Consider the following 72,089-nt stretch of genomic DNA (forward strand, 5'->3'; position numbering starts at 1 on the left):
GAAAAACTGGCAAAGTGGGGCATAGATAAAAGGCTGTTGTGGCTTATGATTAAATTACATGAAGGGACGGCCGCTAGGGTGAGGTTAACACCTGAGGGCGATCTCACAAACCCTGTACCAATAAATAAGGGGGTACGACAAGGGTGCATCCTTGCCCCCTATCTTTTTAACCTCTATATTAGTGACATGAGAACGCCCCTAGCTGAGGCCCAAACTTCCATTCATGCACCCAGGCTTGCAGACTATCGCTGCCCCTTATTATTGTACGCTGACGATGCGGTGATCCTCTCTTATTCTCGAATCGGTTTGAGGAGGGCCCTTAAGATTTTTGCGTTATACTGCCAAACAAATTTACTTACTATTAACCATTCCAAATCTAAAGTCCTAATTTTTTCCAGGAGTCGTAAACTGTATAGATGGGAACTCGAGGGGAAGCCAATTGAACAAGTTTACAAATTTCAATATCTAGGAATTTACTTCCAGTATAATATGGGATGGAAAGCGCATATCACATATTTACAAAATAAGGTTAAAGCCCTTATCTATGCTCTATTACGCTTCTTCTTTACGGAGGGGGCTATGCATGTTCCATCCGCCTTAAAAGTTTATAGCGCGAAAGTGGTTGCAACTATGGCCTATGCGGTCCCTTTATGGGGTGCCTTTGTAAACCTCTTGCCTCTGGTGACATTGCAAAATCTTTTTCTAAGACGCCTTTTGAAACTACCCTCCTGTGTAAGCAACTCTGCCATTCGCCTAGAACTTAAGATCCCCTCCCTAGAGATTCTGATGTGGAGACATGACTTTAATTATTGGCTGTCCCTTTGGCATAAATTGCCAAACTACCATCTTATTCAGTGCCTTTGGAGAGATGAATTCACCAGCCCTTGGGCAACAAAAATCCATTCCAAACTGTTGTCTTATGGAATCTCTCCTTCCGATATACTTAATTTAGATCTAATTACTGCTAAAAAGGTCATCAAACAAAGATTGGAGGAGGTAGATTTGCAACAAAATCTTACTACAGGTGGAGGTACATGTTCCCCGATAAATCAGGGCATTACATCTATGTCCCAGATACCTCGATATCTGTCTACTTTATCGGCTGCGTCGCATAGACTCGCATTTGTTAGAGCCAGATTTAATGTGTTCCCCTCAAATGTGCTGAGCAATAGATTTTCTAACGGTAAAACCTCTGTTTTATGCGCATGTGACAACAAATCAATAGAATCCCTCTATCATATCTTGTTTAATTGCCCCTTATACATTGTTCCCCGATCAAGGATCCTGAGTTCAATCATTCTGGAAATTGCTGCTAAACCACCTGAATTACATCTAGCCTATCTACTCCAGGACATTGACTCTTATAGAACATTACAGGTTGCTAGATTCCTGATTTCAGTTCTTTCATATAAAAGACTTCATGGAATGCTGCATGACTATTAAAAATCCAGTAAACTCTATGCACCATCTTTATCTTCAAGGCCATAACACGGTACATCTAGAGATTGTAAGTAATGTGAAGGAGATTATGCGTTGAAATATTTTAGTTGATATTTTAGATTGTAAAATGCTATTTTATCTATTGATTTGTTTTACCTTGTGGGCTTATAGCCGAATAAAGTATTATCTATCTGAACATATCTTGTATAACCATCCCATTTTCCTGCAAATTTTTGCTTTGAGATTCCTCTGAGTTTGCTAGTCAATTGAGCCGTCTCCACCAATTCCTGTACGGTAATCTTTTCTTGATCATCTGGAAGGAGTGAGGTACCACCTATGAGCCATTTTCATCATGTTCTCTCTTATATTATAGCTGGCTGTAAATTTCAAATTTCCATTCCATCAGTTTTCCCCATCTTTTAGCATAATTGGACGGCTCACATCTTGGGCCCACTTTATCATTGAAGCCTTAACCTCCGCATCCATTACTTCGTAGTCTAAAAGAAGTCTATAGATTTTTGCGATTATTTTGGTTTTACTATTCAGTAGTTCTCTTTCAAATCTTGAAGGCTCCTTTTCAAAACCTATCTGCTTATCCTGTCTGAACACTTCATTCACCTGTAAGTAATCTAGCCAACTAGAAAAGTGATCTTTTATTTTCTCATAACTTATCAATATTAGTTGACCCTCCTCCTCCCCCCCCCCCCTTAATATTGTGTTATACGTTATCCAGTTCTCTTTGATGTTGTTCCTTTTTTTAACAGCGATTGCTTCTAGTGGAGAGTTCCATCTTGGGGTTTTCTGTTCCAAATATCTTTTGTATTTTCCCCATACCTTATATATAGCATTTCTTATTATATGATTTGAAAAACTCCTATGCGTCTTTATTTTCCCATAATTAAGATAGCCATGCCACCCAAAACGGGTGTCATGACCTTCTAGATCTAAAATATCCCAACTTTTTAATAAATACCAATCTTTCAACCGGAGAAGACATGAGGCTTCGTAATATAGCTTCAAATCTGGTAACCCGTAGCCACCTCTTTCTACAGTATCTATTAATATCTTATGCTTTACTCTTGGTCTTTTACCCTTCCACAAAAATTTAGAAATTTCTTTTTGCCACTTGTTGATACTGCTGGTCTTTCCTGTAATTGGAATCGTTTGGAATAGAAAGAGTAGCTTCGGTAAAACTATCATTTTAATTACCGAAATACGGCCCAGGAATGATAAATTTAACCTTGTCCATGTCTCCAACTGTCTTTTGATATCTTTCCAACAATTGGTATAATTATCTTCATATAAGTTAATATTCTTTGGTGTTATCCATAATCCTAAATACTTGATTTGGGGGTAGATTTTAATGCGTATTATTTGTTCTAATTCTGCTTTTTCATCTGGCGACATATTTTTAACTAATAGTTTTGTCTTGTTTAAATTCATTTTGAACCCCGCAACTTTACCGTAGCCATTTATTATTTCCAATGCCTTCCTTAAACTCTGGGGGTTTTTTTCATAATTCTTTTTATTGAGTCATTCCATGAAAAAAATAGAAACTAATACACAGTTAAACAAAAAAGAATACCACACCAACAAACAACAATAGAAAAAGAGGAAAGATAGAAAGAAAATACACAAAATTATAATTTTCACGTCAACAATATTACATAATCTTCCCTTTCGAAACTTCCTTTAGCTTGCCCGTAAATCATTCGAAGTGATGATTAAGGTTACACATTTCTTAGCTTATATTGTCGTTATACCTTTCTCTATCTCCTATTTTCTTTACACAATAACTCATAGTCTTTCACAGTGCGTCTCTGAATCCCTTTAGCGTTGTTTTTTCCCTCACTAATAGATTCCAGATAATCTACGTACTTTCCCCAATCCTTGATGAACTTTTGGTCTCTTATATACCTGACTTTTCCTGTGAGTTTATCCAATTCCGCGTAGTCTAGCAGCTTTGATCTCCACTCCTCCACCGTTGATATTTCCTGCTGCTTCCACATCTGAGCTAACACTACCCTTGCTGCTGTAACTGCATAGTATACTAATCTACAATCTTCCTTTTTTATCTCGTGACCTAATATCCCTAATAGGAAAATTTCTGATTTCTTTGTGAACGTATATTTTAGGATCTTCTTTAATTCAATGTAAATTTTTCCCCAAAACTGTTTCACTTTTCCACACTCCCACCACATGTGGTAAAAGGAGCCCTCTTTATCTTTGCATTTCCAGCACTTGTTGTCCACCTTATACATTTTCGATAGTTTCATAGGTGTTAAATACCACCTGTAGAACATCTTCATGACATTTTCCTTTATCGTTATGCACGCCGTGAAATTTAACCCATCCTTCCAAAGTTTTTCCCAATCCTCAAATAGTATACTATGACCTACATCCTTTGCCCTGCGGATCATCACGGATTTGACTTCCTCATCCCCTAAGTTCCAATCTAGCAACATCCTATACATTTTAGATATAATTTTCTCTTCGTTATTTATAATCTCCGTCTGAAATTTGGACTCTTTATCTGCATAACCTCTTTCTTTAATATCTTTTCTAAACATCTGATTTACCTGAAGGTGATGTAGCCAATCATAAACATGCTCCTTAACTTGCTCGTATGGTCTTACCTTCCATTTCCCATCTTCTTTAATTACTAACTGACTGTATGTTGCCCAATTACTTCTCATATTAATAGTCTTCACACTCATTACTTCCAGAGGTGATAGCCAGTGTGGTGTTTTCAATTCCAACAGATTTTTGTATTTTTCCCATATTTCAATTAGTGGCCCTCTAAAAATATGATTTCCAAATCCCTTGTGTACTTTTCTTTTATTCTGCCATAAGTAGGCGTGCCAGCCGAATCTGTTATCGAAGCCCTCCAAATCGAGTAGCTCCCCATTCACCAACTTTACCCAATCTTTTATCCAACAGAGGCAAACTGCCTCGTAATATAATTTTAAATCTGGCAGGGCAAACCCCCCCCCCTTTCCTTTATATCTGTTAGTAGTTTAAACTGAATTCTAGGTTTTTTTCCCCTGCCAGATATATCTTGAGAGTACTTTTTGCCACTCTTTAAAGATTTGGCTCCCCTTGATTATAGGGATAGTCTGGAATAGAAACATCAGCCTTGGTAGAACGTTCATCTTAATTGTATTGATCCTTCCCCAGAATGACAGTTTCAACCCTCCCCATATTTCCAAATCCTTTCTTATTTCCCTCCACGTCGGCTCGTAGTTATTTTTGAATAAGTTTATATTTTTCGGTGTTAGCCAAATACCGAGATATTTCACTTTTTTAACCACCTCTATCTGCGATTGATGTTGAATTGTTTCTATTGTCTTTGGGTCCACATTTTTGCCTATCATTTTCGTTTTCATCTTATTTAATTTAAACCCTGCAACCTCTCCAAATTGGTCTATTTCTTTTAATATTTCTTCTGTTGCAGTTGTTGGTTCTTCTGTCATTATTACTACGTCATCCGCAAAGGCTCTAATCTTATATACATTCTGTCCGATTAACACTCCTTTTATTTTTCCATTTTGTCTTATAGAATTCAAAAGGACTTCTAATACTGTTATAAACAATAGCGGAGAGAGTGGACAACCCTGTCTTGTTCCTTTCTGTATCTTTATCTCTTCTGTCACCGTGTTATTAATAATCAATTTGGCTTTCTGGTCTGTGTATATAGCTTTCACCCCATTAAAAAAGTCGTTACCCACATCCATATGTTCTAAATTTTTCAGCATGAAGTCCCATATCACATTGTCGAATGCCTTCTCGGCATCCACAAACATCATTATAACTTGTTTATCAATCCTAACAGATAGGTATTCTAACATGTTGATTATGTTTCTTGTGTTATCTCTCATCTGCCGACCTGGCAGAAATCCCGCCTGGTCCCTATGAATAATTTCTGATAACAACCTCTTCAACCTTCTTGCAAGGCTCCCTGCAAATATTTTATAATCTGTATTTAGCAGTGAGATTGGTCTATAATTTTTAACTTGGGTTAGGTCTGCATCCTGTTTGGGGATGAACGTGATGTATGCCTCCTTCCAAGTCTCTGGGATTTCTCCTTTCCTTAAAATATTGTTCATAGTCTCTTTCAGAGGTCCCACCAAAATGGATTTCATTTGGATGCGGTAAATCCATCAGGGCTTGGAGCTTTCCCCCTCTTTAAGTCTTTAATTACTTCCTCTATCTCCTCATTTCTTATTGGAGTATTCAGTCGTTGTTTTTCCTCTGTTGAGATTTTCTGCACCCTTTTATCCTTCAGAAATCTCTCTATCCTCCTTAAACTAATTCTCTCTTTATTATTATACAAACTTCTATAGTAGTTGAGGAACTCCCTCCTAATTCATTTTGGGTCAGTTCTTTCTTCCCTCCCCACTATTATTTTATTTATTGTACTCTGTTCCTTCCTTTTTTTAATTTGCCATGCAAGCCATTTGCCTGATTTATTCGAGAATTCAAAATTTTTTTGTCTTAGTTTTTTGATGTTCCACTCCACCTCTCTATTTATTATTGTGGCAAATTGGGCTTGCAGAATTTTTATTCTTTCTTTTGCTTTCTGACAGTTAGGTTTCTGGGAAAGTTTTTGTTCGTTGACCATTATCTGCTTTAGAATTTCTTCTTTACCTTTCTCTCTATTCTTATTTTTAATTGCATTCTGTTGAATAAAGTATCCTCTTATTACTGCCTTACTTGCGTCCCATACTACATTAGCCTTTGTTCCTTTATCACAGTTGTCCGCAAAGTAATGCATCAATTTTTCCTGCGCCTTTTCAACAATTTTCTGATCGTCCAGGAGATAATCTTTCACTCTCCATCTGAAAGTTCTTGTCTCCAAGCTTTCCAGTTCCAACTCTATCGGACTATGGTCCGAGATTACTTTCGGTCTTATTTCTATTAATTTAGCTCTTGGACATAATTCACTTGAAATCCATATCTGATCTATACGTGACATCGACTTGTTTGGTTCGGAATGAAAGGTGAATTGTTTATCTAGTGGATGTCTGAGGCGCCAAATATCTATCAGATTGCAGTTTTCCACCATTGAGAAGAAGGATTTTGGTAGTTTTCCTTCTTTACTTGCTCCTTCCCTACGTCTGTCCACTTCTAGCGAAACCACCCCATTCATATCACCCACTAAAATAATTTTCTGGTCCACATATTCAAATATTTTCTCTTCTAATTTTTTTAAGAATTCAGTCTTATTGCCATTTGGGGCGTACACCCCGACTACCACCAGATTTTCTCCTTGCCAATTAATGCGAACCCCTATCATCCTCCCCTCCACATCTTTGAATATTGTTTTGGCTTCCATCTTATTTTTAATATACAATACCACCCCTCTTTTCTTTTCCCTGTCTGAGGATTCGAATTCGTTTCCCAATCTCTTATTAATTAATACTTTTCTATGCCTTCTAGCTACATGAATGAATGAATGAATGAATGAATGAATAAATTGAATGAATGAATGAATAAATTTATTACGGTCATAGACCAGAAAAGCATAAAAAACAACAACAATAGTTTACAAAGGGAATAATGGTGTCAATTAAAAATTATAAAATTATGCATAAAAGCAATACACATATGCACACACACCCACACACACACACATATATACACATATATGCACTACAGTATATGTATAGACTTAAAAAATGAAGGGGCTTGTCCAGGGGTCAAGTCTTTTACTTTTTTACAGCTAATGCCCTCCGCTTGATCGCAGCCGCAGAAAATTTGGCCACTTTCAGTGTTACTTCTGGGTTTTTATCTCCTAGTAGGATTTTCAGCCGCTGAGATTCAGATCGACCTGGAAATTTCTGAACGATAGGGGAGATAAACAGTGACCTAATATCCCCGTAAAGGTCGCAGTGTAACAACACATGTGAAGCCGTTTCCACCTCTTTCAGGCCACATGGGCAAACTCGTTCAGCATAGGGTGTGCCCTCGTATCTGCCCTTTAGTAAGGCAGATGGCAGTACATCAAATCTGGTAAGGGTAAACGCCCGCCTGTATTTTGCGATTTGTAGATCCAGCAAATATGGTGTTAGATTAAACCCTTTTCCATAATCTTGGATAGCTGGATATTTATCTATCTTGCTCATATGGTCCTGAAGCTCTACATCTCCTATTCGCTGGCTCACTATCCTTTTAGCCTTTTCAAAACCTGAGGCTATAAGTTCTTGTGGGGAAAGCCCCAGGCCCTTCAATTTTTCATAAAGTGACAATCTCCATTTAGACTGGAACGGGTCTAGTAGAGTCAATGGAGCCACTCTCACTGGGAAAAATATGAGTTTTAGCCAGAAGTGAATCTTCAGGATCCATATCCTGGCATTAATAGGGAGTTGACCTACCTCCAGCCTGATGGCTGTGTTGGAGACACAGGTAGGTAACCCTAGTAGGGAGCGGTAAAATTTAGTTTGTACAGATTCCAGGGACTTGAGTTTTGGACAATTAAATATCTGGGTGCCATACATCAATTGTGGAAGTATTTTTGCAACAAAGACCTGGGAGGCAGCAGGAACATATTGACCTCCTTTTCTGTAAAAGAATCTTATGATAGCTCTGGAAGATCTTTGCGCATTTACAATAGAATTCTTAATCTGATGGCACCAAGATCCCTTCTCATCAAAAATTATTCCAAGATATCTAAAAGATGTTACTTGCTCAATAGGTTGGTTATTAATTTTCCATTTATGTCGTCGTTTTCTCTTGGAGAACACCATAATTTTTGATTTAGTGTAATTTATTATTAGGTGTTCAGCTTCGCAATACTCTGTAAGAGCTCGTAAAAGTTTTCTTAGACCCACACAAGAGAAGGAAATAAGTGCCGCATCATCTGCGTACAAAAGGACTGGGATTGGTATATTATTTAGGTTTGGGGGATGAGTACTTGCTTCCTCCATCTTTCCGACTAAGGAGTTTATATAGAAGTTAAATAGAATAGGAGCAAGAACACAGCCTTGCTTGACACCATGGAAACTTTGGATTTCCTTTGATAGGTTCCCATAACGGTCGCATCTAACACGGATCCGAGTATTTTCATGTAGTCTACGGATAAGAAGCAAAAGACGTCTATCGATGTTTGTGGCATTTAATTTTTCCCAAAGTCTGTGCCGGGGTATCAAATCGAAAGCTGATTTGAAATCTATAAAGGCTACATAGAGGGAGCCTCCTTTCTTTGAGGTGTATTTCTCCACTAGATGTTGCAATACCAGTCCTTGGTCTAGAGTTGATCTATGTGCCCTGAAACCAGCCTGGGCTTCCTTTAGGATGTGCTCCTGTTCCAGCCAGTCCGCAAACTTTTCACGTAAGTGAGTTGCATAAAGTTTGCTAATGATGCTTAAGAGACTGATTGGTCTGTAATTGGCTGGATCAAGTTTACAGCCTTTCTTGAATATGGGAACGATGATTGCCAATCCCCAGTCCTCTGGTATTATTGCTGTTTGATCTATGCTGGTGAATAGGGTGGCAAGGACTGGGGCCCACCAGTCAATATTGGCTTTGAGAAGCTCAGGAGAGATATTATCTGCTCCCGGGGCTTTTCTGTGTTTGAGTGCCTGAATAAGCCTCCTGATCTCCGCAACCGACACCGGAGGCCACTCATCACCTGCCGCACACTGTATTAGTGGCTGTGTCAAAGGCAGAGCTGAATATGAAGATTGGAAAAATGCCTCCCAAGTCCCTGCAGGTATAGTATACTCCACTTCTGAGGAGGTAGATCGCACTCCATTTGCTACCAGTCTCCAGAAGGTGGCCGAATCTCTCTCTCTGGATGCATCTATTAGGCATTTCCATTCTCTTTTCTGTGCCAGGAGTTTTTTGTTTTTGATCAAGATTTTATAATTTCGTTTATCTTCAAACCAGACCGTGGGGAGTTGGGGTAAATTGGCAGATCTATAGTTCTTGTATTTTTTCAGTAAGTTTAGCTTCATGTCCTGACATTCTTGATCAAACCAGGGTTTGGAGTTTTTATATACTGAGGATTGCCTACTTGACCTGTTCCTTTTTTCCTTCAGGGAATCTTGAAGGAGTGAAATTAACTCCTGAAATAAATTTATCTTTAATTCATGGCTTGAGGAAGTTATAAGGTTTTCTCTCTTAGTGAGGAATTCCTTTGAGCATAGCCTACTTGAAATTTCCTTATGCAGTTCATCTGTCCATCTGATACGAGAATATCTGAGCTCCAAAGCTGTAGGGCTCGAATGTTCGATTTTCTCAGCGCAGGATAAATCCTTTCCCGCAGCTACGAGTGCACTTAATGGCAGATGGTCACTGTCTAAGCGCTCCTCCACTTTGCATTCCAGAACTTTGTTTTGAAGATCATACGACACGATTATATAATCAATTGTGGAGGCGCCATTGTTAGATATAAATGTGAATTCTCCGACCTTCTCCCCCTCTGTACGGCCATTTAGTATAACCAAGTCCAACTTGTTGACCAAGTGTAATAGGCATAAGCCAGCATAATTGCAGCCTTTATCCTTTGAGATTCTAGCTGGTATTGAGTGGGCTTCCTCTATAATGGGGGCTGTTTCATGGAAATGGGCATACAAAGCCTCATCAGATTGTCCAGTTCTGGCATTTAGGTCGCCTGCCACCACTACAGAGGCATCAGGAAATTGATTTGATAGTTTGTCAAGATACTGTTCTAACTGAGCCCAAGTATTTCTTATCAGTCTTTTCTCTCTTTGTGGGGGTAGGTATACGTTAATCAGCAGCAAGCTGTGGGTTCTCCACTGTACTTGCACAGCTGTGGCCAGATGGTCTAGTGGGTCTAGTTTTTTAAATATGGCCCTTAGCCTTGTTGAGATTAAAGTAACTAACCCACCTTTAACTCGCCCCCCTCTAGTACTTAAAAGACCTGGGAGGGAGAACGCAGAAAAGCCATTTAACTCCACTTCACTTGTGCTCCAGGTCTCCTGGAGAAACACGATGTCATGTCTCTGGATATATTTAGCAAAGGATTGGTCAGAAACCCTCTTTTGCCAACCTGCAATATTCCAAGTTAGCAAGGCAAGGTTGCACGTTGTCTTGCCAAAAGTTGATCTTAGTCAATTTGCCTTTGAAAGATTTTTAGGGCCTATCTTTTTATCTATTGGTTGAATTTCGTTCATTTTGGCAATGTCCATAGATGTATTATCGCCCAGGTACTCAATGGAATCAATTGAAGGGTGCAGCGTGCTAACATTAGTGATCAGTACTCCTTTTTTTGGCGAATCTACCTTAAGGTGTTCTATTTGTCTGATACCAAGTTCATCCTCATCCAGGTATCTCATGCTGGTCCAAGAGCGCGTTGTGGTTGTCATAGGGATGGTTTCCTTCTTAGATGGTAGATTGTTGCTGTCCCTTACGCACTGTGTTAGATCTGTTGCTGTCAGGTTTATCTCTGCAGCTGCAGAGGTATTATAAAGGTAGTCTTTCATGGTTGCCATAGGGATGGTTTCCTTCTTAGATGGTAGTTTATCCCTTGCGCACTGTGTTAGATCTGTTGTTAACAGGTTTATCTCTGCAGTTGCAGAGGTATTATAAGAGTAATCTTTCATGGGGTCTGTCTTGGCTTTTTCAGAGAGGTTCTCTTTCTTTAATTGGTCCGTTGCCGGTTCTTTCTCTCTTACTTTTTCCTGAGCATTCATCTCTGTTAGCTTATTTCTAAGGGTCTCCAATCTTCTCAAGATCTCAGATTGGGCAAGGAAAGGCAACAATCCAAACTGATTTATTAATGCCTTTTCTTCTGGATAGAAGTTATCCGTCCCCTCATTAGGCAGTCTCATCTCCTGTCTTAGTTTCAAGGACCCTTGCTCAGTATGTTCCAGTTTGTCTTTTGAGTGTCCTCTCTTCTCCTTTGATTTACAAGTAAATCTTATCTCAGCTGTCGTAAAATCATCAGGAAACAAATTCAAACATGTGCTGTTTTCAAAATATCTTGTTACCGTTATCCTTTTCTTTAACAGCAAATGTCTTGATCTATATATATATTTAGCCAAGTTTTGATCTTTGAAGGAGGCAATCACTCGCAGAGAGTATCCATTGTAGAATATGAAATCTACTGAGGTAATGTCATTTAATTTTATTTTTCCTGGCAGCATATCATCTAAAGTATTCACAAAATGCACCGAGCGTTCTTCCTGTGTAAGGAAGCCCTTTGGCTTCGGGTAGTTTAGAAAAGCTAACTTCCTATCTGCCAGTATCAGTTTCCATCCTTTATCCTGGGACAGATCTTGCCCTGCTACTGGCTCATCTTGAGATCTGCCATAATCAATGGTATGGGATGAGTCTTCTTTAATATTTATGGATCCTTGAGGTTTCAGCATAGAGCACCCGGGTAGTGATTCCGTTTCCTCACTTGTTTTGTTAGGCAGCAATGGTGTTTCTTTCAAAGACTTCAGCTGGATCTTTTTTTCTGGATCCACACTGTTGTTCTCTCTGCTGCCATGTATAGCAGGTTTGTTAGAGTTTGTTTTTGATTTTGTTGGGATCAGCTTATATAGTCTTTTCCAACATACTTTACATGCACGTCGGTTTATAACAGATTTCCTTGCAGTTTTTATGTTCTTACTTTTCTTTTTAGTTTCAGCTTTCTTCTTATGGGATCTCTTACTGATGCCTCGCTTCTTTTGATTTGCTTCGATAGGAAATTCGGTTTTGGGGACAGAGACATACAACCCTATGTCCTTTCCTTGGTGTAAATGATTTTCCGCTGATGATCCTTGTGTGCACTTGCTGGTTGCTGGTTGCTTTGTATATTCTGGCTCTTGAGGGGTGGTTGGTGGATCAACACCATGAAATTCTGAGCCTTTAGCTTGGAGGGGATAATTTTCCACTAGTGTCAGGAGCAGCCCATTTGTTATTGTTAAATATTTTTTCATAGCTGCCAGATCCAGATTTATAGAGAGCAGCCAGTCCTGAGGATAGCAGTCATTGTTTTCCGTCTGGGAGCCCATAGATGAAGTCTGGGATTTCTGGGAGTTTCGGGTTTCTTCCTGTAACTCTGAAGATAATATCTCAGCCAAGACTATTTCATGGGCCAGGCTCATTGTATTTCTATTTTGGTTGTTATTCTCCGAGTCCTGTATTCCTCTAGAGAAGGTTGAGTGATCTTGAGCAGCAGAGGGAAAAAGAAGGGCCTCATCCTGCTTCAACTCAACCATCTCAGCCATCTTTTGCTCATTTCCATTTCCATTCTCGTTGTCCCTTGTATGTGAAAAGTATTGCGTGATTTTACTCTGTTTCTCATAACACTCCTGGAACAATGGGCTTGTCACTATCCCCAGGTCCCTACGTTTCTTTCTAGTAAGTACCATTTGTAAATCTTTGTTACCAATCAGGGGTTATTCTTCCTATTTCGAAAGCTGTGTCTCTTAGGAAGTCGGAAACTCCACCCAGCTGTAGACTAAGGTCCAAATTGAGGCAAGATTTGGGATAGCTGTTTGTAATTTGATAGCTTATAGTTCAGAGCATAACACGGAGTTGGCAATAAATCAGCTGTCACCCGTTTTCCTTATTGTCGGTCAGACTTGAGGAGAGTGGCAGCGTGGGGAGTAAACCCTCCGGACATTAAGATAACAAGGTAACAAGAAGGGCTTTTTTTTTTTTTAGAAGCAACAAGCTAAAAAAAAAAAAAACTATTAAAACTATTTAAAAACTCTGGAGGAGTTAAAATATATTATAAAAGGGGTTTCAAAGGTTGGCTCGGTGTCGAGCCTATTTAAAAAACAGATTTAAGAACTTGCCTCAGATAACCTCCAGAACTCTGCAGCTAGTTCGGCGGCCATCTTTTCCCCTCCAGTCTTCTAGCTACATGCGTTTCTTGAAGACAGATAATGTCCAAATTTTTCCTTTTCAGATATTGCTCGATTTTATTCCTCTTTTTTTCCTCGTTCATCCCATTAATGTTCCAACTCCAAATTTTTAGCCCCATGATGTCTAGCTCTCACTTAAGTTTTCCTTTTCTTTATAATTTCGCTGGGTCTTCTTCTTCCTCTGCCTCTTCGTCCGGTCTGCTTCCTCCCCCCTCCTCCTCCTCCTCTGCTTCTGGTTCTCCTGGTGGTCCTCCCTCTGCTCCCCCCATTCCGTTCGCCTCCACTCTCAATTCCTTATATTTCCTCAGAAATTTCCCGGTTTCTTCCTGGTTTGATAACCTATGTCTCTTACCTCTATATGTAAATGATAACCCTTCCGGGAATTCCCATCTAAATTCGATTTTATTTTTCTTCAGTGCCTGCACCAATAATTTGTAAGAATCTCTTCGTTTAAGTAATCTGATTGGGATATCTTTCCTGTAATTGGAATCGTTTGGAATAGAAAGAGTAGCTTCGGTAAAACTATCATTTTAATTACCGAAATACGGCCCAGGAATGATAAATTTAACCTTGTCCATGTCTCCAACTGTCTTTTGATATCTTTCCAACAATTGGTATAATTATCTTCATATAAGTTAATATTCTTTGGTGTCATCCATAATCCTAAATACTTGATTTGGGGGTAGATTTTAATGCGTATTATTTGTTCTAATTCTGCTTTTTCATCTGGCGACATATTTTTAACTAATAGTTTTGTCTTGTTTAAATTCATTTTGAACCCCGCAACTTTACTGTAGCCATATATTATTTCCAACGCCTTTCTTAAACTCTGTTTTGGTTGCTCCGTAGTTATAATTAAATCGTCAGCAAATGCCCTCATTTTGTAACTTCTATTTCCCAGCATAATCCCTTTTATTTCTTTTTCTTCCCTAATTTGTTTACATAAAACTTCCAATGTTAATATGAAAATTAAGGGGGATAGTGGGCAACCTTGTCTGACCCCTTTACTGATTTCACACTCCTGTGATAAATTTCCATTATGATTTTAGCTTTTTGTTTTGATTATATTGCTTCAGTCCCTTTTATATACTGTACACCAAAATCCATATGGTGTAATAGACCTTTCATAAATTTCCAGGATACCCTGTCGAAAGCTTTTTCTGCATCTATAGCCATTAAGACTGCCTTCTTTTCTATTCTTAAGTCTAAATACGCTAATAGGTTTATAATGTTTCTAGTGTTGCTATTGTGCTGGTCCCGGGGGGAAGGTTTTCTTATTCTTTAACCCTGTAAAGCATCATTCATTACATACCAATATACTAACTCCAGAACAATGTTTTTTCATATACTCTTTAGCACAACCCCATTCTTTTAATAATTTCTGGTCCGATTGTCCCCTTATGTAAGCTGTGAGTCTTGCCAGATTTATGTATTCACAAAATTTAATTTGCCAATCTTTCACTGATGGAATTTTTCTGCCTTTCTAGTTTTTAGCTATAAGCATCCTGGCAGCTGTTGTTGCATAAAGGAATACTTTCCTTTGATTTTCGGGGATATCATTTGTAATTAAACCTGTCCCATTAAACTTTAATTAGTTTAATGCTAAGCAAATGCCCAGTGCGCTTCCAACGCCACAAGTCCCATTACAGCAGAGCATTTCGCGCAGCGGTTTAAGAAGAGCAGGAGAGGCAGTATCTTTTCAAAGAGGAATCTTGGAGCAAGCAGTTTGGAACTCAAACAAAAGGTTTGTTTACAAAAGAAAAAACCCTGGCGACGAACCACACATATCAGCAAACACGCCCCAAAAAAGGAACAAACACACGGGAGACTAACTATTTATACAAACTCACATTCCTGGAAGCTTAATGACCTCCAGCTGCTCAGTGATTAGAGCGTCTTGCTACTTCTTAACCCTTTGATAGCAACACCCCCTCTCGCTCGTAACACTGAGCTGTACCAACCTTAATTCAAATTTAAACCTGAACAGAAACATTTATGAGATTGCGGACTCAAAGCTTTCGTAAAACCGTCTGCGAGATTTTCTTGGCTTGGACAATACTTTAGTTCAATTAAACCTTGTTTTACACTTTGGCATACATTTTGATAACGGATATCCAAGTGTTTTGTGTGTGCCTTGAATTGACCTGATTTAGCTAGTTTAATACAAGGTTGATTGTCTTCCCACACTCTGATAGGTAGGGAACATTCTCCAAACAATTCTTGTACCAGTTGCTTATAAAATTCCAGTTCTCTACATACATCTGATAATGCATTGAACTCAGATTCAGTTGAACTTAAAGCTATAAGTGATTGCTTTCTTGATCTCCAACCAATTAGTGCATTTCCAAATTTTATCGCCATTCCTGACACTGATTTTCTATCTGGTCCAGCATCTGCCCAACTGCTGTCGGCCCAACATTCAAGTTGTGTGCTGCCCTCTGCTGATAGGTTTAAGCGAAACCTTTTGGTAGTTTGGAGATACCTTAAAACTCTTTTTACTCCTTGCCAAGCATGCATTGATGGTTTTTCAGATTGTCTACACAGCATGTTGACAGCATATGTTATATCGGGCCGAGTCCACTGTGCAATGTGGAGTAGACTGCCTATCGCTGACTGGTAAACCCCAGGATTACTGAACTCTGCCTGTTGCTCAGCTTGAGCATCCTTTGTGCAACTTAACTCCATTGGGGTTTTAACACCAGCACAGTTGTCCATTTTAAACCTTTCCAGCAACTGCTGGATCTTAGCTTCTTGGCTGAGCCAATAGTTCCCATTTTCATCTTGCTGAATTTTAACTCCTAGATAAACAGATACATTGCCTAGTGATTTTATCTGAAACCTTTCTCCAAGCTTTATGGCAAATTGTTGTGCAAGTTTATCATCCTTTCCACTGTATAATAAATCGTCAACAAATATCAAGACTGCTTCTTGTTCACATCCCGAGCCTTTTAGATAAAGACACGCATCTGCTGCGCTCTTTCTGAACCCCATGCTCTCTAGAGCATCGTTTAAGCAGGAATTCCAATTACGGGCGGACTATTTCAACCCATAAATGGATTTGTGTAGGCGCCAGACCTGGTTTGGCTTGTCTCCTTCAAAACCTGGTGGTGGTGTCATATAGACTTCCTCCTGTAAGTCTGCATTTAAATAAGCCACATTGACATCAAAATGAAACAGCTTATTTCCCTTCTTAGCTGAAGAGGCTAAAAGCATTCTTAATTACTCCGATCTTGAAGTAGGGGCATAGATTTGAGAATAGTGAACACCTTTGCGCTGCGAAAACCCTTTTGCAACTAGTCGGGCTTTATATTGCAACTCCTCAGTAGTTGTGGGCTTTAAACGATATACCCATCGACAACCTACAGCTTGTTGCCCTTTCGGAAGCTCTGTACTTGTAAACACACCGAGAGACTTCATTGAAGCCATCTCCTTTTCCATTGCTTCCTGCCACTTTACGGCTTCTGAGCTTGGAAGCTGTTGTACTTCCATGTAGCTATCTGGCTCACACTGTGCCATATTTACGTATACACTTGTCACCTTAAACCGCTCTGGCGGCTTGCCCTTCGTGGCACGTTTTGACCTGTGCAATTGCTCCTCTTGTGCCCCCTCTGACCGTTGGCTGTCAGAATCTGTCTCAGACTTTATATCTGGACGCGCCCCTAGGGATAAAGACCTCCGTTCAGATACCTCCCTTGGGCTTGGTGTTGCAGGCGACCTGCTTCGCTTTTGCTGTCTGCTAGGCCTACTGACTGGCGATGTTGGAACACTCCTAGATTCTGGCTTTTCTACCTTAGGAGAAGAACCTTGTGTCTGGTCAGAATCTGCATCTGAACCATGTGCACCATCCCCTTCTGGCTCACCACCCTCTGGAATTTCATTCTCAGCATAAATGCCTAAATCATCTCTCAAAATGTCAGGGTTAGCATGTAAGTGAGTCCATCCGGACTGCTCACAAAATTCAGCGCTCCTACTGAGGACCACTCTTGTAGTATCCCCATTTGGGTTCACGAATCTCCAAGATTTGGCGTGTGGTTCGTACCCACAAAAGATGAGTTTCCTAGCCCTTGGACTTCCCTTTTTCCTTAACGCTTTTGGGATAAGTACATAGGCTTGACATCCAAACACCCGAAAATAATTAACTTTGGGCTTCTTCCCATATAAAGCAAAATATGGGGTAGTATCAATTACCGAATTATATACTCGGTTCAGAATATGAGTAGCCGCCTGCCAGGCTTCCGCCCAGTAACTTTGAGGGAGTTTAGCATCAAACAACATAGAGTTTGCCAACTCTTTCAGAACCCTGTTTTTACGTTCGGCCACGCCTCCTTCTTGGGGGGAATAAGGTGTAGACAGACGATGCTTAATTCCCTTTTTCTTAAAGAAATTCTGCAACACAGACCCGGTAAATTCTGACCCTCTGTCTGTCTGAAAAGCAAGTACTCTAGTACCGAATTCAAGTTCTACTGCATGAACCCAATTTTTAACTGTTTCTGCAGTATCTGCTTTTGTTTTGAGAGGAAAAAACCATGTAACCTTTGTTTTGTCATCCGAGAGAGACAGTGCATACCTCGAACCTCCCATGCTAGCAACAGGCATTGGGCCACATAGGTCCATATGCACAAGTTGGAATACTTTGTCAGATTTCCTATCTGAACTGGGATAGCTGCATCTATGAACCTTCACCCTTTTGCATGCAGTACAATCCAAATACTTAGTACATTTGTTCATTTTGCACCCTTCTGATAATTCAGGTTGCCTTTTAACATACTGAAAATTAATACGTCCCAGACGGCGGTGCCATAAATGAACACAAGAATTATGGGTAGGAGAGTTCACACAACCAGCATGAACCTGTTCAACTTCATCTGGACTTGTCTCAAAATAATATAACCCATCTCTACATTCCACCTGCAAAAGAGATACGTTATTCTTTGAAATAGTGCAAACCCCATTTTCAAACACAGTTTTAAACCCATTTCTATCAAGTTCTGACACAGACAAAATACATCCCTTCATTCCCTTTAGCACGTAGGCATCAATTTCTGTTTGCAAACAATTCAAGAACACTGTGCCTACGGTCTCTAAGGAACGTTTAGTTGAATCTGCCATTGTCACAACTTTAAGGGTTTGCAAATGCCCCCAATTCTGCAAACGGACACTAGATGGCGCCACCAGGTGGTGAGATGCACCACTGTCGATCAACCAGCGTAGATTGCTGCCTTGGCCACGCCCTTGCATCAACGCCATTGCTGAAGCCATGTGCTGTGTGCTGTGGGAGTAGCCACGACCTCCTCCTCTTCTTTGACGTCCCCTGGAACTCCTTGTCTGGTAACTAGGGGTAACGGCCTTGGTGCTGTCTTGACCAGGTTCACGTGTGCAATTCCTAATTAAATGGGAAGGGGAACCACAGCGAAAACAGTGTCTAGCTGCAAAAGCATTTACTGTGTTCTCAAACTCAGCATCCCCACTCTTAGGCACAGCATAACTCCCCTTTGAAGACAAACCTCTTTCTCTTTGCCTTTTATCCTGTTCATCTGCAAGCCGAGAAGAAATGTATTCAAGGGTTAATTCAGTTGAAGGCATAGCTTCCAAAGTTAGAGCTAGAGTCTCATAGCTTTTATCAAGAGAAGACAACAATATGTATGACTGCTGCTCCATTGAGAAAGGAATGCCCAGCTGTCTTAGTTGATTAAAGGCAGACACCATTTTGGCAATATGTTCTTTCACACACGCTCCCGGTTGGAGACGTAAATCAAACAAACATCTTGTAGCATGGATCTTGGCCCCCGCAGTGTTTCTGGAATTTAGCCGCTGCAGAACCGTCCAGACCTCATGCGTGTTCTTTAACTCAGAAACATAAGGCATTTGCTCTGGTCCCACTGCCAAAACTAATAGACCTTGGGCTTTCCTGTCGCGTTTCTGTGAAGCTGCTGCTGCTGCTTTGTCTTCTGCAAACGCGTCTGCAGCTGCCTGTAAAGGCGGTGCTTCAGTACAACTCCACAACTCTTTTGCTTGCAACCAAACCCTTACTCTAGCCTTCCAATCTTGCCAATTTTTGCCATTGAGTCGCGTAAACGGGACAGTAAAACTTTCCTGGGACTCTGCCATCCTCCCTGGGGCTTAGGAACGATACTCACACACCTGTAGACCATCTCCCAGCTGCTGAGGTGGCTCCTTGAGGAATAAGACGTCTTCCAGCGAGTACAAACTGCGCAGTGCCTGTTTAAAACTTTTTCTAGGCACGTTGCAGGACTCAAGCTGCTTTGAAGGCTTTCATTGTCGGCAACCGCTTCTGTCTTCGCTCCAGTCCTTGCTTAAATCACTCTGAACTGCACTTCTTATCTCCTTCTTGACGTACAAACAGCCATAACCTGTCCCATTAAACTTTAATTAGTTTAATGCTAAGCAAATGTCCAGTGCGCTTCCAACGCCACAAGTCCCATTACAGCAGAGCATTTCACGCAGCGGTTTAAGAAGAGCAGGAGAGGCAGTATCTTTTCAAAGAGGAATCTTGGAGCAAGCAGTTTGGAACTCAAACAAAAGGTTTATTTACAAAAGAAAAAACCCTGGCGACGAACCACACATATCAGCAAACACGCCCCAAAAAAGGAACAAACACACGGGAGACTGACTATTTATACAAACTCACATTCCTGGAAGCTTAATGACCTCCAGCTGCTCAGTGATTAGAGCGTCTTGCTACTTCTTAACCCTTTGATAGCAACAAAACCTAAAAGGAATGCTTCCGGTTTTTTACTAAAAGATATTTTAAACATCTTTTTGAGTTCTTCATAGATTTCATTCCAGAATTGTTTAATAGGTCGGCATTCCCACCACATGTGAAACATTGTTCCTATTTCTTTTTTACATCTCCAACAGGTATTCGATTTTAATTTGTGAATTTTAGCCAATTTTACTGGAGTTAAGTACCATTGGTACACCATTTTCATAAAATTTTCTCTTATTGTATAACATGCCGTGAATTTAATGTCATATTTCCATAATTTCTCCCATTGGTCCAGCCGAATTACATATCCTATATCACATGCCCATTTGATCATAACGTCTTTTACTTCTTCATCCTTTAATTCCCATTCTAATAATAAATTATACATTTTGGATATATATTTTTTTGAGTTTTGTAATAATACTTTTTGTAATTTTGATTCTTCTTTTTCGAATCCTATTACTTTATCCTGGTTGAATATTTGTGCAATTTGGTGATATTGTAACCATGTGGTACAGTATTGGGTCACCTCATCATATGGTCTTAGTTTTAATTGGCCCTGTTCTTCCTTTAGGAGCTGCTGGTAAGTTGCCATTCTTCCTATAGTATTTTTCTTTTTAACCGATATTACTAACAACCTTCTATGTCTCACCCAGACCTTGTATAATGCATTTCTAATTACGTGGCTTAGAAATTCTTTATGGACTGCCACTTTGTTATAAATTAGATAGGCATGCCAACCATATCTGTTGTTCCTGTTACCAAAAAGGAGCAATGCAGCAGCGAGCAGCAGCTTCAGCAGCTGGCTGGAAAGCCAAACAGGATGTTGATGTTTGTGACTGTTACCATGGGAAGAAAGGGGCAGTCCATTCACTGTACTGAGCACCGGATGTTAGCTCAGTGTGTCATCTGACCTGTACTGGAAGTACATGGGTGGAGTCTAATCTCTCTCTGCTGTTGATGTTAAGAGAGTGCAGACATGTTTCTCTGTACTGCTGCAAAAGACAGAAATAAAGGCATGTAAATACATTTCTGTCTGTCTCTTTCCCCTCCCTGGGGATAGCAGGGAGGAGAGTGAAGGAGTGGTGTGTTCTTCTCACGTTTGAGAAGGATCGCCGATTAGAGACCTCGCCTGTTTCCTCCCGGGAGTCGCAGACGGGGAGGTCAACAAGGAAATCAGCCGGGTGCCTGAAGAGTGGCACATTCCTCTGACAAGGCTTGATTCCAACAAATGGTAGCAGGGCCGATGGTTTCGCTCCATGGAATCTGCAAAAGGAGGTTGATGGATCGTTTATCATCCTCTGCACCTAAGGCAAGAAGATAACGTCTGCGTGCAGCCAGAAGCTGAACAGACAGGTGACGGAACCCCAAGGTATGAGAATTTCGGGCTAAAAGTGTGAACGCAGATTGATTTATTCTCTGGTTCACGGGAGCTACGTTTGGGAAAAAACAGCTCCGAGAGAGAAGGCTTGCATTCCAGGAATTCTTGTGGTTGATAAGGTTTACTGTTCAAAGAAAGGAATGCACTGTTGCTAAGCCACGGCCGTTAGTAGTGGAAAACTACTGAAAAGGGGCTGGACTGTGAGGACTGTGAGGCTGGGCCTGAGAGAGGCGGAAAAACAATGGAATGTTTTGGCTAGAATCTCACGAGCTCTTGGAAGGGACTTTCCAAAGCAGCCAGCGTTAGAGCTGCCAGGTGCCAAGAGTGTAAACAGCCAGCTATTGGATATTAGCAGGCTTAAGAGCTGCTTGAGAGTGAGAGATGAGGCTTGGATTCAAAATGGATGCCAAGAAGGGGGGAGGCTTGCCTTATCAATCTCCCCTGCCTAGTTATTCATCATGGTCTGGATGGATGACTACCCCAGAAGGGGTGAGCCAAGATGATGCTGGTCAAGTTCCTAAGAGCTCATCGAAAGCTGAGGAGAGCTTTGACCCCAGATGGGGGAGTGAAGGAACTGTTGCTGTTGCTGTTCCTGTACAAGCTGCAATGGATGTTGCTGACAGGGGGAGGGAAGACCGGAGTTCTAATTCCCCCACTGATGTAGCTACTGGAGAGCATGCTGTAGCTTTGAACGTTGTCCGATGTTACAATTGTGGACAGACTGGGCATCTTCAGCGGAACTGTAAGAAGCCACGTCAGCACAGAGGAGCCAAGGGGGGCTCTGCGAAGTCTGAGGCAACAGGCAAAAGTCATACCAAGTCTCAGGCGAAGCCTGCAAAGGCTTTGATGTCGCTAAAAGCCATACCAGAAGTGGGGAACTCTTTTGTTCTGGACACTGGAGCCACCGTCCATATGTGTCCACACAGAGAACTGTTTTCAACGTTTAAGAAGCAAAGCTTCGCTGTGCAACAGGCCAATGGTCAGGAGCTGGAAGCGACCGGGATTGGGACTGTGTATCTTGAGAGTCTGAACTTGACTATAAACAATGTGTACTTGGTTCCAGAGTTGAAGTTCAATCTGCTGAGTGTTTCGCAGATCGCTAAGAACGGACTAAAACTGTCCTATGATGCTGAGAGCTGCAAGATCTACAAAGATGGAGAGTTGTATCTTTCTGCCAGAGAGAAAGATGGACTGTATTTGTTGACTTTTGATCAAAGTGATTACATGAAATGTAATTCTTCTGATTCTAACATGATCTCTCTTGCAGGTGTGACCAAGAAGGACGCCAAGCAGGTGACCACAAGGGTCGATAAGGCATTTCAGCGGGTGTATGCTGATGTGATTGGTCCTCTAGCACCTTCTAGAGGCAATGCAAGATTTTACCTTGTGTGTGTGGATTGTTTCTCAAATTTTGTCTGGATTTATGTGTTAGAGAAACCACAAGAAGCCTTAGAAAGGTTTAGAGAGTTTTGTGACAAGGTTAAAAATATGCATGATGCTAACATTGATTGTCTTTTCACAGATGAGAAGCCAATTTTTCTTTTACAGGATTTTCAGGAGTTCCTGCAGAAGAAAGGGATAAGACACAAGATTGCTGCTTCAGCGGAAGCGTGGAACAGGGGTGTGTCTGTGTACGGGTGAACAAAGAATTGCAAAAGGGGATGCGAGCGCAATTACTTAGTTCACATCTGCCAAATGAGTTATGGACGGAGTCGCTAATGTCATATACTTATACGTGGTTGAGAAAGGTTTCAAAAGAGTTGGGAAGTTCTCCTTTTGAGAAACTGTTCCATAGAAAACCTTCTGTTGCCCATTTCAAGGTTTTGGGGTCTCATGTGAGAACAGAAGCTCCAGGTGGGGTAAAGAATGCCAGAGGCATTTTTGTGGGATATGAAAGGGTCTCTACAGAGTAATTTTGTCTGAATCTGGTCAGGTGATTCTCACAAAATTTCTAGGGAGTGCTCCTGAACAGGAAAGAGTAATTGTTCACACATTTCCCACAGGGGATGATTCGGATGATGATGATGATGATTTTATTGATTACAGTGGTACTGATGATGACAGTAGTAGCTCAAAGAGCTCAGTTGACACAGTCATTGAGAGGAAATCTCACATAATGGCTAGACCCTCACAGGTGGAGGACGAACCACTGTTTACAATTGGTACTGGTTCTCCAAAGAGTCCGGAGACTGAACCAGTGAGCAGAGAAGATCAGCACCTCATACGTAGGTCTGAGAGAGTCACGAAGGGTGTACCACCCAAGAGGTATTCAAAAGAGTTTGCCAACTTAGCTGTTGCATGTGTTGCTGTTGTAAACAACCGAGGACAGGTTGAAGCTGTGTCTAAGTCAGAGACAAAGACACAACAGAGAGTTGCTAGCCAAGGTAATGCAGATGCACTCATTCCTTGGAAGTCACACAACCAGAGAAGTACACTGGGGAAACCAGTGGCGGGTAGTTCCAAGGGTGGAACTGAAACAACAGAGGAATGTTATATGTATAACAACTGTTTGTTTTCTTCTCTGGGTCACGCTTTGCTCGCAGCACGCATTGATTCTTTTGGGGGAGTATGTTACCAAAAAGGAGCAATGCAGCAGCGAGCAGCAGCTTCAGCAGCTGGCTGGAAAGCCAAACAGGATGTTGATGTTTGTGACTGTTACCATGGGAAGAAAGGGGCAGTCCATTCACTGTACTGAGCACCGGATGTTAGCTCGGTGTGTCATCTGACCTGTACTGGAAGTACATGGGTGGAGTCTAATCTCTCTCTGCTGTTGATGTTAAGAGAGTGCAGACATGTTTCTCTGTACTGCTGCAAAAGACAGAAATAAAGGCATGTAAATACATTTCTGTCTGTCTCTTTCCCCTCCCTGGGGATAGCAGGGAGGAGAGTGAAGGAGTGGTGTGTTCTTCTCACGTTTGAGAAGGATCGCCGATTAGAGACCTCGCCTGTTTCCTGCCGGGAGTCGCAGACGGGGAGGTCAACAAGGAAATCAGCCGGGTGCCTGAAGAGTGGCACATTCCTCTGAGAAGGCTTGATTCCAACAGTTCCATCCCTCCAAATCCAAAATGTCACTGTTATCCAATTTGATCCAATCCTTGATCCAAGTAAAGCATGCTGCATCGTAATATAGTCTCAGGTCTGGGAGTCCAAAACCTCCCCGCTCTTTTATGTCAGTTAATAATTTATGTTTGATCCGTGGCTTTTTGCCTTGCCATATAAACTCTGTTAGGTCCATTTTCCATTTTTTAAAACAATCATCTTTACCTATTATGGGAATCATTTGAAAAAGGAACAGAAGTTTTGGTAAGATATTCATTTTAATAGCCGAAATTCTACCCCAGAGTGTTAATTTCAATATTGTCCAAGTTTCCATTTCTCTTTTTGTTACTTCCCAATTTTTTTTATAATTATCTTCAAACAAATTTATATTTTTCATTGTTATTTGTATACCTAAATATTTCACTTTTTTTACAATTTGTAATCCAAATTTTTCTACCACTTCCTTTTTCTCTTGATCTCCCATGTTTTTTACCATTAGTTTCGTTTTTTCTTTATTCAAGGCAAAACCTGATACCCATCCAAAGTTTTCCATTTTTTCTAGAGCCTTTGCTATGCTTTCCTTTGGATTTTCCACCATTAAAACTAAATCATCTGCAAATGCCCTTATTTTGTATATTTTCTCTCCTAGGGATATTCCATTTATTTCTTGATCCAATCTGATTTCTTGATTTAATATTTCCAAAACCAAAATGAATAACAAAGGTGAAAGTGGGCACCCTTGCCTGGTGCCCTTCTGTATTTTAAAATAATCAGTCGTGTCATTATTTATTATTATATTTGCTTCTTGTTGTTCATAAATTGCTTTTAACCCTCTTGTGATTTGGTCTCCCATGTTGTCATTATTTATTATTATATTTGCTTCTTGTTGTTCATAAATTGCTTTTAACCCTCTTGTGATTTGGTCTCCCATGTTGTCATTATTTATTATTATATTTGCTTCTTGTTGTTCATAAATTGCTTTTAACCCTCTTGTGATTTGGTCTCCCATGTCCATCTGGTCTAATAATATTTTTAGAAATTTCCATGATACTTTGTCAAACGCCTTTTCCGCGTCCACAAAAACAAAGGCTACCTTCTTACTTGGTTTCATGTCTAAATACTTGATCATATCAATCACTGTTCTTATATTGTCACTCATTTTCCTGCCCGGCAAGAACCCTGCCTGCTCTTTATTTATACAATCCTGCAAAACTGTCTTTAATCTTGTTGCCAATATTTGTGCATAGATCTTGTAATCATTATTTAGTAATGATATTGGTCTATAATTGGTTATAAACTCTTTATTTCGTCCTTGTTTTGGGATTACTACTATGTGCGCCTGTTTCCAGGTGTTGGGAATCTTCCCGTCTTCTAATATTTTATTTAAGAGTGTCTTCATAGGTGATAATAATGGTTCCTCTAATTTTTTGTAATGTATTGCGGTAAGACCATCTGGGCCTGGGGATTTTCCCAGTTTCATCTTAATTATCGCTTGATGAAGCTCTGTCGTGGTTATTGGGGAGTTTAGCTCTTGAATCTTTTCTTTCTTAATTTTAGGTATATCCTTTCCACATAAATACTCTTTTATTTCAACCTCTGTCTCATTTCCTGCTTTATATAGCTTATTATAATATTTTGTAAAACACTTTTTAATTTCCTCAGGGTTATCTAAAGTTCTCCCCTCTTCCACTATTTTATCAATCAGTTTTTCCTTTTGTCTCTTTTTCAGTTGCCAGGCTAGCATCTTTCCGGGTTTATTTGCAAATTCGAACGACCTTTGTTTCATCCATTTAATATTGTCCTCAATTTCACTATTTAATATTGCTGAAGCCTGAGTTTGTAATATTTTTAGTTTTTGGTTTATTAATTCATTTTTTGGTTGTTTTGCTAATAATTTTTCATTTATTCCTATTTCCTTCCTTATTTGTTCCAGTTTTTGCTCTCTGTTTCTTTTCCTTATTGCACTTTGTTGTATGTAAAAGCCTCTTATGAAAGCTTTACGTGCATCCCATATTGTCCTGAAGTCTGTATCCTGTTCTTTATTTAATTCAAAAAATTCTTTCAATAGTTCTTGCGCTTTTTTCACAATCTTTTCGTCATTTAATAATCTTTCATCAAGTCTCCATCTTTTATTAGTTTTCTTGTGTTCCTTTAATTCTAATGTGACTGGGTTGTGATCTGTAATAATTTTGGTCTGTATTTCTGCTTTTTTAATTTTAGTTGTTAAGTTATTTGATACCCATATGCTGTCAATTCTGCCAGCTGATTTTTTAACTTCCGAGAAATGTGTATACTGTCTTTCTCCTGGGTTTTTATATCTCCATGTATCAATCAAATTTAAGTTTTCTACCATCTGAAAGAAGGTGTCTGGGAGTCTGCCTTTTTTGGATTTTCTTTCTCTCTCTGTCCTATCTAATTCTATTGATGTGACACCATTTAGGTCTCCCATCAAAATAATTTCCTCTTCTATAAATTCCAGTAAATTAGCTTCTACTTTTCTGAAAAATTCTGTTTTGTTACCATTCGGTGCATAAACTCCTACTATAATTAAATGTTCTTTACCTTTTGTTATTTTTACCCCTAGTATTCTACCCTCATCATCCTTGAAGTTTTTTTTGCGTCTAGTTTAGGGTTCACATAGATCACAATTCCCCTTTTCTTTTTTACATCTGATGATATAAATTCTTGACCCAATCTCTTAAATTTCTAAAACCCTTCTACGGTTTCTAGTCACTTGGGTCTCCTGCAAGCATATAATATCCCATTGTTCTTTCCTCAATACATGTTCTATTTTATTTCTCTTCCTCTTATCATTTAGACCGTTAACATTCCAAGATATAATTTTTAGATTCATTAATTTTTATTTATTATCTACAGTAGTTTCGTTGGGTAAGTAAAAAAAAAGAAAAGAAAAAAAGAGAAAAAACTCAGAAATTTTAGGATTTTGATAATCTGCTTCTTCCAATCTCCCCCCCCCCTTTAATACGTGCTTGTCTCTCTATGCTTCTTGTGGTGTCTGCGTTGTTTCCTCTCGCTCCAATGTTGGCTCTCCAGTTAATTCTTTTTTGTACTTCCTCCAGAATTTTCCCAGCTCATCTACTGATCTAAAAGTTTTTCTTCTGTCCTTATATGTGAAGGTGATACCCTCGGGAAATTTCCACCGGAATCTAATCGAATTCTTCTTGAGTGCTTCTGTTACTGTCTTATAATTCTGCCTTTTCTTCAGAATTCTTTTTGGAATTTCCTTAAATATTTTGATAGGCCTATCATCTATTACTAACTTCACTTGTCCTTTTTGAAGTAATATTTTGTCCTTTAAAAGTCTTGAGTTGAAAAAAATTAAGCAATCTCCTGGCCCTTTATAAGTGTCCGATCTTTCTGATTTGATCCTGAAAATTTTATCAATATCCAATAGCATCTCTTCTACCTCTACTCCCAACCAGTTTGCAATCTCCTGTGATAGTTTCTCTTGAATTTGTTCATCATGAGTTTGTGGGACGCCTCGGAAGCGAAGGACCATCTCCTTCTGATGCATCTCCATCAATGATATATCATCTAGCAGCTCTTCATGGGCTCTCTTTAGGTCGTTTATTTCTTCCTTCGTTGAGTCTTGTGATTTTTTAATGTCCTTATTTTCCATTTGCAATTTCTTCGTCATTTCCTCTTGTTTGGTAGATTTACTCTTAAGTTCTTGTACAGATTTATCCAGTTCTTTGTTTTTAAGTGAGAGGTCACTTATTTGTGTTGTTAGGTCTATTATTAGCTTTGAGTTTTGTTGGATGTTGCCAGTTAGTATGTCCAACTTATCATTTAGGCTCTTTTCCATCCCCATTATAGGGTCTTTTATGTCAGCATTGGGGTCTGTTTCAGCTGTTGATTGTCTTCTCACTTGTAGACCTGACCCAGATGTCAGTGTAGTTTGGTATTTTTTAGAACCCATATTTGTCATTCTTCCTTTTGGTTCTGATCTAGATGTCTTTATTTCAAACCAAGAATATATATATTCCTAAACTTTGAAAATGCTCTGTTTATAGTCTATAATTTGGTCCTTTTACCTGATGGGATTGAAAGTCAGTTAAGATTCCGGTGGTTTTACCCTATGTTGTTATCAGTTCATCTCAAATATTTAATTATTTTTTTAAAAAAAAAGTCCAAGTTTTTTTAAAAAAATAGTTAAGTCTTTTTAATTACTTTGGCAATTTTTAATTACTTTGGCAATGATCAGAGAAAAAATGCTTCGCAGTACTTATCATCCGTCTTAAGAACTTATTTTCCAGAAGCTGAACTTGGTATTTCAAATGTCCTTTCGTGTATAGCTTGTTTTCTTTATGGTTGTACTTCAAGCCTGTGTCTTAGCAGCGTTTTTTAAATTATGGGAGTAATTTTATTTTCCGCCACTAGGTGGCGCAATTTTCCAATTTACTTGTGAGGTGGTCCTTCTTGTTTTGTTTCTCTAGCCTCTCTTTGTTGCAGTGACTGTTTCCGCCACTATTCTTCTTCCGGCTTTTTCCCTTCTGAGGGCGATGACTCACTCTTCCCCTCCCAGCGCCATTTTCGCCAGCTGCTTTCTTCCCTATTCCAGTCTTTTCCTCCTTCTTTCTCTCCCTTTGTATATCTCTTCCTCTTCCCTTTCACTTCTTTATCTTAATCTTTATCTTCCCACCGCTGCCTGGTCTTCAAATCTTTTCTATTCCTTCTCTTTTCCCACTGTATCCTCCACGTTTCTCCCCCTCCTTTTTCTTTTCCACTCACCCCTTTGTTTTACGCTGATCTCCTTCTTAATGGCCGCTGCTTTGTTGTCACCGCTGCTGCTGCTTGCTATTTCAGCTCCTTGTCTCTCTCAACAGAGCGTCCCCCTGTAGAAGCAGGTACTCAGTATGTCTCAGTTTTTATTTTCTGCCTCTTTACAAGGCTTATTTTCCACAACTTGATAAGTCTCAGAACGCTGAAGCTCCTCTCTCCATTAGCTTTACTGTCCTTTATAATATTAAGTTAGTCCGTACTTCTTTTATTTTAATTTAAGCCAGCATTATTACCTTGTTCCTTCAGGAGTACTCTTGATTTTGCAGTTTTAGTTTGGAGCAGCCTGGTGCTTTCTCATTCGGGTCTCAGGGGCGTCTCACGGTCGGGTGTGCAATCTTTTCTGCGCTGAAGTTCTTCCACCTCCCTCCACTTTTTGTGCTGGGATGGCAGAAAACCCCTTTATGTGCTGCTTGGATCTGTTTTCTTCAGTCTGGGACCTCCTCTCAGACCTCTTCAGGGTTTGCGTCGCCCTCGCTTCCCCGCCTTTTTATCCTGTAGCCGTGATTGAGAGCGTTCTTACTGCAGCAGAGCGCTTTCCCTGACCCGACGCTGAGCGCACCACGCCAGGAAGTCCTTTTAAGATACTTCGTAATGGGTCAGACAGTAAGTCCTCAATTTTTTATAATATATTGCCGGTAGGCCGTCTGGCCCTGGTGGCTTTCCTATCTTTGCTTCCTTAATTGCTCTTTGAATTTCGTACGATGTGATAGGGGCATTCAACAGTTCTTTTTGTTCTTTAGTAAGTTTCGGAAGACAGTTCTGTTCTAAATGTTCTTTAACTTCTTCTGTTGTTTCATTTCCTTCCTTCTTCTCTAAAGAATTCGAGAAATCGTTTCTCTATTTCTTTAGGGTTGTTTATTATTTTGCCTTCGCACTTAACTCTATTTATAAGCCTTTCTGCCTCTCTCTTCTTTAATTGCCATGCTAATAACCAGGCTCAGGTTCTGTTTCAGGCTGTGTCACTGTTTCAGGCTCCGGCGCTGTATCAACCACTGTTGCAGACTCAGGCTGTGGCGCTATGGCTGTAGGTGTGGCTCTGGTTCTGTTTCAGGCTCTGGCACTGTATCAAGCACTGTTTCAGGCTCAGGCTCAGGCTCAAGCTTCTGCTCTTTATTAGGCTTTGTCTCAGTCTTTGGCTCTAGCACTTATTCTAGCTCTATTTCAGGCTCGGCCTGTGTCTCAGCCTTTGTCTCTGTTTCACGCTGTTTCTCTGTTTCAGGCTCTGACGCTGTATCAAGCCCTGTATCTGCCTCTGCCTCTGTTTCAGGCTCTGGCACTCTATCAAGCACTGTTTCTGGCTCTGGCTCTCTTTCAGGCTCTGGTTCTGAATTAGGGTTTTGTTCTGGATCTGGCTGTGTCTCTGCTTCAGGCTCCTACGCTGTATCAAGCACTGTATCAGGCTCTGCCTCTCCCTCTGCCGCTGGCTATGTTTAAGCGTCAGGCTCAGTTTCAGACAGTGTCTCTGTTTCAGGATCCAGCACTCTATCAAGCACTATTTCAGACTCAGGCTGTGGATCTCGGCTGTGGCTCTAGGCTCCGTCTGTGGCTCTGACTGTAGCTCTGGCTCTCTTTCAGGGTCTGGTTCTGAATGAAGATCTGGTTCTGGCTCTGATTCAGGGTCTCATGATGGCTCTTCCTCTGCCTCTGACCCAGCTATATTTCAGGGTCTGGCTCTCTTTCAGGCTCTGGTTCTGAATTAGGGCTTTGTTCTGGCTCTGGCTGTGTCTCTGGCTCCGGCTCCAGCTCCGGAACTGTATCAAGTACTGTTGCAGACTCAGGCTGTGGCTCTAGGCTGTGGCTGCAGCTATGTTTTGTGCTCCGGCCCTGTATCAAGCCCTATTTCTGGCTCTGGCTCTGGCTCTGGCTCTGGCTCATGGTCTCACTCTGACTCTGATTCAGGGTCTCTCTCTGGCTCTGGCTCTGGCACTCTATCAAGGACTGTTTCAGACTCAGGCTTTGGCTGTGGCTCTGCCTCTGTTTCAGGCTCAGGCTCTGTTTGAGGCTGTGTCTCTGTTTCAGGCTCCGGCACTGTATCAAGTGCTGTTGTAGACTCAGGCTGTGGCTCTAGGCTGTGGCTGTGGCTGTTGCTCTGGTTCGGGCTGTGGCTCTTTTTCAGGCTCTGGTTCTGAATGAGGGCTTGGTTATGGCACTGATTCAGGGTCTCGCTCTGTCTCTGGCTGTGTCTCTGTTGCACCACAAACGGTGGTTTGTTGTTGTTGTTGTTGTTGTTGTTGTTATTTTCTTTCTGGGGTGGGACAAATGTTTAGTTGGGGCGGGGATTATTTTAAGTTTAGCATAATTGTTTCTTGCTTTGTTTTTCTTTTACTTTTTTTTAGGTTATTGTATAGTTTGTATTTTGCTTTTTAAGGGGAAAGGGTCAGGGCTGCCTGGGAGGGGGCCTCAGCCAACAGAATGGCTGGGGCAGGTTCCCTACGGGGGGATGTATTGGAACACCCAATCTCTGTTATCGCGGGTGGGAGGAGCAGTTGCGCTAAGACCAGACCACGTCTTTACCGAAGATCTGGTTCTGACTCTGATTCTGATTCTGGCTCTCTATCTGGAAGGAGCCATTTTCATCATGTTCTCTCTTATATTATAGCTGGCTGTAAAATTCAAATTTACATTCCATCAGTTTTCCCCATCTTTTAGCATAATTGGACGGCCCACATCTTGGGCCCACTTTATCACGGAAGCCTTAACCTCCTCATCCATTACTTCGTAGTCTAAAAGAAGTCTATAGATTTTTGCGATTATTTTGGTTTTACTATTCAGTAGTTCTCTTTCAAATCTTGAAGGCTCCTTTTCAAAACCTATCTGCTTATCCTGTCTGAACACTTCATTCACCTGGAAGTAATCTAGCCAACTAGAAATGTGATCTTTTATTTTCTCATAACTTATCAATATTAGTTGACCCTCCTCCTCCCCCCCCCTTAATATTGTGTTATACGTTATCCAGTTCTCTTTGATGTTGTTCCTTTTTTTAACAGCGATTGCTTCTAGTGGAGAGTTCCATCTTGGGGTTTTCTGTTCCAAATATCTTTTGTATTTTCCCCATACCTTATTGTAATGGGAATTGGGGTTGCTTGTGCGTAAGCCACAAACTGCTCCAAGCTGGTTGTATGGCTAAACCTTTCCCTGGCTTGACAGCCCTTACAACGCGGCTGTCTCAGTCACTGGCAGAATCCGTCAGTGGGCGTTTCTTGAATTTCTTCCAACATAAAAATTCCTTGACTCCAAGTCTCCGCCTAGCTTCTCTGCGCGGAAGCTTTCTGCGCAGCGTAGGCGTGCCATGCGGAGGTCCTGTGCTCTCCCCGCTGCTCTCACTGGAAGAGTCTCGGAGCCTTCCCTCCAAAATACTCTCAGCCTCCCCTTTCTTCCTGGTGTCACCTTGATTTCCTTCCCCAGCGGAAGCTCTCCCTCCCTCCTTGCTAGTTCCCTCTCCGGCATCATTGGGGAGCCTGACCTCTCCTCTTGGCTCCGATGGCAGTTCCCTGACATCCACCTCCACTCCAGGGTCCTCCCCTCCCCCCGCCCGTTCCTTGGACGGGGATGCGGGGAATCCCTGGAAGGAGCTATCCCCTTCCTCAGATGATTCAAACACCGCTCTCCACCTGCTGCTGTCTCTTTCTGCTGCCCAATCTCCCCAGTCGGATTCCTCTCCCTCGGATACCCCCCCTTCCTCCTCTTCGGAGGCTGGAAATCCCATAAACTCTTCTTCATCATCCGTGGTGCCAAATTGCTCCTCCCAGAACCTCCCTAGTGGTTTCGGCTTCCTTGGGAACCTGCGATGAAACTCCTCCTGCAGATACTCATCCTTGATCTCTTCTGCAGGAACCCAAGTGTTTTCCGACTCAGGCTCCCCCTCCCAAGACACCAAATATTCCACCTGTCTCCCTCTCCACCTTGAATCGAGAATTTCCGCGGCTTGACCACTGAGTTCCCTTTCCTCCACCTGTGGGTGCATGGGGATTTCTCTTTCTTGCCCCAGAAATTCCCTCCCTTCCCGGTACGGTGAGAGTAATGACCTGTGGAACACCGGTGCAGTTTCATGTTGGTGGGCAAGTTGAGTCTAAAGGCCACAGGATTCACCTGTTGTGTTACCTCGAAAGGTTCCAGTCGCCTTGGCCGTAATTTCTTACAACCCCCTTTGAACGGTAGCCCTTGGGTTGACAACCACACCCGGTCCCCAACCCTTATTGTCTCCCCTTCTCTGTGGTGCTTGTCTGCCTGCCTCTTGTACGCTTCCTTCGCCCTCTCCAGGTTAACCTTAAGTTGTTGGTGTAAAGCCTCCATTTCTTCCACAAACTGCTCGGCCGCCGGCACACTCCCCCTCCCCTCCCCCTCCCCTGGGAAGGCCCTGGGGTGACACGCGTAATTGGCCATGAACGGACTCATCCCCGTGGACACATGTTCAGCGTTATTGTATGCAAATTCGGCCAGCGCTAGTTTTTCCACCCAATCGTTCTCCCTTTCGTTGACGTAGCAGCGTAGGTACTGTTGGAGTATGCTATTAGCTCTTTCTGCTTGTCTGTTGGTCTCCGGGTGTCTGGCCGTCGAGCAGCTCACCTCGACGTCCAGCAGGCTCATGAGCTTCCTCCAGAATCTGGAAGTAAATTGCCTTCCTCTGTCGGACAAAACCCTCAAGGGGGCGCCATGCAACCTGAAGACGTGATCTACAAACAGCCTAGCTGTTTCCTCTGCCGTCACTGCATGCGAGCAAGCAATGAAATGGCACATTTTGATCAACAAGTCAACTACCACCATGACTGCTGTTTTCCCCCTGGACTTGGGTAAATCGGTCATAAAATCTATGGATACCACCTCCCATGGTCTTTCCGGGGTGGGTAAGGGTTCCAGTAACCCTGCGGATGCTTCCTTCTCCCCTTTAGCCCGCTGGCAGCGTCCGCACCGCCATACGTATTCCCGCACATCTTCCCTCACCCTTGGCCACCAGAACTGCCTGGTGACAAGCAACATGGTTTTGTGTTGACCAAAATGCCCTGCCGTGGGGTTGTCATGTAGTTGTTTGAGTACTCTTCTCCTCAAGTCCCCTTCTGGTATGTACAATGCTCCCCTATAGTACAGTGCCCCTTCCTTTTCCTCAAAACCCCCCTGATTTTCTTCTGCGTCTCTGATCTCCCTGATTTTTGTTTGGGCGTACTCGTCATTCCTCGTCAACCCGGCTAGTTCTCGTCTCTCTACCACTACAAGGCTGGGAGCTCCACCCAACATGGCGACGAAGGTAGTTACTAAGTAATTTCGCTTACTCTTATCAAAGTTTTAAGTGGTTTTAAGCGGTTTTTATCTTCCCCTGTTTTTATCCGAGAGTTTTAATGATCTGCTGGCTGTGCTGGCTTTTATCCGAGAGTTTTAAATGAACTGCTGGCTGTGCTGGCTGTCTTTTATTATCTCTTTTATTACCGCACGACTGCCGCCGCCTCCCTAACCTGGGAGAGACAAGTGAAAGGCAGTATTCTTGTGAGGAAGACTAAAGGATTTAAGGACCTCCCCAGCACAGTGCCCACGACGGTTCCCCTGCAAAATTGATTTATGGGCCATGGAAAACGCCCAAGAGACTCGGACGAGGCATTATCTTCTCCGAGGCCTAAGCAATCAAGGAAGGGTTCACTTAAAGGAGGGAGAGGCCCCGAGGAATGTACCTACTCAATAGCAACTCAAAACCGTTTCGATCCCCTAATTGCCCTGGAAATAACATCCAAAGATGAGGCCCCTGAGACGCTACAAATTGGAAACGCTAATGTTAACACAAATGGGGAGGGTCCCTATCCGAAGGAGGTGTTGGTAGCCGAATCTGCGGTCTGCTCAGGATGTGAGCAACTTCATCTAGTAATTAGAACTCTAAACTGTATATTTAAGAGAATTGACGGCCTATCCTCTCAGCTGCATAGCCTTCAGCAAAAACTGGATGACCAGCCGGTTCAGACAGCCCAAGATGGGGCAGTAGATGTTCCATTGTGCCGGCAGAAAGCTCCACCAAACACTGATTGTATGAAGAACTGCAAATACAATCTCAACCCCTCACTGAATCGCCAATCCCTGACTCTACATCCAAGGAAGATTTCCCTAACCTTCCGGGAAAGGGACCCAAGTTGGGCAACGCTACATGGGACTAAAGAGCACCTCAGATGGCTTCTAAAACTCGAGACATCACAAATAGATCTTTGTGTTGTGCTTCCCTTAGTCCGCCAGAACAGATATCAGAGAATAATGCTGGCTTTCCACTCTGCAAAAATCCCCTCTCTTATTATTCAGCAAAAAGTGTTTTTGAATAGTCTTGGCATTTTTCCAACGAGAGTTTTCATGGACTCCATAATTAGACCCCTCCTATCGGAGAGATTAATCAAGGAGACGGTACAACCTTCCCATCCTGAACCACAAAAGAGGGCTGAGCTGTACACCTCATGTAGGGGCCAGTCCCATAGTACCCCCACTCCTACAACTAAACACTATGATTGTACCAGTAACTCTTTGACACCCCAGGAGGAAAGAGAGCTTATCGCCTCCTTTGGAGAGTTACCAGCGAAGGAACAACAAGAAATTATAAATAGGCTGGACTCACTTAAACTTCAGCTCCTAAGTATCGCCTGCAACGGAGTTACTATGAATAATACCCACTCTAACTTAGCGGTGCCATGCCCCATGGAGGTGGAAACAACAATCCCCCAATATCCAGCATATAAGGTGCCATCGGCATTGGATGGGAAGGTCTCACTGCTGGAGGCAGACTCTTCTCCTCCCCTTCACACTGGTAACTCACCCCTGCTTTTAATAGACTTATCTGGTCCCTCTGAGATTAACCGATCAAAGAATGAATCTCAGGATAACACTCCCCTGGATAAATCATCGCCCCTGCACCCCTCCATGCCAGACTTGGAATCAACATACATCGAAGACCATCCACGACCTGAGACGGTAGTGGCCACTCCAAGTCAGGCTTCTCCACCAAAAATCCAAAAATTACGTGAGGAAGACACTATAGTGTCGAGAGTCAACACAGAGTGGACTGAAGACCCAGCAGGACATATAAATCAAATGATCACAAGTGTTTCGGTTAGATCCCCAAAGAGGACGGCTCCAGCGGACTTGGCAGGAGCCTCTTCAGAGCCTAGTTGGGCCCGACAGCTAAAAACGCCAAATATTATCTCTACTCACCAGGATGCTAACTCTTTTCTGCCCCCCCCAAATTCTGGCCCTTGCGACTTGATCGTGCCACAACCGGCTCACACCAGAGCAAAAGACTCACCACAACCGGCGCGCACCAGAGCAAAAGACTCACCACACCAGGACGTCAACCTTCAGCAAAGGAAAATAACGGACTTCTTTAAGGGAGCGTCCTTGCTGCATAAGAGCTCCCCACAAGAATTTAAATGACGGTTAGCCGGACAACCCAAAAAACCACCAATATCGATCCTCTGTTGGAACATCGCTGGCTGGCGTAGGCAAAAATGTGACCCAGAATTCCAGTCGTATATCAATTCGTTTCATATCATTCTATTGCAAGAAACTTGGGAGGAGGGTGAAATTGTCATAAACGGATTCGACCTTCTATCTCTTCCAGCTTGCCCCTCCCAGAAAGGAGGACGGCCGAAAGGTGGTCTAGTAATTGGTATCTCACTGAAGCTGCATTTCAAATTTTCATTAGTTTTGACTGCTCCCCCCTATGCTTTATCCGGGTTGATGTCGGGGGGGGGGGAAGTATCACTGCTAATCTCCAATGTCTACCTCCCGCCAGGGGGTTCGTCCCTTGAACTGCATGATAGATGGGAAATATTAGAAGATCATTTAGTATCATGCCGAGTTAAATATTCCAATAGCCAATCCTTAATTTGGGGTGATTTTAACGCACGCATAGCAGCAAATTGGGTCGATTTAACTAAAGCTAAATGGTGGTCTGCTCCATGCCTCGACAATTATGATTTGAGACATGCCGTGAGGAGAACCTCAAAAGACTCTAAAGTAAACGAGGCGGGAGTACTTCTTTACCAAATGGCTATTCGCTTAAACCTAGCACCCCTGAATGGTTGCTGCCCTCCTGATATACCGGGGGAGTATACCCACTTAGGCATAAAATCAAACAGTGTACTAGATTACCTTTTAGCCTCGAGTGATCTGATGCCAAAAGCTCTCTCTTTTAAGATTGACAATATTCAGTTCAGTGACCACCTTCCACTTGCTGCTATGTTTGACCTAGACTGGCATGGGGATGAGTACAGTCATCCAACTCAATTAGACACTAACACAGAAAACCCGGTAGAGGGTATTAATACGGCATTACGAGTGAAGGGTATAAAGTGGTCTGTAACGCAGGCTCAAAAATATTCTCAATTTTTCCAGCAGGAGATCATACAAACCTATTCAGCCCTTGACATAACCTCATATGAACACGATCAAACTATTAATCTATTTGCCAATCTGTTGAATGACCTCACGTCATTCTTTACTGTCCCAACCCACCAGGCAAATAGGGCCCACTCCAAGACAGGTGCACTGTGGTTTAACCGTAATTGCAAACAAGCCAAACAACATCTTTGTGCTATTTATAATGATTACAAATCCTCAGGGGCGACTATGCTTCCCAAGGAGTACTATCAGGCAAAATCAGCTTACAAATATGTGCAAAAAAAAAGCCAAACAGGAATGGCAACTGAACCGCTGGCATGCACTTATAGCTGCCTCTTATCTTATATTTATTTACGGCTATTAGCCCATAAAATATGTACAATCATAAAAGCACAGAAGCATAAAAACCAATACATCGAACGACAGAAGAGGAACACCACGATGCAAGAGTGGGACATTGAGCAGTGACAAATAACAGCTTGGGGCCCGGAAAGATCCGAGGGACGGTTCACAGAGAAAGGAGAACTGGAGACGAGATCCGTCATGCACTCTCATCATAACTGTCCGATTAGTTTTTGTTGTTGTTGTTTTTTGGTGGTTTTTGTGTGTGAGATAACCGCATTCAGGAATCTCGCCACCTGCAGAGTTACAGAAGGATCTGTATCCTGCAAGAGCAGTGCGGCATGTGACTCAACAGGCCTGCCAACCAAGCGCAGTAAAGCAGGACCCAGGAATTTAGTCCTGGCTATGCTATGTAAGGGACAGTTGAACATTATGTGTGGAAGAGATTCAACTGTTTTCCCGTCACACTCGCATAGCGGAGACACCAAACCCTTGGAAAATCTGTGGTTCAGCAGGTTCGATGGAAAAACATTGAACCTTGCACGAATAAATGCAAGTCGGTGTGGTACTGATGAAAGAGATGACATGTATGATGGAAGGCCAAGTGGTGGGGTTATTCCGTGATACCTGGGAGAGCAGACACCCCCACCCCTGGAGAGGTTGTGTTGATTGTCAATGTCTGCTAATCTTTGCTCGATGAGGCTTTTGGCTGAGCATAGGTTCATCTTTAAGGAGTCCGCTGGGGAAATTCCGATGCTCAGAAGTTTGGCATGGATTTTTCCTACCCACGGATTAACAAAGTCATCCCGCCAGAGGCACTGAAAGAGGTAATGGTCGGGAAGCCTATGCCAGCTGGACAGCCAATAGCCAAAGACTCGCTTCCAGATGACAGTCTCCAATGATGCAATCTTTAACTCCAGATGTATGGCTGCATTGCTCACACACATGGGGAGTTTCAGGAGGCGACGGAGAAACTGATTCTGCAATGTCCCCAGCGATGTTAAATTGGACCCTGGGGCCCAGAGCGGGGCAGCATAACAGAGGGTGGAAACCACTTTTGCGTGGTACACCTTCAATGCAGAAGGGATGTGGGAGGCTCCGTCGACCGCAAAAAATTGGAGTAGAGTGTAAAGTATTGTTTTCCCTTTGTTTAGTAAATACTGTATCTGTGGCTTCCAGCTTAGGTTGTAGTGAAAAAAGACTCCCAGGTATTTAAATTTGAAAACCTGTTCTAATTGGACTCCATCTAACTTCCAGCTGTAAGTTTTCCGAGACCTGCTGAAGACCAGTACTTTAGATTTTCCATGATTAATTGTCAGATGGTTGAGTTTACAATAAGCCGCAGAAATCTTTAGAGCTCTGCATAAACCGACTCTAGAGTAGGAAAGGATCACTGCATCATCAGCATATAGAAGCAGAGGGCAGCGAAAATCAGCTAGGCGGGGGGCATGAATGTTGGCTTGAGACTCACTCAGAAAGAGCTTCATGTCGCTAATAAACAAGTTGAAGAGGAGTGGGGCCAAAATGCAGCCTTGGCGCACGCCTCTATTTATTGGGACCTCATTGGATAGGTTTCCCGCCGGTGTGAGTCTCACTCTAGCCGACGACCCGTGGTGTAATTGGGTTATAAGCCATAACAGTCTTCTATCTATGCCCCATCTCTCTAATTTCTTCCATAGACAGTTTCTTGGGATACTGTCGAAGGCGGCCTTTAAGTCTATGAAAGCGACACATAGGCGCCCCTGACTCGGGGCAGAATATTTTCTGGCAAGATGATACATAATTACCATGTGGTCAGTGGTCGAATAATTGTTCCTAAAGCCCGCTTGCTCATGGCCAATCAAATTTGAGTCGTATGCCCAATGGGACAGCTTAGACAGCAAAAATTTTGCATAGATTTTCCCGATGATAGACAAAAGGCTGATGTTCCGATAGTTTTCTGGGTCAGCAGGGGGACCCTTTTTATGGACTGGTATGATCACGGCCTCCTTCCATGACCTAGGGATAAGCCCCGTAGAATTAATTGCATCAAAGGCTTTGGCCAGTATTTCAGCCCACCACCTCGGTTGCGCGACAATAGCCTCAGCGGGGACTAGATCCGGCCCAGGGGCTTTGCCCGTTTTCAGATCTAGTATCAAGTCCATTATCAGTTCTGGGTTGGTAGAGGGCCACAAAGGTAGATGGTCGGCTCGGAATTCTATGGGTGAGTTGGATTCCTCTGCCAAAGAGAAATATTTACTCAAGAATTGTTCCCATGTGGGCGCAGGGATAATCACCAGTGGGTACTTCCTTCCTCTTTTGTTTATCAGAGCCCAAAATTCCTGTGGTCTGCGGGATCTAGAGGCCGCAATCAAGGCTCGCCAATGCTTTTGGTACCACTCGCGTTTGGCCAGCTTTAAAGTCTGTTTGTATGCTCTTTTGGCTTGTAAATAGGAGGGTGGTAGAGCCTGGGCATTAGAGTTTTTGTATTCATTATAGATAGAATGAAGAAGGGATCTTGCTTGTTTGCAAGAGGTGTTAAACCAAGGGGCCCCAGTACTGCAATGCGCCACTTTCGCCTTTTGAGGAGGTGATGTAAAAAAAGTGGTGAGGTTTGTTATAAGAAGGTTAAAAAGTTTCAAAACCGAGTTGAAATCTTGTAAATCAGTAGTTATTTGAGGTAGATAGGCAATGATTTCCCTATGAAAAAAATCCTGGTATTTTTGGGCCACAGCCTCCGACCATTTGATCCCTCTTATTTTGGTCGATGATGAGGTTTCCAGAAGGACTGAGTGTTTATAGTCCTTCTGGCACCGGAACAATGACAGAGTGGTCACTATTGGAAGGTGATCACTGAAATGTTGGTTTTCAACTTGGAAGGAAAGAACATTAACGGCCAAATTTGCGGAGATCAAGAAGTAATCGACAACACTGTTAGATGCTAGTCCCAGGTGGGTGAACTCCCCCGGTATGTCGGGGGGGAAGGTGCCGTTCAAGAAGACTAAATTCAGGCGAATGGCCATTTGGTAAAGGGTCACTCCTGCTTTGTTTACTCTGTTGTCCTTTGAAGTTCTAATTCTGGCATGTTCCAAGTCAAAGTTGTCCAAGCATGGGGGAGTCCACCATTTGGACTTGGTTAGTAGGTCCCAATTTGTGGCAATACGAGCATTAAAGTCTCCCCCAATTAAGGAGTACGAGTTAGGGCATTTGGTAGGACATGACAATAGGTGATTTTCAAATGATTCCCATCTCCAGTCAAGATCAGGTGCAGAGCCTTCAGGGGGGAGATAGACATTAGTAATTAGTAATGAGGACTTCCCTTCTGCGATCAGTCCAGATAGAGCAAAAGGCGGGGAAGCCCGTACCAGAGTGAATTTGGCGTGAAGTTGGAGTGAGATCCCAATCAAAAGACCCCCTTTGGGGCGACCACCTTTCAGGGAAGGGGAGGCCGGAAGTGTTAGAAGATCGAAGCCGTCTATGGTAATCTCTTCCTCATCCCATGTTTCTTGGAATAGAATGATATTAAATGAATTTATGTATTTCCTGAATTCGGGATCTGATTTTTTGGTTCTCCAACCAGCAATGTTCCAGCTAAGTATTGATAATGTCAGATCCTTGTGCTGTCCCGGTAATTGTCACTTTGAGTTGTTTAATAGGTTCTTGGAGGTAGAAGGAGGACCCTTGAAAAAATCAGTAATTTTAGTTTGTGCGGATAAGGTCGTCTTCTGTGTTGATCGAATCCATGATTTGGTAACATTAACAGGCAGGGAAGGCTTTGCCGGGGAGGAAGAATTAGGCAAAGTTGGTGAGGTCGGATGCTGTTCAATGAGGTGAGTAGTAGTAGGTCTTTGATGAGCAATACTAGTAGATCCGTCAGAGTTGTCAGTCTTAACCAGGGTAGCGCTAAGAGGTGTTCCAGCCATCACCTGTAGTTGCTGCGCAGATGGAGAAGAATTATCACGCAGATGTATAGAAGGACGTGAACGTGGGGATGGTGCATGCATAATCATTTCCTGGTGATCTTCAGACAGGGTAGATTCTAGCTCTGGCATTGAAGCAAAGGATTCATCAACTTCCATATTTTGATTGGACATAAGGCCTGAGACGGGAGTGTTGAGTTTATCGACTTCCTCCACGGTAGAATGGTGCTGTTGGTCAGCAGGTGACTGCTGATTCAGATCAGTAGGGGGTAACAAAGTAGCAGGTTGAAAGCTTGTCAAGGCATTTGATGGAGACGCCTTGTGGGACGTGGAGCGCCTGCTCTCCTCTCTCGTCGGCATAGAGGGGTCCCCTTGTGATAGGAGTCTTTGTTTGAGTAGATCCAATCTGTCGAGAATAGCCTGCTGTTCTTCTGAAGGGAGTTTTCCATAAGAGGAGATAAGATTTCTCTCTTCAGGGATATTCCAATCTCGGCTTGCAATTGGATCATTCTTCAGCGTAACTAGGTGGGCACTTGGGATCGCAGGTGGAACAGGGGGTACCTGGCTAGGTGTTTTTTCCTTTATTATAGGAGCAGAAGGAGGTAACGAGCATTCATTGCCGGTTAAGATGTTGGCAAAAAGAGGTTTGACACTCGTGTCCTTAAAGACTCTTGTTGTTACAATCTCCCAGGCTGCCAGCCGGTCTTTTTGTCTTGCAAGAAGATGTGGGATCCTTGCAGACTGGAAGGAGAGCATAAATTTCCTTGGCCAGGGCGTGGCATTTAAGGGTACTACAGAGATAAGATCTATCTGGAAAAAAGGGATGTTTAGCAAATCACGTAGGTACCCTTTAGCCATCCTCAGGTTATTCCACCTAAGTCTGGGGGCGTCACGGGAAAAAATGGATAGACATATTTTATTAGGTTGAAAAATCAAGGATTGCTTGTTCCTTTGGGGCAGCGGCAGCCTGCTTCTAGAACCCTTAAGGTGAGATTTCTGGTCACGTTGTCTCTTTAAGGCACTTACAAGCTGCACAGGAGATTGATGCAAATTAGATAGCTCAGTTGAGGAAGATGGATGAGTCAGAAGGGCTTGTGAAAGTTTATTCAAAGATGAAGAAATCCCTTCCAATTTCTTGAAAATGAAGCTTAAAGTCCTGATTACTAGTTGTATTTGATCAGGTACTGATTCATGGGCAGTTTGCCCTGGTGCGTCCTGTTTTAGTGACGGCGAAGGTGTAATTAAGGTGTCAGGGAGGAGGGCTTCCCTATGGCTTCCATCCCCTCCTGGATCAACTGGCTTTTCCAGCTCCCCTTGATCATACAGAGGCCAAAAGCGGTTGTATGTTTCGACAGCAGAAACAATTACTTGCTCTGTTTGGCTGTTATTGTTAGTAGGTGGTGAGGGAGATTCAAGCTTTGACTGCTTTACTCTTGGAGGTGAACAACCATTCTCAGCAGATCTTGGTCGCTTGCCATGACCCATTTGTCGCTGACTCAGTGACTACGGAGGTTAAAAGTAGAGATAAACGGAGATAAAACGGAGATAAAAAGAGAACTTATCTTTTGTGGACACAACTCCTCTGCTACTCCTCCTCCGCTGCTCAGCATAACCCGGTCTTCAAGGCGGCGTTTCTAATCAGCAGCAGGCTTTCTCAGCAGAAGGTTTGAGTATCCTTGTTAATACGTATATTGGCCACGACTGGCCAACAGTAGAGATAAAACGGTTAAAAACTTCTAACAGAGGTAAAATAATTAAAAGTCTAATAAAAACAGCTATAAAAACGGCTATAAAAGGCTGTAAAAGGCTATAAAAGGTTTGTAATCCAGGAGGGTTCACGGAGGAGAAGTTGTTACAGCCGCCATCTTTGAGGTTTTATAGCTGCCTCAAATACCTGTAATTCCAGAAAATTCTGGCTGTTGGTTAACAGAAAATCTAAAAGATACCCACTAACGGTTATTCCTGCCCCAGTTTGGGAATCATTTCTAAGGAACTATTTTGCCTTACCAGACCTTAATATTAATACAATCGATGGATTCTATGAGCAGCTCCCTCTTTGGCCACCCACTGACCCGGAAGAAATCCACGGACTCATTTCTAATCTCAAAGTTGGAAAAGCCCCCGGTCCCAACCTAGTCCCGGCGGAAGCTATAAAACTTCATGCACACTGGTGGGCGAAAATCCTGGCCGTTACTTTTGATGCCGTAAACAACAGTGGGAAGGTTCCAAGAATATGGAAGGATGTGATTATTATTCCAATTCATAAAAAGGGCTCGACAGATGATCCGGGAAATTACAGGAATATCAGTTTATTGTCGATAATTGGGAAAATATATGCACGGTTCTTGTTAACTAAGCTTACTAAGTGGGCCGAAGAGAACAACCTGATTGGGCCTGAACAGGCTGGTTTTAGACCGAATCAGTCAGCGGTTGATCATGTCTTAGTTTTATACCACCTTGCCCGGAAATATTCCGCCCCAAATAGAGGCCAACTTTGTGCAGCCTTTATTGATTTAAAGGCCGCTTTTGACAGCATCCCCAGGGGATTACTTTGGAGAAAATTAGCACGATGGGGAATAGACAAAAGACTTTTGTGGCTAATAACTAAATTGCATGACGGATCAGCCGCAAGGGTGAGAATCACTCCGGCCGGCGACCTCTCAAATTCAGTAACCATCAATAGAGGTGTCCGTCAAGGATGTATCCTTGCTCCGACCCTTTTTAATCTATTTATAAGTGATATGAGGGCGCCTCTGATAGATTCTCAAGAAACGATCCATGCCCCCCGCCTTGCCCAATATCGTTGCCCCCTTCTACTCTACGCAGACGACGCAGTGATCCTATCTTTCTCAAGAGTAGGCCTTAGGAGGGCACTGAAAATTTTTGATGCTTACTGCAAATCAAATTTTCTTACAATTAATCATGCCAAGTCCAAAGTTCTAATTCTCACCAAGAGTCGAAAAACCTATAATTGGAGAATAGACGGAAAAGCCATTGACCAAGTCTTTAAATTTCAATACTTGGGAGCCCTTCTCCAACACAACATGGGCTGGAAGGACCATCTGGCATATGTATTAAATAGAGCTAAAGCCCTTTCCTTTGCTCTACTGCGTTTTTTCTTTTCAGATGAGGCTTTCCATATTCCATCAGTGTTAAAAGTTTTCAAGGCAAAGGTGATTGCAACAATAGCATATGCAATCCCAATATGGGGGTCCTTTGTTAATCTAACCCAATTGGAGGTAATCCAAAACCAGCTGCTAAGAAGGTTGCTAAAATTACCCAGGTGTGCAGGCAATACTGCTATACGACTCAAACTAAATGTTACATCTCTAGAAACCACATTATGGAAATGCATCCTCTGTTACTGGTTGGCATTATGGCATAAACTTCCAAATCTCCACTTGATACAGTGTCTCTGGAGAGATGACTTCCCTAGCCCTTGGGCAAAAATAATACATGGGAAACTTGTGTCCTTAGGACTATCTCCATCTGAACTACTAAAATTGGATTTAATTTCTGCCAAGAGAATTATAACTCACAAATTAGAGGAGATGGATTTACAATTTAACATTGCGACAGGTGGTGGCACCTGTTCGCCGATAAACCTTGGCTTAACACCACCAACGAAACTTCCATCTTATTTAACTACCTTATCTGTGGTGATGCACAGGTACGCCTTTATAAAGGCTAGATTCAATGTTTTCCCATCAAATGTGTTGGGTAACAGACTCTCCAACGGACAGATCTCACTCCTCTGTGACTGTAAAAGTGGATCTATAGAATCGTTATATCATATAATCTTCTGTTGTCCTTTACATTCAGCTTCACGGTCCAAGTTTCTGGCCCCATATTTATCGAGAATTGCTGACAGACCTCAGGAAGCCCAAATAATATACTTATTAAACGACGAAGACTCAAGTAGATCCCTTGCAGTCGCTAGATACCTGATTAATATCTTATTTCATAAGAGGAGAAATGAATCACTGTATGACTCTGACAGCTTAGCCAAACTTAAGAACCATCAATAAGTGCCAGAACTAAGACGCATATCCCCCCAAATCTGAGGGATTTGAATTGTGGTTGACATAGAGGGAGCTTATTGTGTATAGTTTACTTAATGGAAGTAAAATTGGTTTTATAGGGGTGTTTTAACTTGGAACTGTTTAAATTGTATTGTTTATGGTTAAATTTTGATGTATTGTTTTTAGATATGGGCCAATGGCCGTAATAATAAATCAATCAATCAATCTCTACCACTACTCCCCCCCACACCCATCGGTCCTCCGGTATCACATGTGGTAGTTCCGGCGCTCCCTCTCCTTCCAAGTACTCCGGTTTCCGGGAGAGGGCATCTGCTCTGACGTTTTCCTTCCCCGGCACGTAGCGAATTTCAAAAAAGAACTTGGAAAACTCCTGTGCCCATCGCACCTGTCTTTGGTTGAGGACTCGTGCAGTCCTCCAATATTCCAGGTTCTTATGGTCCGTGCACACCTGGATCTTGTGTTGCGCGCCTATTAGAAAATGTCTCCAGCGTCGAAAAGCTTCATGAATTGCAAGCAGTTCCCGGTCATACACCATGTAGTTCTGTTCTGACTTTTTCAGCTTCCTTGAAAAAAAAGCGCACGGCCTCCACTCGGACTGATTTCCTGTCTGGAGCAGTACAGCCCCCACCGCTCTGTCTGACGCGTCGGTCTCCAGTCTCATAGGCTTCTGCAGATCCACGTGTAAGAGCTGCTCTTCCGAAGTGAACGCCCTCTTTAGCCTTTCAAAGGACTGCTGTGCCTCTTCTGTCCATTCAAACTTATTTTTGCTGCTGAGACAATCGGTGATGGGTGCAGTTAAGTGGGCGAAGTTCTTGATAAACTTCCTATAGAAGTTCCCAAACCCCAGGAACCTCTGCACGTCCTTCCGGTTCTTGGGAGTCTTCCATTCTAGCACCGCCTGCACCTTGCCTGGGTCCATGGCTAAGCCTTTGTCCGACAACCTGTAGCCCAGGAACTCAACCTCTCGGGCGTGGAATTGGCATTTCTCCAGTTTGACCCACAGCTGGTGCTCCTGCAGCCTTTTCAGCACTTCCCTGACGTCCTTAACATGCTGCTCCTCGTTCTCCGAGTAGATTAACACGTAATCTAGGAAAGCCACGCAATTCTTGTACAGCAGGGACCCCAACACGTGGTGCATGAAAGCTTGAAAGCAGGCCGAGCCTGATTGTAATCCGAAGGGCATAACTAAGTACTCAAAGGCCCCCAGAGGGGTGAACATGGTGGTTTTCCATTCATCCCCCTCCCTCATCCTTATCAAATTGTACGCCCCCCGAAGGTCCAGCTTGGTAAAAACCTTCCCCTTCCTTACCCTGGTCAAAATGTCATCAATTCTGGGCATTGGGAAGGTCACTGGTTCCGACACAAGGTTGACCCCCCTCTGGCTCTGGCTCTGGCTCTGGCTCTGGCTCTGGCTCTGTTGGAATTCTGCCTGGGTCAGAGGAATGTGCCACAGCGTAGGCACCGGCAGATTTTCCTTGGCGACCTCCCCGCTGCTCCACTCTGCTGATAAGCAGCCGAGGTCTCGGCGATTCTTCTCAGATGTGTGAGAGGAACACACCGTTCTTCCTCTCTCCCCTTTGGTGTCCCCCAGGGAGGGGAAAGAAGCAGACAGAAACCTATTTACATCTTTTATTTCTGTCTCTTATATCAGTACAGAGAAACATGTCTGCACTCCATAGCAGTTAGAATAAACTCCACCCATTTACTTCCAGTACGTGTCATATGACACACACACTGAGCTAACATCCGGTGCTCAGTACAGAATGGACTGCCCCTTTGTTCCCATGGCAACAGTCACAAACATCCTGTCTGGCTTTCCAGCCACAAGCAGCTGGCTTGGCTGCTAGAGCCTTTGCTTGCTGCAGCATTGGTGCTTTATGATAACATACTCCCCCTAAAGTATCAATGCGTGCTGCAAGCAAAGCGTCATCCAGAGAAGAAAACAAACAGTTGTTATACTTATAACATTTCCCTGTTGTTTCAGTTCCACCCTTGGAACTACCCGCCACTGGGTTTACCAATGTACCCCTCTGGTTGTGTGACTTCCAAGGAATGAGTGCTTCTGCATTACCTTGGTTAACAACTCTCTGTTGTGCCTTTGTCTCTGACTCAGACACAGTTTCAATTTGACCTTGGTCCTTTACAACAGCAACAGCTAAGTTAGCAAACTCTTGTGAATACCTCTTTGGTGGTACACCCTTCGTTGCTCTCTCAGACCTCCGTAAGAGGTGCTGCTCCTCTTTGCATTCTGGTTCAGCCTCTGAACTCTCTGGAGAACCAGTACTAAGCTTAATCAGTGGTTCATCCTCCTCTTCTGAGGGTCTAGTCATTATGTGAGATTTCCTCTCAATGACTGTGACAACTGAGCTGTCTGAGCTATCGCTGTCATCATCAGTACTACTGAACTCAATAAGATCAAACTCATCGTCATCATCGTCATCATCATCAGAATCATCTCCAGTGGGAAATGTGTGAACAATCACTCTCTCCTGTTCAGGGGCACTCTCTAGAAATTTTGTGAGAATCACCTGACCAGATTCAGACAAAATTACTCTGTAGAGACCCTTTTCCTAACCCACAAAAATGCCTCTGGCATTCTTTACCCCACCTGGAGCTTCTGTCCTCACATGAGACCCAAAAACCTTGAAATGGGCAACTGAAGGTTTTCTATGGAACAGTTTCTCAAAAGGAGAACATCCCAACTCTTTTGAAACCTTTCTCAACCACGTGTAAGTAAATGACATCAGTGACTCAGCCCAGTACTCATGTGGCAGATGTGAACTTAGCAATTGCGCCTCCATTCCCTTTTGCAATTCTTTGTTCACCCTAACACAAACACATCTCTTCCAAGCTTCTTCGGAGCTAGCAATTTTGTGTCTTATCCCTTTCTTCTTCAGGAACCTCTGGAAATCCTGTGAAAGAAATAGTGGCATGTCATCTGTACAAAGACAAGCAATATTAGCATCATGCATATTTTTAACCTTGTCACAAAACTCTTTAAACCTTTCTAAGGCTTCTTTTGGTCTCTCCAAAAGATAAATCCAGACATAATTTGTGAAAGAATCCACACACACAAGGTAATATTTTGCATTGCCTCTAGATGGTGCTAGAGGACCAATCACATCAGCATACACCCGCTGAAATGCTCTGTCGACCCTCGAGGTCACCTTCTTGGTGTTCTTCTTGGTCAGACCTGCAAAAGAAATCACGTTAGAATCACAAGAATTACATTCCATGTAATCACTTTGATCAAAAGTTAACAAATATAGTCCATCTTTCTCTTTGGCAGAAAGATACAGCTCTCCATCTTTGTAGATCTCGCAGTTCTCATCATCATAGGACAGTTTTAGTCCCTTCTTGGCAATCTGCGAAACGCTGAGCAGATTGAACTTCAATTCTGGAACCAAGTAAACATCGTTGATAGTCAAGTTCAGACTTTCAAGATACACAGTTCCAATCCCGGTCGCTTTCAGCTCTTGACCGTTGGCCTGTTGTACAGCGAAACTTTGCTTCTTAAACGACGAAAATAGCTGTCTGTTCGGGGACATATGAACCGTGGCGCCCGTATCTATGACAAAGAAATTCCCCGCTTCTGGTGTGGCTTTTAGCGACATTAAAGCCTTTGCAGTCTTTGCCTTTGACGTGGTATGAACTTTGCCTGACGCCTCAGACTTTGTGGAGCTCACCTTGGCTCCTCTGTGCTGACATGGCTTCTTGCAGCTCCGCTGAAGATGCCCAGTTTGTCCACAATTGTAGCATCGGACAACGTTGATAGCTACAGCATTTTCTCCAGTAGCAACAGCAGTGGGGGTGTCAGAACTCCGTTCTTGTCTCCCCCTGTCCTTGACCTCCAGGGCAGCAAGTCTGTCATGTTCATTAAGCACAACTGCAAAGACCCTCTCCGAGGTCAAATCCTGCGCTGGGAGGGACCCCAGCTGACTGGCAACGGTTTTGTAAGTCCGATTCAGGCTGTTTATCACCATGAAGCCAAACACTTCCTCCTGCAGACGGAAATTACGTTCCACCATCTGTTGACGCAGATATTTCATTTCCGTCAGGTGCGCTTGAACATCTCCATCAGGCGCAAGCCTCAGATTGGTCAGCTTCTCAAAATACAGCAACGCTGAAGAACCTGCATCTCTCTGATGTGTCTTTCGCAAAGTGTCCCAAACCTCTTTCGCGTGCTCTAAATCCTGAAGATGCACAAGCTGCGAGTCTGACACACACAGAATTATAGCCGTTCTGGCTCTCACATTCTGTGACTCCCAAGCACGTGTTGGTGCTGCAGGGATGGGGTTCTCAATCACCTCAAACAGTCTCTGATTCTGCAGCAGGGCCTTCATCTTAATAGACCAAGATGCATAATTGTCATTGGTCAGGAGGGGTGAAGAAGACAAGCCTCCGCCCTTCTTAGCATCCATTTTGAGTCCTTGTATTAATTCTCAAACACAAGCCTCTAAAATCCAAAAGCTTGTCTGTTTACACTCTTGTGCACCTGGAAGCTCTGACACTGGCTGCGTTGGAATGTTTCTTCCAACAGTTCATGAGATACTTAGTCAAAACATTCCATTGTGACTTTCACTTCTCCAATGGGCGTTGCTTAGCGACTGTGCATTCCTTCCCTTGGACAGGAAACCACAAGAATGTCTGGAATGCAGGCCTCTTCCCAGTTGGAGCTGTTTTGCCAAACGCTGCTCCCCGTGAAGCAGAGAATAACTCAATCTGCGTTCACTCTTTTAAGCCCGAAAATCTCATACCTTGGGCTCCTGAGGCTTGGCTGTCAGCTCCTTCTGGTCAGCTTCTGGCTGCAGAGGATCAGCTTTCTCATTTCAGGCTTCCATGGAGCGATGAAACCCTTTATTGCAGACTTCCATGGACCGAAGAAACCAGCAACCGGCATCTGCTACCACTGTTGGAATTCTGCCTGGGTCAGAGGAATGTGCCACAGTGTAGGCACCGGCAGATTTTCCTTGGCGACCTCCCCGCTGCTCCACTCTGCTGATAAGCAGCCGAGGTCTCGGCGATTCTTCTCAGATGTGTGAGAGGAACACACCGTTCTTCCTCTCTCCCCTTTGGTGTCCCCCAGGGAGGGGAAAGAAGCAGGCAGAAACCTATTTACATCTTTTATTTCTGTCTCTTATATCAGTACAGAGAAACATGTCTGCACTCCATAGCAGTTAGAATAAACTCCACCCATTTACTTCCAGTACGGGTCATATGACACACACACTGAGCTAACATCCGGTGCTCAGTACAGAATGGACTGCCCCTTTGTTCCCATGGCAACAGTCACAAACATCCTGTCTGGCTTTCCAGCCACAAGCAGCTGGCTTGGCTGCTAGAGCCTTTGCTTGCTGCAGCATTGGTGCTCTGGCTCTGGCTCTGGCTCTGGCTCTGGCTCTGGCACTCTATCAAGGACTGTTTCAGACTCAGGCTGTGGCTGTGGCTTTGCCTCTCTTTCAGGCTCAGGCTCTGTTTGAGGCTGTGTCTCTGTTTCAGGCTCCGGCACTGTATCAAGTACTGTTGCAGACTCAGGCTGTGGCTCTAGGCTGTGGCTGTTGCTCTGGTTCGGGCTGTGGCTCTTTTTCAGGCTCTGGTTCTGAATGAGGGCTTGGTTATGGCACTGATTCAGGGTCTCACTCTGTCTCTGGCTGTGTCTCTGTTGCGCCAAAAACGGTGGTTTGTTGTTGTTGTTAGTTTCTTTCTGGGGTGGGACAAATGTTTAGTTGGGGTGGTTTAGCATAATTGTTTCTTGCTTTGTTTTTCTTTTACTATTTTTTTAGGTTATTGTATAGTTTGTATTTTGCTTTTCAAGGGGGAAAGGGTCAGGGCTGCCTGGGAGGGGTCCTCAGCCAACAGAATGGCTGGGGCAGGTTCCCTACGGGGGTATGTACTGGAACACCCAATCTCTGTTATCGCTGGTGGGAGGAGCAGTTGCGCTAAGAACAGACCACGTCTTTACCGAAGATCTGGTTCTGACTCTGATTCTGATTCTCTGATTCTGGCTCTCTATCAAGGGCTGTTTCAGACTCAGGCTGTGGCTGTTGCTCTGGTTCTGGCTCTGGCTCTTTCTCAGGCTCTGGTTCTGAATGAGGGCTTGGTTCTGGCCCTGATTCAGGGTCTCGCTCTGGCTCTGGCTCTGGCTCTGGCACTCTATCAAGGACTGTTTCAGACTTAGGCTGTGGCTGTGGCTCTGGCTGTGTTTCCATTCTTACAATGGAATGTACACAAAACAATAATCCTCTCTTAGATTTTTTGGGATCTCTTTATCTAAAATACTCATGTCACCGTTACTTCCTCCACATCTCCAACAAGCATTCGCCAAATTTTTATACATTCTTGATCATCTGGAAGGAGTGAGGTACCACCTACGAGCCATTTTCATCATGTTCTCTCTTATATTATAGCTGGCTGTAAGTTTCAAATTTACATTCCACCAGTTTTCCCCATCTTTTAGCATAATTGGACGGCCCACATCTTGGGCCCACTTTATCATTGAAGCCTTAACCTCCTCATCCATTACTTCGTAGTCTAAAAGAAGTCTATAGATTTTTGCAATTAATGTGGTTTTACAATTCAGTACTTCTCTATCAAATCTTGAAGCCTCCTTTTCAAAACCTATCTGCTTATCCTGTCTGAACACTTCATTCACCTGGAAGTAATCTAGCCAACTAGAAAAGTGATCTTTTATTTTCTCATAACTTATCAATATTAGTTGACCCTCCTCCTCCCCCCTTAATATTGTGTTATACGTTATCCAGTTCTCTTTGATGTTGTTCCTTTTTTTAACAGCGATTGCTTCTAGTGGAGAGTTCCATCTTGGGGTTTTCTGTTCCAAATATCTTCCCCATACCTTATATATAGCATTTCTTATTATATGATTTGAAAAACTCCTATGCGTCTTTATTTTCCCATAATTAAGATAGCCATGCCACCCAAAACGGGTGTCATGACCTTCTAGATCTAAAATATCCCAATTTTTTAATAAATACCAATCTTTCAACCAGAGAAGACATGAGGCTTCGGAATATAGCTTCAAATCCGGTAACCCATAGCCACCTCTTTCTACAGTATCTATTAATATCTTATGCTTTACTCTTGGTCTTTTACCCTTCCACAAAAATTTAGAAATTTCTTTTTGCCACTTGTTGATACTGCTGGTCTTTCCTGTAATTGGAATCGTTTGGAATAGAAAGAGTAGCTTCGGTAAAACTATCATTTTAATTACCGAAATACGGCCCAGGAATGATAAATTTAACCTTGTCCATGTCTCCAACTGTCTTTTGATATCTTTCCAACAATTGGTATAATTATCTTCATATAAGTTAATATTCTTTGGTGTTATCCATAATCCTAAATACTTGATTTGGGGGTAGATTTTAATGCGTATTATTTGTTCTAATTCTGCTTTTTCATCTGGCGACATATTTTTAACTAATAGTTTTGTCTTGTTTAAATTCATTTTGAACCCCGCAACTTTACCGTAGCCATATATTATTTCCAACGCCTTTCTTAAACTCTGTTTTGGTTGCTCCGTAGTTATAATTAAATCGTCAGCAAATGCCCTCATTTTGTAACTTCTATTTCCCAGCATAATCCCTTTTATTTCTTTTTCTTCCCTAATTTGTTTACATAAAACTTCCAATGTTAATATGAAAATGAAGGGGGATAGTGGGCAACATTGTCTGACCCCTTTACTGATTTCACACTCCTGTGATAAATTTCCATTGATTATGATTTTAGCTTTTTGTTTTGATTATATTGCTTCAATCCCTTTTATATACTGTACTGTATAAAAAAATCCATATGGTGTAATAGACCTTTCATAAATTTCCAGAATACCCTGTCGAAAGCCTTTTCTGCATCTATAGCCATTAAGACTGCCTTCTTTTCTATTCTTAAGTCTAAATACACTAATAAGTTTATAATGTTTCTAGTGTTGCTATAAATGTGCCTCCCGGGCAAAAAGCCAGCTTGGTCATTGTGTATCATCATCTGGAAGACTTTTTGATCTTTCGGCTAAAATATTTGCCTATAATTTATAATCGTTATTTAGAAGTGCGATAGGCCTATAGTTGTTAATAAGTAGATTGTCCATTCCCTGTTTTGGAATTAATGCAATAAGGCTGTCTTTCCAAGAATCCGTCATGGTTCCGTCTTTTAAGATACTTCTTAATGGGTCAGACAGTAAGTCCTCAATTTTTTAATAATATATTGCCGGTAGGCCGTCTGGCCCTGGTGGCTTTCCTATCTTTGCTTCCTTAATTGCTCTTTGAATTTCGTACGATGTAATAAGGGCATTCAACAGTTCTTTTTGTTCTTTAGTAAGTTTCGGAAGACAGTTGTGTTCTAAATGTTCTTTAACTTCTTCTTGTTTCATTTCCTTCCTTATAGATTTATCCTTATCGTTTCTCTATTTCTTTAGGGTTGTTTATTATTTTGCCTTCGCACTTAACTCTATTTATAAGCCTTTCTGCCTCTCTCTTCTTTAATTGCCATGCTAATAACCAGGCTCAGGTTCTGTTTCAGGCTGTGTCTCTGTTTCAGGCTCCGGCGCTGTATCAAACACTGTTGCAGACTCAGGCTGTGGCGCTATGGCTGTAGCTGTGGCTCTGGTTCTGTTTCAGGCTCTGGCACTGTATCAAGCACTGTTTCAGGCTCAGGCTCAGGCTCAGGCTTCTGCTCTTTATTAGGCTTTGTCTCAGTCTTTGGCTCTAGCACTTATTCTAGCTCTATTTCGTTTTTTTTTAAAAAAATATTTATTAAAGTTTCAAAAAAGTTACAAAAATGAGAAAGAAAAAAAGAAAAAAGAAAAAAGGATACAAAATACAGAAAAATAAAAGCAGTTAAAAACATTTCCATGTCTTATCTTTCATTAACTTATTTCCCTGACCTTCTCACACCTCCCTTTTTTGTACTCTAGTTCACTTAAGTATTCCAGCAAATCCTTTCCAACTTGGTTTTTATCCTAATAGTTTATCCTAATGTAGTATAATATTACATTCTGATCTTTCAACAGTTAAAAAATCAATTTTTACCTAATCTTTTGTATCATTTCTGCTAATACCACATTACTTCATTCCAACATCCTTCTAACATTCCTGAATTTTACAATGTTTCTGTAGATAAACTTTAAATTTTTTCCAATCTTCTTCCACCAACTCTTCACCTTGGTCTCGGATTCTGCCAGTCATCTCCGCCAGTTCCATATAGTCCATAACTTTCATCTGCCATTCTTCCCGGGTGGGTAAATCTTGTGTCTTCCAATACTTTGCGATGAGTATTCTTGCTGCTGTTGTTGCATACATAAAAAAGGTTCTATCCTTCTTTGGCACCATTTTCATTATATTCTCTCTTAAGGCAATACATGCCGTAAACTTAATACCTGTGGTCCATAACTGTTCCCAGTCAGCCATCATAATGTTATGTCCAACATCCTGAGCCCATTTAATCATAGCTGATTGTTTTCAAGCAGATCCTTGTATCTTATCCAAACAATAAACAAAGCTTTCCTGACAATATGGTTTTTAAACGCTTTATGTGCTTTGACTTTATCATACCACAAGTATGCATGCCAACCAAATACATTATTAAACCCTTCCAAATCCAATACATCAGTGTTTTCAAGAAATAGCCATTCCTTCAGCCAACAAAATGCGGCTGACTCATAATATAGTTTAAGGTCTGGCAGGGCAAAACCACCCCTTTCTTCAGCATCAGTTAGTATTTTAAATTTTATTCGGGGCTTCTTGCCCTGCCAGACAAATCTAGAAATATCTTTCTGCCACTTCTTGAAACATTCCATTTTGTCCAAAATTTGCAATGTTTGAAACAAAAACAACATCCTTGGCAATACATTCATTTTTATCACTGCAATTCGGCCTAGCAATAAAAGCTTCAAATTTGACCATATTTCTAAGTCCTTTTTCACTTCCGTCCAACATTTTTCATAATTATCTTTAAATAGGTTCACATTCTTAGCAGTCATGTTAACCCCAAGGTATTTCACTTTCTTAACCAATGTTAATCCCGTCTCTTTCTGAAACCTCTCTCTCTCAACCGGTGTTAGATTTTTCTCTAATACCTTAGTTTTCAAGTTATTCAACTTAAAACCTGCTACCTGACCAAATTCTTGAATCAATTCCAATTCTCTTTTAGTACTAGATTCTGGCTCCTGTAATGTCAATACTAAATCATCCACAAATGCTTTCAATGTGTACTGTTTAGCTCCGACTTGTATACCTTTAACCAATTGGTCCTTTCTAATCATATTTAGCAAAACCTCCAGGACCGATATAAAAAGCAATGGAGAGATTGGGCACCCCTGTCGTGTTCCTTTCTCAATCTTAAACTCTTCTGTAACTACGTTATTCACAATCAATTTAGCTTTTTGTTCTGAATAAATTGCACCTATACCGTTTTCAAAACCTTGGCCTACCCCCATTCCCTGTAAATTTTTCTTCATAAAACTCCAAGAAATATTGCCGAAGGCTTTCTCCGCGTCCACAAATATCAAAACTGCTTTTGTATTGATATTCACTTGTAATTTTTCTAAGATGTTAATTATATTCCTCGTATTGTCAAACAAGTGTCTCCCCGGGAGAAAGCCCACTTGGTCTTTATGGATTTCTTCTACCAATATCTTTCTTAACCTTTTAGCCATGATGTCAGGGTTTCAGGGAGAGAAGAGCAGATGGGGGAGGAGACAGAGAGCGAGGGGGAAGAATCCCAGAGAGATGAGGAGGAGGATGACGATGACCAGAGGTCGTCCATGAGTCTGTCCAGTGAGTCAGAGGACTCACAAAAGGGAGCCCCCCTGGTCAGACCAAAGGGAGGCCAAGGGGGAAGCAGTGAGGAGCAGGGGAGCGAAGGGAGAAGCCCCAGTGGGAGTTGGACACCGGAGCCGGCTTCTCAGCCGGAACGGGGTGAAGGGGGTGGAGCTACCAGTGTGTCAGAGGGAGCAGAGCAAGAAGGAGACAGGGGAAGGAGATCGGAGCAGGACGCTCAGCCGGAGGGGGTGGAGAGTAGCACCGGGAGCAGTGTAGCGGTCGAGAGAAAGGTCAGAAGCAACGTACGCGCGCCAAGTTCAAATGTAGAGGCGCGCGGAAGTGAGGAGAGCCCTGGGGAGGAGCCCGGCCCCAAAGCGAGAAGGAGGGGGGCAGAGGCATCAGAGGATTCAGCCTCGGGCGAGTCCCGGCGAGGGGGAACCCAGGGGGGCAGAAAGACCCTGCGGAAAAGGAAGGAGAGGAAGAGGTGGTCCAGCACAAGCCTCTTAAACTGGTGTAGGGGCGGTACGGATTCAGAGGGGACTTCAGCGGTCTAACGTTACAGACGTAGAGTCACAAAGATGGAATGTAAACGCAACCATGATCTTCAATAAAGACTTTCTGTAAATAAACCGGATTGGAGATGGGTCTCTTGTGAGCTGGGACCAGACGGGTGGCTCTGACAGTAAGTCCCCTCTGCAGAACGCAAATTTTTTTTTTTTTTTTTTGCAAAGCTCACCAACGGGAGCAGCCATGAGCGCGGAGGAACAGCTGCTTATGCTGAGGAATCAGGTTACCGAACTCACAGCTGCAGTCATTGCATCGCAGAAGAAGAATGACGAACTGGACAAGGCTTGCCAGGACCTGCGAACAAGGTGGGAGCAGGCAAGCAGGGCAGGGGTCCCGGGTTCCAGATCGGAGGGAGTTGCACTTGGACGGCGGGGGGGCGCCCTAGTTACGCACTTTAATGGCAACCTGCAAGACTACCCTAACTTCAGGGCAGACGTCGTGTATGCACTGCATTTGCTCCGTCATGATTTTAAAGATGAGGAGGAGAGAGTGGGGTTCATAATTTCGCATCTGCATGGGGAGGCCAGAGCTTGGTTGCGCAATTTGTGGCGCGAAGATGGCCCTGCCCGCCGCAATTCTGATGAATTTATTAAAGCGATGGATGCTTGTTTCCAGTCCTCTGTGGATGTGGATATTGCTCGTAGGCAGATGCACGGACTGCGGCAAGGCAAAGCCACTGTACGTCAATATCATTCCAAATTCTTTGCATTACTAACTGCGTTGGGCTGGGAGAAGGATAGTAAACCCGTCAGAGATCTTTTCTGGGAAGGTCTTAGCCCCCCCGTCAAGGATGAGATCGCCAGAGGAGATAGACCCCAGACCCTGGAAGACGTAGTGCAACGGGCTTTGGCTATCGGAATACGACATGAGGGGCGTCCGTGGCACGAGGGGGAGGGACCCCAGGCGCGTGCACCAGCGAGAACCCCCCCTTTTGTCCCCAGGGACTTCAGCCAGACGCACCCCTCGCCCTTGGGGAGACAAGGAGAAGAGCCGATGGAAATTGGTGGTGCTAGGGCTCGGACACCATCCAGAGCCCCTGTTTCCGGTGCAGTGAAGGCGAAGCCTCCTAGAGGGACCAGGAAATGTTACATCTGTGACAGTGCACAGCATATGGCGAAAGAGTGCCCCCAGAGGCTCCAAAAACACACTGCAGCTCTAGCAACAGTGGCAGCGGAAGTGGTGCAAAGAGAGCAGCCTCAGGGAAACGACAGTGCCTGGCTGGAAGCGGAGCTACTGGGGCTCAGCCAGGCGGATCTGTAGAACAGTCCCCAGCACCCTTGCAACGCACAGACCCTTTACCACCCAAACCAGCAGTGCAACTCACTGCGACCCTTCAGCTGCCAAATGGACAATCCCTGGAAGTTCCCATCACGATTGATTCAGGGAGCAATGCGGATTTTGTGGGAATACAATTTGTCAAGCAGCATAGCATAGCGCTCCTGCCTGCAACGACGCCTCTGAACGTGGTCACAGTGGACGGCAGGAAATTGCTGGGAGGGCAAGTTGTGCAGCAGACGCCTCCCATGGTGATGCAGATTGGAAATCATCGAGAAGTCATTAGCTTCAATGTCACCCACCTGTCAGACACGCCCATTGTGTTAGGCATGAGTTGGCTGGAGAGGCATAGTCCCGCTGTAGCGTGGTACCAGCGGCAAATCACCTTCTGCTCATCGTATTGTGCTCAGCATTGCATCCAAACCAATCAGGAGGAAGGAGCTGAGCAGCAACTGCACCTGGGCATGGTGCAGGCAGTGCCTCACAAGTACGAGGGATTCTTGGAGGTTTTCTGCGAGAAAGAAGCTGACAAGTTGCCGCCTCACAGGCCTTACGACTGTGCGATCGACCTGGTGCCAGGGGCGCAGCTGCCAACTGCAAAGCTGTATTCCATGTCTGAGGACGAGATGCAAGAGCTCAGAGAGTTCATAGAGCATAATCTGAAGCGCGGATTCATCCGGGAATCCAAAGCAGTGGGAGGCAGTCCTGTTTTCTTTGTGAAGAAGAAAGACACGCCCCAAAAAAGACTCATTGTGGACTATAGATTCATAAACAGACTGACTAAGCCCAAGGCCTTTCCCATGCCCAAGATTGACGACCTCCTAGCGGCCGTTAGGAAGGGTAAGATCTTCACCAAGTTGGATTTGCGTGGAGCGTACAACCTCATCCGCATCCGGAAGGGCGATGAGTGGAAGACTGCCATGTTCACGCCTCTAGGCACGTATGAATACAGAGTTATGCCGTTTGGTCTCCAAAATGGCAGCCACGTTTTCCAAGCATTTATGCATCACGTGTTGGCGGGACTCCTCTACAAGAAGTGTGTATGTTTTCTCGACGACATCCTGATTTTCTCGGAATCGCCGGAAGCTCACGAGAAGGATGTAAAGGAGGTCCTACAGAGGTTGCGGGAGCACAGGCTGTACGCCAAGTTGGAGAAGTGCCAGTTTGATGTGACGGAGGTGGATTTCCTTGGCTACAAGCTGTCCGACGAGGGGCTGGCCATGGACAGAGTCAAGGTCCAAGCGGTGTTGGACTGGAAGAGCCCACGCAATCGGAAGGAAGTCCAGAGATTCATCGGATTTGCCAATTTTTATCGCAAATTCATCAAAGGTTTTGCAAATGAGACGGCAGCAATCACGGACACCCTCAGTTCCAAGAAGAAGAAGTTCGCTTGGACGGAACAGGCAGAGCGCTCTTTTCGGAAGCTTAAAAGCCTCTTCGCCTCCGAGGAGCAGCTACTGCACGTGAATCCCGGCAGGCCCATGCGGGTGGAAACCGACGCGTCAGACAGAGCGGTTGGAGCCGTCCTTCTGCAGGAGGATCCGCAAGGCAATTGGAGGCCGGGCGCCTTCTACTCCCGGAAGCTCAGCAAGACGGAGCGGAACTACACCATATGGGACAGGGAGCTGTTGGCCATTCATGCAGCTTTCAAAGCGTGGCGACACTTCCTCATAGGAGCCAAGCACACAGTGCAGGTCCGCACGGATCACAAGAACTTAGAGTATTGGCGAACGGCAAAGCTGCAGACCCAAAGACACATGCGCTGGGCAGAATTCTTCGCGGATTTCGACTTCAAGATAGAATACATCCCGGGGGACTCCAATGTTATAGCAGACGCACTCTCCAGGAAACCGCAATACCTTGAGGAGCCGACACCAATTGCAGCGAAGCACATTTTCGCACCGCAGGCGTGGGCGTGCGCTGCCATCGCAGTCGACCTGGACGCGGTGCGACGCGCGTTGCAAGCGGATCAATTTGCACAGTCCAAGATGGAGGAGCTGCGCAGCGGGTCGCAGAGAGACGAAGAGTTCCAGTTGCGGGACGGGCTCTTAACTCGCAAGGGTGCCCTCTACGTGCCAAACGACGAACTTCGCGCAAAGGTTCTGCAGCAATTGCACGACGCCCCCAGTGCGGGCCACTTCGGCAAGGAGAAGACAATAGAATTAGTGGCCAGGGACTTTTGGTGGCCCCAGATGCGGGGAGAGGTGGCGGATTACGTCGCCAGGTGTGACACCTGTCAGAGGTCCAAGCCAGTACACCAGAAGCCGGCGGGATTGCTGGAACCGCTGGAAACGCCGCAGCAGCCATGGGAGAGGGTAGCACTGGACTTTGTTACTGACCTGCCCAGCTCCAGGGGCAAGACGGCGGTGCTGGTGGTTGTGGACTTGTTCACCAAGATGGCGCACTTCATTCCTTGTGCCAAGGTGGCGACGGCAGAACAGACCGCCAAACTCTTCATCGACCACGTGTTCAGAGTGCATGGACTACCGCAGTCCGTCCTGTCCGACAGGGGGCGCCAATTTGTTTCCAACTTCTGGCAGAAGCTTCTGGGTATCCTGCACGTCAGGATCGACCTAGCGTCGGCGAGACATCCACAGACCAACGGCCAAGCAGAGAGGGTCAACGCGATCATGCAGCAGTACCTGAGGTGTTACGCCAATCAGCGACCCGCAGCGTGGGTGGACTACCTGCCGATGGCTGAGTTTGCCTACAACAACACAAAGCACGCATCGACCGGGGTGACGCCGTTCTTCGCGAACAATGGCCGTCATCCCAGAACCTTTCCGAGGCTTATAGCACCAGGAGAGGGGGTGCCTCAAGAGGCCGACCAGTTCGCAGCAGAGTTGCAAGAGGTGCACGAGGAGCTGCGGAGACATTTGGAGCTGGCCAAACAAGCCTATAAGGTGCAGGCGGACAAACACAGAAGGGCGGGAGAGGACATCCAGGTGGGGGACTGGGTATGGTTAGCGGCCCAAGCGATGCCAGCCAGATCGTTAGCCAAGAAGAAGCTAGGACACAGGCAGCTAGGACCATACCAAGTTGAGGCTAGGATCAATCCTGTAGCATTTCGCCTGGCCCTTCCAGAAGGCTCCAGAGTGCACCCGGTCTTTCATAGGTCGGTGCTCACTCCCTACAAGGCCCCGCACAGGTTTCAAGAGTCAGAAACAGTACCAGACCCACGCAAAGGGTCACCCAAGGGGGGGGGGTCGCCTAGGGCCGAACCCCTCAACGAGGTCACAGAGATACTGGACTCGAGATGGGGGGAAGAGGGGGTTGAATACTTCCTCGCCAGAGAGGGCACCCCAGCCACTGCCAATAGTTGGGTGCCGGGCTACGCGTTAGACGAACCCCTTTTGAAGGAAGAGTTCCATGCACTTTTCCCACATAGACCCATGCCAGCTGAGTACTTTGATGACTGGCTTTTCACACCCACATTGTCAGATAGCACGTTCAGGGGTTTCTCTTCCTCCGAGGAAAGAACACCAGAATCAAGCCCGCCCAGGGGATCGTGCTCGGGGGTGGACACGGAAACCCCTTATTGGTGGGAGGAGCAACCAGAGGAGGAATGGCGTAAGAGGTGGATGATGGGTCCTTGGCGGGCAGCACCAGAGGAAGTAGCAATGGAAGAAGAGACTGAGAAGGCTTTGGGTGAAGAACCCGAGTTCGAACACACATACACAGAACTGCCAGCAGAGAACATTGACGTACACGACCTGTATCCTGAGCCTACCCCCGAAGAGCCGCAGTTTCCACAACCGGCACCCGCCGAGCGGGAGGGGGGAAGGGGGGGCTTCGAGGGGGGGATGGATGTCAGGGTTTCAGGGAGAGAAGAGCAGATGGGGGAGGAGACAGAGAGCGAGGGGGAAGAATCCCAGAGAGATGAGGAGGAGGATGACGATGACCAGAGGTCGTCCATGAGTCTGTCCAGTGAGTCAGAGGACTCACAAAAGGGAGCCCCCCTGGTCAGACCAAAGGGAGGCCAAGGGGGAAGCAGTGAGGAGCAGGGGAGCGAAGGGAGAAGCCCCAGTGGGAGTTGGACACCGGAGCCGGCTTCTCAGCCGGAACGGGGTGAAGGGGGTGGAGCTACCAGTGTGTCAGAGGGAGCAGAGCAAGAAGGAGACAGGGGAAGGAGATCGGAGCAGGACGCTCAGCCGGAGGGGGTGGAGAGTAGCACCGGGAGCAGTGTAGCGGTCGAGAGAAAGGTCAGAAGCAACGTACGCGCGCCAAGTTCAAATGTAGAGGCGCGCGGAAGTGAGGAGAGCCCTGGGGAGGAGCCCGGCCCCAAAGCGAGAAGGAGGGGGGCAGAGGCATCAGAGGATTCAGCCTCGGGCGAGTCCCGGCGAGGGGGAACCCAGGGGGGCAGAAAGACCCTGCGGAAAAGGAAGGAGAGGAAGAGGTGGTCCAGCACAAGCCTCTTAAATTGGTGCCGAGGCGGTACGGATTCAGAGGGGACTTCAGCGGTCTAACGTTACAGACGTAGAGTCACAAAGATGGAATGTAAACGCAACCATGATCTTCAATAAAGACTTTCTGTAAATAAACCGGATTGGAGATGGGTCTCTTGTGAGCTGGGACCAGACGGGTGGCTCTGACACATGATATCAGCGAAAATTTTGTAATCCACATTGAGCAATGATATAGGGCGGTAGTTCTTAAGCTGTGTCTTCTCAGACTCCGTTTTCGGTATAAGTGTAATATATGTGTCAAGGAACTGCCATCGGAGCGCAGGGTGGTGGAGAGGCTCTCGGATGCTGGGAGACCCTCGGATGCTGAGGAGGGAACCAGCAGGGGGAGAGGGAGAGTTTCCGCTGAAGAAGGAGGGGAGGAGGAGACAGTGTTGGAGGTGAGGCACAGAGACGCTTCAAGCGAGACCAGTGGTGAGAGCTCAGGGCCTCCCCTTGGGACGCCCACTCTGCGCAGAAAGCTGTCGTGCAGAGAATCTAGGAGGAGACTTTCTGTCAAAGAACTTTTATGTTGGAAGAAATTCAAGAAACGCCCACTGACGGATTCTGCCAGTGATTAAGGCAGCCACACACTCATGGCTGTCCGGCTAGAGAGAGTTTAAAACTAACCACAAAACTGGGAGCATTTTAGCGCTTACGCACAAGCAACCCCTTATGCCATTACAGCAATCCGTCAGTCTTTGACGCTGTTTGTGCGAAGGAAGGGCATCATGAGCAACCCAACGGGAGTCGGAGGAGCGGGGGGAGCCGGAGGAGGACCAACTCTGGAGGAGAGAAACAGAGATTTGGAACACCAGCTGGCTCTGCTAACAGCGCGACTCGATGAAAGGCGAGCTCAGGATGCACAGGGGAAACCCACCCCCATTGCAAGGAAGCTACCGGGACTGGTGCATAAATTCGGGGGGGATCCAAAGGACTACCAAGCCTTTAAGACAGAGATGCAGTATGCTCTGAACCTGCAGTATGATGACTTTGCCGACGAGGGGGCGAGAGTAGCCTTTGTGATCGGACACCTGGAAGGAGGGGCTAGAGAATGGGTTAGACCCCTGATGGCATCGGATAATGACGCCTTGAAAGACTTGAGGAATTTTTTTTTAGCTATGGACTTGATGTTTTCCAGCCAGATTGAGCAGGGCATTGTACGCAGGCAGTTGATGGCGTGCAAACAGGGGAATCAATCAGTCCGAGAGTACTGGGCGCGATTTGCTATGATCATACACAGACTGGGGTGGGATCTGTCTTCGGACCCGATACAGATGTTATTCGAAGAAGGCCTAGCCCCTGCAGTAAAAGATGAACTTTCCCGCGCGCCCCGCCCGCAGTCGATGGATCAGCTGACCAAGGCTGCGCTTGCGATTGTTGCGCGACAGGAAGCAAGGGCTCTAGAGAAGCGGGAAGGCAGAGGAGAGCGTTGGAATGATTTCCGCATTCCTGAGATGCCAGAACAGTCTTCCCAGCCAGTGGAAATTGGAGGCGCGCGCGCGCGCGCGCGTGGGGCTTCAAATTCAAACGAAGGGCGGAAGAAGGAGGGGAAAGCCGCCAAAAAGTGTTTCCTCTGCCAACAGCCAGGACATTTTGCCAGGGTCTGCCCTCAAAGAAAGGCTTGGCAAGGAATGGTGGGGGCTGTTGGGAGTGAAGAGGAGGGGGTTAAGGAGCAGGTAAAAGCCAACGCCTGGCTGCCGACGACAGGGCACTGCAGCCAGGCCAAGGACCAGTGAACGTGCCCAAGCCTGAACCCCCCCGAGCAGCCATCGCCATAGGGGTGGTGCTAGAGCTACCCAACAGACATCCACTCACGATAAAAGCGCTGTTAGACTCAGGCAGCTCTTGCAATTTCATGAGTAAGGAATTCGCGTCAGAGCATCAGATACAGACTCTGCCCCTAAGTAATCCTTTGCAAGTCACCACGATTGATGGGAGGGAACTTCTGGGGGGAGAAGTAACCCAACAGACTGTCCCCATGAGAATGAGGGTGGCCAGGCACACGGAAGTCATTGCCTTTCACGTAGCCACCCTGGCGGGACCATCCATCATATTGGGAATGAGCTGGCTGGCGCTACATGATCCGTTAGTGGGATGGCACCAGTGGATGGTCTCTTTCGGGTCAGCTCACTGCTTGGAACACTGCCACAGGGGGGGGGGACCCGGGGATGGCAATGGCCAGTTTGGCAGGACTGGCGGTGGGGGAAAAGGAGAAATACCACCGCAATACGCCGACCTGTGTGACGTCTTCAGTGAAAAGGAAGCAGATAGACTACCCCCTCATAGACCCTTTGACTGTCAAATCAACCTACTCCCGGGAGCTCAGCTGCCAGTGGGCAAACTGTACACCATGTCAGACAAGGAGATGCAGGAGTTAAGGGAATTTATAGAAAAGAACCTAAAGAGAGGTTTCATAAGGGAGTCGAGAGCGGTGGGGGGCAGTCCAGTGTTTTTTGTAGACAAAAAAGACACTAATAAGCCCAGGCTTGTAGTGGACTTTCGGGCCGTCAATTCGGTGTCAGAACCAGTAGCCTTCCCCATGCCCAGGGTTGACGACATTTTGACCAGGGTTAGGAAGGGAAAGATTTTTACCAAGCTGGACCTAAGGGGGGCGTACAACCTGATCAGAATGAGGGAGGGGGATGAATGGAAAACCACCATGTTTACCCCCCTGGGGGCCTTCGAGTACCTTGTTATGCCTTTTGGATTACAAGGGGGTTCAGCATGCTTTCAATCTTTCATGCATCACTTTCTAGGACCCTTGCTGCACAAGAACTGTGTAGCCTTCTTAGATGACGTGTTGATCTACTCAGAGGACGAGGAGCAGCATGTCAGAGATGCCGGGAAGTGCTAAGCAGGTTACAGGCGAACCAGCTATGGGTCAAACTGGAGAAGTGCCAGTTCCATACAAGAGAGGTGGAATTCCTGGGGTACCGGTTGTCCGACAAGGGATTATCCATGGATCCGGGCAAGGTACAAGCGGTACTGGAATGGAAGACACCTAAGACCAGGAAGGACGTGCAGAGATTCCTGGGGTTTGGAAATTTCTATCGGAAGTTCATCAAAAACTTTGCCCACTTAACTGCACCCATCACCGATTGCCTCAGTAGCAAGAAGAAGTTCATATGGACGGAAGAGGCACAGCAATCTTTTGACCAACTAAAGAAGGCGTTCGCTTCGGAAGAACAGCACTTGCACGTGGATCTGCAGAAACCAATGAGGGTGGAGACCGATGCATCAGACCGAGCGGTAGGGGCAGTACTGCTCCAGCCGGGAAGAGATCTGTCCGACTGGAGACCGTGTGCTTTCTTCTCCAGGAAGTTGAACAAGTCGGAACGGAACTACACAGTGTACGACAGGGAACTGCTGGCCATTTATGAAGCATTTCGACGCTGGAGACATCTACTAATAGGGGCACAACACAAGATCCAGGTGTGCACAGACCATAAGAACCTGGAATACTGGAGGACAGCAAGGGTACTCAACCAGAGACAAGTGCGATGGGCACAGGAGTTTTCCAAGTTCCATTTTGAAATTCGCTACGTACCGGGGGAAGAAAACGTATGGGCGGACGCTCTCTCCCGGAAGCCAGAATATATGGAGGGAGAGGGAGCGCCGGAAGAAAGACACGTGATACCCAAGGACCACTGGGTGTGTGGGGCAGTATTGGTTGGGCAACGAGAACTGGCAGAGGGGACCGAGGGCGACGAGTACGCCCAAAACAAGCTCAGAGAGCTCCGGGGAACAGGGGAAAACCCGGGGGGGTGTTGAGGAAAAAAATGGGGCGCTGTACTACAGGGGGGCGTTGTATATACCAGAGGGGCCATTGAGGAGTAGAGTACTCAAACAATTACACGACAGCCCCACGGCAGGACATTTTGGTCAACACAAAACCATGTTGCTAGTCACCAGGCAGTTCTGGTGGCCAAAGGTGAGGGAAGATGTACGGGAATATGTCAGGGGGTGCGACTGCTGCCAGCGAGCCAAAGGGGAGAGGGCAGCACCAGCGGGGTTGCTGGAACCATTACCCACACCAGAAAGGCCATGGGAGGCAGTGTCCATAGATTTTATGACAGATTTGCTCAAATCTAGGGGGGAAACGGTGGCCATGGTGGTAGTTGACTTGTTAACTAAGATGTGTCATTTTATAGCTTGCTCACATGCGGTGACGCCAGAGGAAACAGCCAGGCTGTTTGTAGAACACATTTTTAGGTTGCATGGCGCCCCCTTGAGGGTGGTCTCTGATAGAGGAAAACAATTCACGTCCAGGTTCTGGAGGAAGCTCATGAGCCTACTGCACGTGGAGGTCAATTTCTCGACGGCCAGACACCCAGAAACCAACGGGCAAGCGGAAAGGGCAAACAGTATTTTGCAACAATACTTGAGGTGTTATGTCAATGAGAGGGAGAGTGACTGGGTGGAGAAATTAGCCCTGGCCGAATTTGCCTACAATAACGGCTGTGCGGCTTCACTCCGGGGAAGAAGCAATCAATTCACAGCACCGCGCCGCTCACCCGCTTCGCTCCGGAACCCGTAGTCGAGGTTCCCCACGAATTTGGGGGGCGCAAAGGGTGCCCGCTGAATCCCACGCTCACAGGCTTCGCCTGCCTGTGGTTTTTGAAGGGTCTCCGCTTTTGCCATAGCTGTAAGACCCGATTCCCCCGAGGCAAATCCCTCCTAGTCAGAAGGATTCCGCCATTACTGATGGCGCTAAACCCGGAAGTCTTATTCTAGCTATATCTGTTCCAGTAACAAGAAGCCGAAAGCACCAGCCTGAAGATGACGAGTGAGACCTCGTCGAAACGTCGCCTAGACACCCCAACTTTTACACGGGAAGACACCCGAGGACACCAAAACCTGCATTCCTGTACCCGTGAAAATCTACGAAAGCATATATATATATATATATATATATATATATATATATATATATATATATATATATATAAATTTATTGATTTTCAAGGTGGAAGGGTAAACAGGTGGAGTACCTAGTGGCGTGGGAAGGGGAACCGGAGTCAGAAAATGCATGGGTACCAGCGGAAACCATCAAGGATGAGTTTCTCTTGGGGGAGTTTCACCGTAGGTTCCCAAGGAGGCCCAAACACTTAGCTAGATTCTGGGAGGAGCAATTGGGCACCACAGACGATGAAGAGGAGTTTGAGGGATTTCCGGACTCTGGGCAGGAAGAGGAAGAAGAATCTGAAGAGGGGGGATCAGATTGGGAAGATTTTTCAGGGAGACGGGATAGTAGTAGGTGGAGAGCAGTTTTCGAGTCATCAGAAGATGGGGGTTCCCAGCCTCACCGCCCAAAGAAAACGGGAGGACAGGGGGTGAGGGGGGTCCTGGAGGGGAGGTGGATGTCAGGGAACTGCCATCGGAGCGCAGGGTGGTGGAGAGGCTCTCGGATGTTGGGAGTCCCTCGGATGCTGAGGAGGGAACCAGCAGGGGGAGAGGGAGAGTTTCCGCTGAAGAAGGAGGGGAGGAGGAGACAGTGTTGGAGGTGAGGCACAGAGACGCTTCAAGCGAGACCAGTGGTGAGAGCTCGGGGCCTCCCCTTGGGACGCCCACTCTGCGCAGAAAGCTGTCATGCAGAGAATCTAGGAGGAGACTTTCTGTCAAAGAACTTTTATGTTAGAAGAAATTCAGGAAACGCCCACTGACGGATTCTGCCAGTGATTAAGGCAGCCACACACTCATGGCTGTCCGGCTAGAGAGAGTTTAAAACTAACCACAAAACTGGGAGCGTTTTAGCGCTTACACACAAGCAACCCCTTATGCCATTACAATATGCTTCCTTCCACGACTCTGGTGCCTTTTTCCCTTCCAGTATTTCATTGCAGACATCATTTAAAGGCCGTACTAAGCATTCTTTCAAGGATCTGTAATATCTTGAGGTCAAGCCGTCCGGCCCTGGGGATTTGCCCAATTGCATGTTCTGAATGGCTCCTTCAACCTCCTGGTCTGTTATTTTATAGTTCAGCATTAGCTCATTTTCTTGAGAGATTTTTTGTAATCCATTTGTTTTCAAAAATCGGTCAATGTCAATTTCTTTCTGAGTCTCTTGTGTATATAAACGTTTAAAATACTACTGAAAGCACATCCTAATCTCCACTGGATTCTGCATATTCTTTCCCTCCACTTCCAAATTGGTAATAGTATTAAGCTTTTGTCTTTTTTTCATTTGCCAGGCCAACAATTTCCCACATTTATTTGCCGATTCAAATGTCTTTTGTCTCATCTGTTTGATCTTCCATTTGATTTCCTGATTGATCAGTTTCGTGTATTGTACTTGATATAACTTTATCTCTTTCAGGATTTCCTGTGATTTTGGTTTTGCTCTCAGTCTCTTTTCTCCTTCCTTTATTTTCTCCAGAATTTTATCCTTTTTTTCATTTTGGGTTTTCTTCTTAATTGCGTTCTGCTGTATCAAAAACCCTCTCATGACTGCTTTACTTGGCGTCCCAGATTACTCTTTTGTCAACTGTGGTGTTCAAATTTATCTCAAAAGAGTCTCTCAAGTTCTTTTGAGCCTTTTTAGTCACTTCTTCATTCCTAAACAAAGTGTCATTCATCCTCCATCTAAAGGAACCAATTGGTGTTAGTTTCATTTCCATCTTCACCGCATTGTGGTCGGAGCAAGTTTTAGGGCAAATTTCCACTTTTCTAATCTTCGGGGCCAGCCCCCTAGTTAGCCAAATTTGGTCAATTCTTGTCCATGTCATTTTGGCCTCAGAATAGAAAGTTCCTTCTATTCCCATGGGGTTCTTAGTTCTCCAAATGTCAACTATGTCCATATTGTCAGTCATATCAAAAAACATCTTTGGTAGTCTACCATCTTTTGTTACTACCTGTCTCTGTGCCTTATCCATATTAGTGGACACTACTCCATTCATATCTCCCATCAAAATCATATTATAGTCCAAATAGTCCATCAGAATCTCGTGTAGCTTCTTGAAAAACTCCGATTTCCCCTCATTTGGTGCATAAATACCTAATATCAAAAATTTCTCTCCCTGTGATTGAATTTCAATTGCAACAAATCTTCCTTGATCATCTTTAAATAAAAATTCCGGTGATAGGCTCTCCTTTGCATAAAGTACTCCTCCTCTTTTCTTTACTTTATATGATGAAATAAATTCATGTCCTAATCTTTTATTACTTAGAATCTTCCTGTGTAGCCTTATCACATGTGTTTCTTGTAAACAAATCAGGTCCAATTGTTCATTTTTTAAAAAATGAAAGACTCTCCGTCTGTTTTCCGGGGAGTTAAGTCCATTCACATGCCAGCTTAATACTTGCAGTGCCATGATGTAGTTACTTTGCTTCTCCTCCTTCAGCACCTAGTAGTTGTTTTAGTTCTAACAATGATGTTGGTTTCCCTCCTTTTGGTGGGCTTCTGTCCAAAACTCCTGGCTCTTTTCCAAGTTCTTTCTGCAGATCTTCTCCGTGGTCTCTCAAAAACTTGTCTTTTTCCTCAACTGATCTTATTTTTATCTTCCTTCCTTTAAAGCTAAAGAATAGGCCTTGGGGGAATTCCCACCTGAAGATAATTTTGTTCCTTCTCAGAAGGGCAACCAAATCTCCAAAGTTGGACCTAAGATCCAAAAGATGTTTTGGTATATCTTTAAAGATTTCCACTCTTTACTGCAGAATTGTCAAAGGAGTCTGAAAGTGCAGACCCAATATTTTATCTCTCTCTTCCTTAGATCGGAGAGTAATCAGACAATCTCTTATTTTAATCTTCTTTCCTCCTCTTCCCAGTCTGAAGGCCCTCACGATTTTAAAGTCTTCTTGTTTCAAATCCGACTTCCAAAACTCTGCAAATTCCTGTGTCAAAAAGTCTATCAAACTGCCCTTCTCCAATTCAGGTACTGCTCTAATCCTTAAGTTCGTCTGTTTTTCCTTGAGTTCAATCATAGAAAGCGTCAATTTCTAATCCTTAATTTGCCTCTCCAAATCTGGGACTTTCTCTGTTTCCAATTGAGTTGTCTTGAATTCCACGGCATCAGCTTTCTTCTTGGCTTCCTCTGCGGTCTGTCGGGTCAGAGTTGATTCCTGCAGCAATTTCTGAATAGATTATGTGTTGGTGTTCACCTTTTGTCCCAAACTATTTAAGCTTTCTGTATTTAAATCAATTTTAGTAGTTGCTGCATCTACCTTCGATTTTGTCTCATCCACTATCACCATTGTCTCTTTGACCCTCTTATTTGTCTCTTCAGCCCTTTTCTTAAGTCTCTCCAAAGATTCATTAATCTTAGCCAATGCAGCCGCCAGAGTATCTTCTGATGACATTCCACTAGGTTTAGGTTGTGATGGTACAGTCACTGATGAAGTGGGAAGGCCAGCAACTGATTGTCTTCGCGTCCAATTCTTCCCAGACCTTGTTGTTTTGTCTGGGAATTGTGAATCTACTTTTTCTCTCCCATCTGCCATAACACTTAAACAATAGAGAGGCCAAGGTCAATCCCAGCTACGCAGTTTGTCTTTACAAGTGGAAAATTCCCCTGGTAACAGTTTAACAGTTTCAGAATCTTCCTCTAGGGGGAAACAGTTGCAATAGTCCAGGAAAAACTCTTTTTAAACTCAAGCAATAAAAGAAATAAACAGTTCAAATTTTTGTTACTTTTCAGTTACTTTCCCTCTTTCTTAGCAGCAGCAGAGGAAACTGGCCACAATGTATCTCTCTTGCTGAACTAACTGTCAGCAAGTCCCCTGTTCACAGTCAAAGCTCAGTTCAAAGCACGGCAGTCTTTGTCTATTGGCAGCCGTTCCCAAGTTTAGAGCGGTGAATTTTAGGTTTTCCCCCTCTCTCTTGCAGGTATATACGGTCCAAAACTTCCCCCCTCCTGCCCCTGCTTCCTTTGGGGGGGGGGGTTTACGATATTTTAGTGTTAGAAATTTAGTCCTTTCCAGTCAGTTTTCCCAGGCTTTAGCTTGTTTTCTCTTTGCTTTGATCTATTTACAAAAAAGGAAGGCGGACTTCCGGTTTAAACCTTCCCCGCTTCGGTGTCAAATTAAGTCTCTCTTATACTTCCAAATTTCCCCTACTCACAGGTAGTTGCTTTTATAATTTTCACAAGAAGAAGTCAGCGCTCTCCGGTAACGGCTGTGCGGCTTCACTCCGGGGAAGAAGCAATCAATTCACAGCACCGCGCCGCTCACCCGCTTCGCTC

The sequence above is a fragment of the Podarcis melisellensis genome (genome assembly GCF_964234715.1).
Source record: "Podarcis melisellensis genome assembly, chromosome: W".
NCBI classification, from domain to species: domain Eukaryota; kingdom Metazoa; phylum Chordata; class Lepidosauria; order Squamata; family Lacertidae; genus Podarcis; species Podarcis melisellensis.